The following is a 72,089-nucleotide window of genomic DNA, read 5'->3' as shown; positions in this document are numbered from 1 at the left end:
GAGTAGCAGTATTATTTTTCCTCCAAAGCAACGCTAAGCCACCATCATTCCCCTCGTTGTCCAGATAAAATAGTCCTTCGAAACCTATCTTGATATGGAGGAGTTCTGCATGCTCCCATCCAACCATAATCTCCATTAAATATACAAAATCCGGCTTCTTACTGGACACAATGTCCACAATTTCTCGAACTGTCCGTGGATTGCCTAAGCCACGGCAGTTCCAACTTAGGGTACTCATTGGGTCAGGCGGGCATGGGAACCAACGCCCGCCTGCTGCAAGTTTTTTGAAAAATCTGCCATTACAACATCACTTCCATCTATTCCTTGTCTCGCACTTCCACCTCCCGAGACCTCCCGCCAGCGCTTGGACACGGCAACCACACCAGATTCCTCCTCGGAATCCCTACCCGCCGCAACCCCTTGCTGCCCCGCCCCGGTTCTCCCCTCCCCCGGAGCACTACCCGGCGCGACTGTCGGCGGCGGTAGAAGCCAACTGCCGCCAACTGGCCTCGGTCCCCAGCTCCCTCCTGCCTGTAACTCCGGTCCATATGGGTAGTCTTCTACCAGCACCACCGAATCCCTCGCACCACGACAAAACTTGTAGGCATGGCTAAGCATTCCACAGAAAAAAACAATATGTATGTAATCGCTCCTACTTGAAATATACCCAACAACTTGTTTTATCCCGCTTTATAAACTTCATTCGGCGTTTCAGTGGTCTATCAACCGATAACGAAACCCTAATTCGGTAGAATGTTCTCCATGGCATATTCTGAAAACGGTCATCTCTTTTCACAAACACTCCCAGATAATTTCCAATCTGTTCTTGGATCAACTCAGTCGTATACCCCGTGGGCAACTCATGGATCTGTACCCACATATCAACCGTGTCCAGCTTAACATTCACAGGCAGAACACCATCAGGAACTTCCTTACAGACAAACGTGCTATTATCATAAGACCATGGCCCCTCATCAAGAACTCGTTGCACATCCATTATGTGATGAAAAACGAAAAGAAACATGCCTGGTTGTATCTCAGAAGCCTGAACACCACTTACCGGTTGCCAAGAGAATGCCATTACTTGACTCATAAATTCAAGTTTAACAAGCTTCCTTGTCAAGAAATGGCTTACCACCCCCCATGATTCCTCCTCCACGTCGGCGTCTTGCCCGTCACCCTCCTCCTCCACGCGTGACACGAAACCCTCCTTCTCATCCTCCAAAACCAGGTTGGCCCATCTAGCCGTGAGCCCTACTGTAACACCCTAGATTTTCAGGATATTTAAAACTTATAAAATAAAGGTGAAATCTCATTAGATCCCAAAACATAATACAAGAGTATGGGGTGCTATGCCACACCTGAGCTAGAGAACTCAGGTGCACAGGCTAACTAACTAATATCCTCAAATAGTATCAATACTAAATCATGGCACGCAGGCCGAAAGGGAAAAACTATCTAAGCTACGTCCAAGCTTCTAGCGCGCTCCAGTGAACTACTCGTCTGCGCCTGAAAGCCAAATATATCTGTTCAGCGAGAGATGCTGGTAACACACTCCAACGCGTTGAAATACAATACATATAGAGATATATATATAGATATACGAAAACCATTTTAAAGCATGAAGATATATCCTACGAGACTCTAGCTTTTAAAACCGGGAATGACTCGACAGATAAGGCTAGACACAAGCAACAGTTATAACAAGCGTATACAATCCACAACAGGCAAGACAGATAAAGCTGAGCACAATTAATAATCATAACCCAACATAAGCAATCCCCAGCATAGATCCCATAGTCACGTCCCCCAATATAATCATAAACACAACTCATCCATATCTCATTACATAGCACACTTTGTTGGCGCCACAGGACCAATCGCATGCCCATACATGAGGGTCAGCGCATATAGCTCTGACACGGCCCCGCAGCACCCTGCCCCATCTCACATTACGGAGGAGTCGATCGCAACCGACTAATGAACCGCAGTTCTATATAATATTTATATACCTGACCGGTCTCTACCAGCCTGGTTAACAGTTGGGATGGTTCTCAACCCATTCAACTGCCCGTATAGTGGAACTTTGTCCTATATAATATTTATATACCTGACCGGTCTTTACCAGCCTGGTTAACAGCCGGTATGGTTCTCAGCCCATCCGACTGCTCGTATAGTGGAACTTAGTCCTATATAATATTTATATACCTGACCGGTCTATACCAGCCTGGTTAACAGCCGGTATGGTTCTCAGCCCACCCGACTGCCCGTATAGCCCGATTGATCTCAACCAAATCGGGGTGACATGCACACATAACACGTAGCAAGCACATGCAACCCACATTAACATATTGGGAAGGGGAGGAAACGTATAACAAAACCTATGCGTGATCCTTCACATGCTAAGAATAGTCCTAAAGGGTTCATACTCCTTTCACCTAGGTCAGCGGGATACCAATTCAACTAGCATGCAATATATAAGACTCATACAACCTACGAACGGTACCCGAAATACCAAGCTAGACATAGGCACGATAGACGGAGTCCGTTGGGACACCTCGGGGGTCGGGGGAACATCAAACGGGGAAGCCAAAATCCCCAATTGGGGTGCAAACCAGCGGGTAGCCGGTGGGTGAGGGATCACCCGCCGGCTGCCCGCAGGCGGTAACAAAACCGCCGGGCACCCGCTGCCCGCCCGCCGGCTGCCCGCTGCCGGCGTTGCCCAAGGAGGCCGCGGGTAGGTGGCAGGTCCCCTACCCCCCCACTGACTCTTTTCATCAAGAAACGCACCGGGAACCTTTGTGGAACCCGAAACCATGCTTGGACACTTTCAAACGCAATTGATAACACACGTAGACAATTAACGGATCAAAATCAGGAAACAATCGGCACATAACCTATCATGCTTTTCTAAACATAATAAACACCCAATCATGCGAATTCCCACCCAATATACCAAGAATAATTCCATACGATACAACCTAGGGTTCTAATCACTTTTATGCCAACAAGAATACGATTCGTCTTCTAATTACAAGATTCGGTACAAATAACACATAAGTATCAAGAACGCCATACAATTATCAAGAACAACATATAATTATCAAGAACTCTATGTAATCGTTAAGAACACCATAATTATCAAGAATCTCCCGATATCAAGATCACCCATGGAATTATCCCATCCATCATCAATAATAACATCACAGATCATCAATACACAATAATATGGGGAAATCCTATGGGGGAAATCATAGCTATGAAAATAGGTTTTGTTGAGACATGGGTTACTTCTTAGCATTAATTAATTCCTTGGCTATGAAGGGTCTTTCTTTAAGCTTTCTTGCTTTCTTGATTTCTTCTAAGGGGATTCTTGGAGCATTTTGGGGTGGTGGAACGTTTATTGTGGTGGGGGTTCTAGGTGCCTCTTAAGTCCCCTATTTATATATTTAGGAGTCCTGGTTAGGAACTAATATTATAGGCTTGCTAATTCTATTCCTTTTGGAACTAAGGATTGGGTTTAGGGATAAGGGTCCATGGTCCATAGTGGACCATATTAATTAATTAAAGGGAATCCTAATCGTAGTCTGAATAGTAAAAGGCCTACTTCCTTTATTCCTAATAGATAACTAGGTCTAGGATTCCTAATTAGAATCTGAATAGTAAAGGGTTTACTTTCTTTATTCCTAATAGGCTTAGGACTCTAATTTAGGCAAGGGTCCACGGTTCATGGTGGACCTTTATTAATTAATTAAAGGAAACCTAACCGAATTAAATCATATTTAATTATTATTAACGGGATTAATTTAATAATTAATCCAGGATTGAAGGCCGTAACACGGGGTGTTACACTCTCCCCCCCTTACGAGAAGCTTCGTCCCCGAAGCTTGGAAATCATTGCGGGGGTAACGAGTCCAAAGTAGTACGGTGGTCCTATAGAGAAAGCGTTCTACGGGGAAACTGTATAATTGTATGTTTATGTGTGCTGGTTTTTTTTTTTTGGGAACGATTAGGTTTAAAGGGCTAAGAGAGTGGGTTTCAAACCTGAGGACAAAGTGAATTTAGGAATTAGGATCAAAGTTTTCAAGGTTGCAACTTAGGGTGTGAGGTTGCGACTGTAACACCCCAGATTTTCAAGACTTTTTAAAACTTATAATAAAGGTAGAATCTTATTAAATCCCAAGATATAATACAAGCGTTCGGGGTGCTATGCCACACCTGGGCTAGAGAACCCAAGTGCACAGGCTAACTAACTAATATCCTCGAAGTGTGATTACATAAACATGGCATGCAGGCCGAAAGGGAGACTATCTACTTCTACACTCCAAGTTCTAGCGCGCTCCAGTGACTTAATCTTCTGCCTGAAAGCCAAATATATCTGTTCAGCGAGAGATGCTGGTAACCCACTCCAACGCGTTGTAATACAATACATATAGAGATTTATATAGATATACGAAAACCATTTTGAGCATGAAGATATATCCTACGAACTCTAGTTTTAAATCCGGGAATGACTCGACAGATAAGGCCAGACACAAGCAACAGTTATAACAAGCATATGCAGTTCACAACAGATAAGGCAGATAAGGCAAAGCATAAACAATAATCACAACCCAACATAAACAATCCCCAACATAAATCCCATAGTCACATCTCCCCCAAGACACTTGTAATCACAACTCATCCATATCACAACACATAGCACACTTTGTTGGCACCACAGGACCAATCGCACGCCCATACATGAGGGTCAGCGCATATAGCTCTGACACGGCCCCGCAGCACCCTGCCCCGTATCACAACACGGAGGGGTCGATCGCAACCGACCGATGAACCGCAGCTCATCATAGGGTTTGATCGCAACCAAACAGTAGACCGCAGCCCAAGAGAATGTCATCTGACCGCAGCCAGGAAAAGGATGAACCGCAGCTCATATAGAAACGTTTGATCGCAACCAAACGGTGGACCGCAGCCCAAGAGAATCAATCTGACCGCAGCCAGCTTCTGAACCGCAGCTCAGGATAACCAATCCGATCGCAACCGAATTGGGGTAACACACACACAGAACACATAGCAAGCACATGCAACCCACATTACACATTGGGAAGGGGGATAAGGCGTATAACAAAACCTATGTGTGATCCTTCACATACTAAGAATAGTCCTAAGGGGTTCATACTTCTTCTACCTAGGTCAACGGGATACCAATTCAACTAGCATGCAATATAATAGACTCATAAACCTACGAACGGTACCCGAAATATCAAACTAGACATAGGCACGATAAACGGGGTCCGTTGGGACACCACGGGGAACGGGGGAACATCAAACGGGGAAGCCGGGAACCCAAGGTGGGGGAATTTCCAGCGGGTAGCCGGTGGGTGGGGGGCCACCCGCCGGCTGCCCGCCCGAAAGTACTGTTCCGGGCAGCGGGTCGCCGGCGGGCAGCTGCCCGCCCGCCGGCTACCCGCTGCCGGGCGGTGTTTCACGGCCGTGGGTAGGTGGCGGGTCCCCTACACCCCCACCTACCCCCCACTGACTCTTTTCATCACTTTTGCGCCCCGGGAACCATTGTGGAACCCGAAACCATGCTTAGACATCTTACAACGCAATTAACGACAACACGTAGACAATTAACGGATCAAATACGAGAAACGAACGGCACATAACCTATCATGCTTTTCTAGACATAATCAACACCCAAACATGCGATTTCCCCACCCCACCATCCAAGAATCATAACATACGATACAACCTAGGGCTCTAATCACTTTTATGTCAACAAGAATCGATTCGCCTTCTAATTGCAAGATTCGGTAAGGATAACACATAAGCATCAAGAACATCACACAATTATCAAGAACAACACATAATCATCAAGAATTCCATATAATCATCAAGAACACCATAATTATCAAGAATCTCCCAATATCAAGATTATCAAGATCCCTCATGGGATCATCACGTCAAGCATCAATAATAATCAACAGATCTCGCCATTCACAATAATATGGGGGAAATCCTAAGGGGGAATCATAACTATGAAAATAGGTTTTGTTTAGACATGGGTTACCTCTTAGCCTTAATTAATTCCTTGGCTATGAAGGATCTTTCTTTAAGCTTTCTTGATTTCTTGATTTCTCCTAAGGGGATTCTTGGAACTCTTTGGGTGGTGAGAGATTATTGTGGTGGGGATTCTAGGTGCCTCCTAAGTTCCCTATTTATATATTTAAGACTCCTAGTTAGGGCCTGAATGGTATGGGTTTACTAATTCTATTCCTTATAGGGCTAGGGCTTGTTTTAGGGATAAGGGTCCATGGTCCATAGTGGACCATATTAATTAAAGAGGATCCTAATCATAATCTGAATAGTAAAAGGCATACTTCCTTTATTCCTAACAGGCTTAAGATTCTTATTCGGGCAAGGGTCCACGGTTCATGGTGGACCTTACTAATTAATTAAAGGTAAACCTAACATAATTAAATCATATTTAATTATTATTAACGGGATTAATTAAATAATTAATCTGGGATTGAAGGCCGTAACACGGGGTGTTACACTCTCCCCCCCTTACGAGAAGCTTCGTCCCCGAAGCTTGGAAATCATTGCAGGGTTAACGAGTCAAGAGAAGAACCGTGGTCCTATAGAGAAGGTATTCCACGGGGAAATTGTATACTTGCACGCCTATGTGTGTTGGGTTTTTGGGAACGATTAGGTTTACAGGGCTAAGAGAGTGGGTTTCAAACTTGAGGACACGGTGAATTCAGGAATTAGGATCGAGTTTTCGAGGTTGCAACTTAGGTTGTGAGGTTGCCACTTGTATGGAATCGTTAAAACATGGGATTGAGAATGGGGTCTGAAAGGTAGAAAGGGTTTTGAAATAAGGAAGGGGCCGATTTTCCGAGGGAGGGAAAGGAATTCGGCTAGGATGGGTTAAGGTTTCTCGATCCCAAGTGAATAATCTGGTTAGATGCTTTGATCACGATGCGCCGACGAGCTGATGATCCTCCTTCCTTGGTGTTGGTGCTTGCTTGACTTTAAGATCCTTGTTAGACCTTGCTTCCCAGGCTAAGGTTTCATCCTTCTCTTCTTTCTTGAGGGAATTTCCCGTGGTGATTCAACACTTACTTCTTTAATGTGCCCAAGGTCTTGACCGAGTTGGGTCAACCAAGCCAATCTCTTAGGGCGCACTTCCCAAATTCTTCCCAAAGTCTCTTGGGAGTCGATGGACTTTGGGTTGAATTTCTCTTCTTATTGAATTTCATCTCCTCTTTAGTGGATGAAATTCTTAGTAAGACTTCATGTCTTACCCGAGGTTCGGCATTGTTGTGCCCTGTTTGTGTTATTTTTAATGATGAAGGTCTCCTTGCGTGCCCTTTTTCTTTTAAAGCGCAGTCGGTTACCAAATCTCGTTGTGGGATGACTCAGCGACTTTACGAGTCACCTCATTTCCTTGTGGGTCCTTAATGACCCTTGAAGTCTTGGCGCGAATGTGTTCTTCACCCTTTTGCTTAGCACCATGGGCTACGTAGTTCTTGATTCCATACAACTTGTAAGGAGTCCTCTGATTTGCTCGAACGATGTCCATGGTTTGGAGGAGTCCCGGTCCCTCCTTAGCATTTTGACTTTTAAGGTTTTCGTGGGTTCTTAGTACGAGTTCCCAACTCGCCTCCTTGGTTTGCGCAATCCTTTACGCCAAACATCCCTAGTCGGTTGTATCGTAGGATTCGATTTCAATTACTCGTGCAATGTAATTGATTGTGATTTCCCGATGGTGTCTCGTGCGTCAAGGTCTTTTACGTAGGACACTATGTTTGGGTGGTCCATGGTTCCTTACCCAAGACTCACATTCCTCAATCGAGGCACACAAGTGCGCCACAAATCAATAAAATGAGGGGTTAAGAAATCAGCACATTGTACCAGTGGGCGCGAGGTGGGCGGTCGTCCGCCTGCCAAGCTCCTGCCAAGGACCCGCCAAGGTCCCGTCAAGGACCCGTTGGGGACCCGCGGGAAAGTGACTAGGAATAGTCAATTCCATCGGGAAAGACCCCAAAAAATGCACAGATTCATGTCCTGACAAGTCCCATGCCCTTGTGCACAATAAAAGGGACTTGGATACATAGGATGACCCATCGTACAATGTTCATTGATCCTTAAGCACGAGTTCTACAGGTAGATATACATACATATATATATCTATGTTTTCTTGGTCTGGGTTTAAAGGGGTGTAAGAAGTGCAAGGGCTAGGTTTCAAAGTCGAGGGGCGGATAGGGTCGATGTCTCAAGGTCGTAATACAGGAAGGAAGGTTGCCACCTTGTACGGGTTTGTCTGTAATGAGGGATCAAGAGCGAGGTTTGGAGTGATAGGACGGATTCTTTAACGAAATGGTACTTGATTGGCAAGGGGAGGGAAAGGGGCTAAGGACTCTTGGCTTCGAGTGATTATGCCTGTTTGGGGCTTGGTTGTGGCGTGCAGTCGAACTGGTGATCCCTTTTCCTTGGCTTTGTTTGATTCTAAGATTTTTGTTTGATCTTCTCTTCCCGTGTCGAAGTCCCCTTCGTCTCTATGGCTTCCAGGGGAATTCTCGTGATGGTTTCCGTGCACGTTCCCCTCGGATGTCCAGAAGTCTGGACCCAGTCGGTTTAGTGGGTCAAACCCCTAGGTCTTGACTCCTAATCCTTGCCGAGGGTTCTTAAGGGTAAGGGGGGTTTCGGGTTAGTCTTTCTTGTTCTATTGGGTTTCATCCCTTCCTTGGTGGATGAAATTCTTAGCAAGGCTTTATGTCCCCCTTGAGGTTCGGCCTGTTGCACCTATTTGACGATGTTTTCTGTAGCGAGGGCCCCTGACACATTGAACGTATTTGTTTGCCCGCTCTTGTCAACGCATGGCGTTCTTCGGTGGCGTACGTACAGGCTATGGTTTCTCGTGAAGCCTTCACGGTTTTCGTGCAAGGGTGGGGTGATACGTATTCGTAACCTCCACCTACTTCGCCGATTCCTATCTAACAACTTATTTTAATATTGAATCAATGAATGTCGGTTCTTCACACCCCTGGGCAGGGTAAGGGCCTTATGCTGCTCTACGGTTTTTAACAGGGTTTCCAAACGGAGTGGGGATATGAACTTAGAGTAAGGGCAATAACAATTTAGGGTTTCCGAGGGTTTGGGTTAAGCGCAACAAAAGGTGAGCAAGGTCATGACGGTTGCGAATTTGCTCTTAAGGTAATTAAGGATTCGGGGTGGGAGTTTTCAACAAATAGGGGTATCAAGATGCTGGGGTTTCAGGGCGGATGATATTTTAAATTGGGGTGGTGGGGTCGCAAGGTGTCGCGATATACTTACCTTGCACCCAAGGATTCGACTAATGGTGTCGTTCCTTCGCTACTTTAATAGGTGTCCTAGTTCTCCTTCCTGTTTGTTGTAGCCGCAACCCGGGTTTGCCGAGATAAGGCAACTTGTCGGAAGGTGCATGTCATTTGTCTGACTCGGGGGTTATCGTGGTTACCCTGGGTTGGTGCGTATTGCAGTCCGTCCCTTTTAGCAGTCCTGACTGTAACGCCTCTTCTTAATAGTCATCCAAATCTTCCTTTTCTTTGGTCAGGGTCCTTGTCAAGTCTTTTGACGGGAGTTAGGACGAGGCGATTTATCGGGTAAGTGTACGTTACCTAGTTGTGGAAGTAAACTTATCTATTCGCACCCTTACCTGGTGTGGTAAGCGTAGGGGGAGGTTCCTTTAAGTTAGAGAGGGATGAAGTGAGGGGAGGTTATGTGTAGGTTTCACAATCTCACTGCGCGTCCTAAGATTCCTGGATCCTATGTTCCTAAGTACCTAGAGTTCAAGCCTAGTGTCCTAAAGTCCGGTCTTAAGAGTCTTATCCTAGGGTCAAACTTAAGCTCTGATACCAACTGTAACACCACAGATTTTCAAGACTTTTTAAAACTTATAATAAAGGTAGAATCTTATTAAATCCCAAGATATAATACAAGCGTTCGGGGTGCTATGCCACACCTGGGCTAGAGAACCCAAGTGCACAGGCTAACTAACTAATATCCTCGAAGTGTGATTACATAAACGTGGCACGCAGGCCGAAAGGGAAACTATCTACTTCTACACTCCAAGTTCTAGCGCGCTCCAGTGACTTAATCTTCTTCCTGAAAGCCAAATATATCTATTCAGCGAGAGATGCTGGTAACCCACTCCAACGCGTTGAAATACAATACATATAGAGATTTATATAGATATACGAAAACCATTTTGAGCATGAAGATATATCCTACGAACTCTAGTTTTAAAACCGGGAATGACTCGACAGATAAGGCCAGACACAAGCAACAGTTATAACAAGCATATGCAGTTCACAACAGATAAGGCAGATAAGGCAAAGCATAAACAATAATCACAACCCAACATAAACAATCCCCAACATAAATCCAATAGTCACATCCCCCCCAAGACACTTGTAATCACAACTCATCCATATCACAACACATAGCACACTTTGTTGGCGCCACAGGACCAATCGCACGCCCATACATGAGGGTCAGCGCATATAGCTCTGACACGGCCCCGCAGCACCCTGCCCCGTATCGCAACACGGAGGGGTCGATCGCAACCGACCGATGAACTGCAGCTCATCATAGTGTTTGATCGCAACCAAACAGTGGACCGCAGCCCAAGAGAATGTCATCTGACCGCAGCCAGGAAAAGGATGAACCGCAGGTCATATAGAAACGTTTGATCGCAACCAAACGGAAGACCGCAGCCCAAGAGAATCAATCTGACCGCAGCCAGCTTCTGAACCGCAGCTCAGGATAACCAATCCGATCGCAACCGAATTGGGGTAACACACACACATAACACATAGCAAGCACATGCAACCCACATTACACATTGGGAAGGGGGATAAGGCGTATAACAAAACCTATGCGTGATCCTTCACATACTAAGAATAGTCCTAAGGGGTTCATACTTCTTCCACCTAGGTCAACGGGATACCAATTCAACTAGCATGCAATATAATAGACTCATAAACCTACGAACGGTACCCGAAATATCAAACTAGACATAGGCACGATAAACGGGGTCCGTTGGGACACCACGGGGAACGGGGGAACATCAAACGGGGAAGCCGGGAACCCAAGGTGGGGGAATTTCCAGCGGGTAGCCGGTGGGTGGGGGGCCACCCGCCGGAAAGTACTGTTCCGGGCAGCGGGTCGCCGGCGGGCAGCTGCCCGCCCGCCGGCTACCCGCTGCCGGGCGGTGTTTCACGGCCGTGGGTAGGTGGCGGGTCCCCTACCCCCCACTGACTCTTTTCATCACTTTTGCGCCCCGGGAACCATTGTGGAACCCGAAACCATGCTTAGACACCTTACAACGCAATTAACGACAACACGTAGACAATTAACGGATCAAATACAAGAAACGAACGGCACATAACCTATCATGCTTTTCTAGACATAATCAACACCCAAACATGCAATTTCCCCACCCCACCATCCAAGAATCATAACATACGATACAACCTAGGGTTCTAATCACTTGTATGTCAACAAGAATACGATTCGCCTTCTAATTGCAAGATTCGGTAAGGATAACACATAAGCATCAAGAACATCACACAATTATCAAGAACAACACATAATCATCAAGAATTCCATATAATCATCAAGAACACCACAATTATCAAGAATCTCCCAATATCAAGATTATCAAGATCCCTCATGGGATCATCACGTCAAGCATCAATAATAATCAACAGATCTCGCCATTCACAATAATATGGGGGAAACCCTAAGGGGGAATCATAACTATGAAAATAGGTTTTGTTGAGACATGGGTTACCTCTTAGCCTTAATTAATTCCTTGGCTATGAAGGATCTTTCTTTAAGCTTTCTTGATTTCTTGATTTCTCCTAAGGGGATTCTTGGAACTCTTTGGGTGGTGAGAGATTATTGTGGTGGGGATTCTAGGTGCCTCCTAAGTTCCCTATTTATATATTTAAGACTCCTAGTTAGGGCCTGAATGGTATGGGTTTACTAATTCTATTCCTTATAGGGCTAGGGCTTGTTTTAGGGATAAGGGTCCATGGTCCATAGTGGACCATATTAATTAAAGAGGATCCTAATCATAATCCGAATAGTAAAAGGCATACTTCCTTTATTCCTAACAGGCTTAAGATTCTTATTCGGGCAAGGGTCCACGGTTCATGGTGGACCTTACTTATTAATTAAAGGTAAACCTAACATAATTAAATAATATTTAATTATTATTAACGGGATTAATTAAATAATTAATCCGGGATTGAAGGCCGTAACACGGGGTGTTACAGCCACCTTGTATGGAATCGTAAAAATAGGGGGTCAAGAGTGTGGTTGAAGGGTAGAAAGGGTTTTGAAATAAGGAGGGAGCCGATTTTCCGATGGAGGGAAGGGAATTCGGCTAGGATGGGTTAAGGGTTCTCGATCTTCAAGTGACTATTCTGGTTTGATGCTATGATCACGAAGTATTGACGAACTGATGATCCTTCTTCCTTGGTGTTGACACTTGCTTGACTTTAAGATCCTTGTTAGACCTTGCTTCCCAGCCTAAGGTTTCATCCTTCTCCCCTATCTTGAGGGAATCTCCCGTGATGATTTAGCACTTACTTCTTTGATGCGTCCAAGGTCTTGACCAAGTTTGGTCAACCAAGCCAATCTCTTAGGGCTCACTTCCCAAATTCTTCCCAAAGTTTCTTGGGAGTCGGTAAACTTTGGGTTGATTTTCCCTTCTTATTGAATTTGATCTCCTCTTTAGTGAATGAAATTCTTAGTAAGACTTCATGTCTTCCCCGAGGTTCGACTAGTTGTGCCTTTTTGTGTTACTTTTAATGGTGAGGGTGTCCTTGCATGCTCTTTTTCTTTTTGAAGCGCAGTTGGTTACCTAACCTCGTTGTGGAATGCCTCGGTGACTTTACGAGTCATCTCATTTCCTTGTGGGTCCTTAATGACCCTTGAGATCTTGGCACAAATGTGCTTTTTACTTTTTTGCCTAGCACCACGGACTACGTAGTTCTTGATTCCATACAACTTGTAAGGAGTCCTCTGATTTGCTTGAACGATATCCATGGTTTGGAGGAGTCCCGGTCTATCCTTAGCATTTTGACCTTTAAGGTCTTTGTGAGTCCTTAGCACGAGTTCCCAACTCGCCTCCTTGGTTCGCACAATCCTTTATGCCAATCATCCCTAGTCGGTTGCATCGTAGAGTCCAACTTCAACCCCACGTGTAACGCAATTGGTTGTGCTTTTCCGATGGTGTCTTGCGTGTCAAGGTCCTTTACCGATGACACCATGTTTGGGCGACCCATGGTTCTTTACCCAAGACTCGCGTTCATCAATCGAGGCGCACAAGTGCGCCATGAATCAATAAAGTGATGAGTTAAGAAATCAGCACATTGTACTAGTGGGCGCGAGGTGGGCGGTCGTCCGCCTGCCAAGCTCCTGTTGGGGACCCGTCAAGGTCCTGTTGGGGACCCGCGGGAAGGTGACTAGGAAGAGTGAATTCCTTCGGGGAAAATCCCAAGAATGCACAGATTCAAGTCCCGACAAGCCCCATGTCCATGTGCACAATAGAAGGGACTTGAATACATAGGGTGGCCCATCGTATAGTTTTATTGATCCTTAGGTACGAGTTTATAGATGGGTCAAGACTCTCGCATGTTCTTTTTGCTCAGTAAGTCGGGTCCGGTTTCCAATTAACAACCTCGTCACCTTCACCGGGTGGTTGGTTATAAGCCACCTTTGTCTTTGCCTTGCTTGATTAATGATAAGCCTTCTTGGTTTTTCTTGGAGTTCGGCTTGTCGCTCGTTCTTTGTTCAGTCCTTTGGTGACCAAGTGCTTGATGATGCATTTCTCTTCTTTGGAATGCATTGATTGACTGCCTTTGACGTCGCATGGTGTTTTGGCGATTTTGTGTGTTACATGTACTTCTTACGGTGTCATAAAACCATCAAGGTCCTTGTTCCCAGGTAAGACCCTTATCGCCGGGAGGCTCTAATTGTATGATACTTTCCATGCGTCTGTTGCCTCTTCTTGTCATATCGAGTCCTTTTCGACAATTCGTGCTAACGATTGAGAAAAGACGTTGTTTATGTACTACTTTTCTTTCTTGCATTTAATTGGCGTTCCCGGTCTCCGGGCTGGGATAGTTGCGCCCATTCTTAACCAGTTCCGGAAGGGTTCGCTCATGCTGGAGGGAGCGGTCTCCCACTTCTGTTACTCCTTCTTTCGGGTTTGTCCCTAAATTCCCCGTTTGGTAGAAGTTGGCATTACTGGTGTAGGCTTTGTTGGGTGTGCGGGGTTTGCTTACAATTAGGGCCTTCTGGGTTTCGTAGTTGTGGTCTGTCACAGACTTCTTTATCTTGGTTGTCTCTGTAGGATCTTATTCAGGCGCGAAACGAGCCAGCTGGAGGGATCGTTTGTGGTATTCCCTGATGGTGGTCATCCCTTGTTTTAGGTGGAGGATTTTCCTCGTACATGGTTGCCCTTACAGGTGCGGGGTGGAATCGTCTCCGTAACCGTGCCCCTAGGGACTCCTAGTTGAACCCCTGGTTGTTGCCAATAAGTGGGTTCTTCGTGAATTTATCAAAGATCAGCCTCGTGTATTGAAGTGGAATGAGGCTACCCCTACGCGGCGTTCCTCTGGGTATTCCACTAACCCGAGGACTATGTTGAAGGTTCGGGTTCATTCTTCGAGGAGTGTGGGATCCTTGACTATCTTCTTGTTGGCGCCATGCTGCTGGTTTTCAGGGTCAATATTTATTGTATCGATGAGTCAGTGTGCTGCACCCTTACCTTGGTGTGGTAAGCGTAGGGGGAAGTTTATTTTAAGTTAGAGAGGGATAAGGTGAGGGGAGGTTACGTGTAGGTTTCACAATCTCACCGCGCGTCCTAAGATTCCTGAATCCTATGTTCCTAAGTACCTAGAGTTCAAGCCTAATGTCCGAAAGTCCGGTCTTAAGAGTCTTATCCTAGGATCAAACATAGGCTCTGATACCAACTGTAACACCCCAGATTTTCAGGATATATAAAACTTATAAAATAAAGGTGAAATCTCATTAGATCCCAAAACATAATACAAGAGTATGGGGTGCTATGCCACACCTGAGCTAGAGAACTCAGGTGCACAGGCTAACTAACTAATATCCTCAAATAGTATCAATACTAAATCATGGCACGTAGGCCGAAAGGGAAAAACTATCAAAGCTACGTCCAAGCTTCTAGCGCGCTCCAGTGAACTACTCGTCTGCGCCTGAAAGCCAAATATATCTGTTCAGCGAGAGATGCTGGTGACCCACTCCAACGCGTTGAAATACAATACATATAGAGATATATATATAGATATACGAAAACCATTTTAAAGCATGAAGATATATCCTACGAGACTCTAGCTTTTAAAACCGGGAATGACTCGACAGATAAGGCTAGACACAAGCAACAGTTATAACAAGCGTATACAATCCACAACAGGCAAGACAGATAAAGCTGAACACAATTAATAATCATAACCCAACATAAGCAATCCCCAGCATAGATCCCATAGTCACGTCCCCCAATATAATCATAAACACAACTCATCCATATCTCATCACATAGCACACTTTGTTGGCGCCACAGGACCAATCGCATGCCCATACATTAGGGTCAGCGCATATAGCTCTGACACGGCCCCGCAGCACCCTGCCCCGTCTCACATTACGGAGGAGTCGATCGCAACCGACTAATGAACCGCAGTTCTATATAATATTTATATACCTGACCGGTCTCTACCAGCCTGGTTAACAGTTGGGATGGTTCTCAACCCATTCAACTGCCCGTATAGTGGAACTTTGTCCTATATAATATTTATATACCTGACCGGTCTTTACCAGCCTGGTTAACAGCCGGTATGATTCTCAGCCCATCCGACTGCCCGTATAGTGGAACTTAGTCCTATATAATATTTATATACCTGACCGGTCTCTACCAGCCTGGTTAACAGCCGGTATGGTTCTCAGCCCACCCGACTGCCCGTATAGCCCGATTGATCTCAACCAAATCGGGGTGACATGCACACATAACACGTAGCAAGCACATGCAACCCACATTAACATATTGGGAAGGGGAGGAAACGTATAACAAAACCTATGCGTGATCCTTCACATGCTAAGAATAGTCCTAAAGGGTTCATACTCCTTTCACCTAGGTCAGCGGGATACCAATTCAACTAGCATGCAATATATAAGACTCATACAACCTACGAACGGTACCCGAAATACCAAGCTAGACATAGGCACGATAGACGGAGTCCGTTGGGACACCTCGGGGGTCGGGGGAACATCAAACGGGGAAGCCAAAATCCCCAATTGGGGTGCAAACCAGCGGGTAGCCGGTGGGTGAGGGATCACCCGCCGGCTGCCCGCCGGCGGTAACAAAACCGCCGGGCACCCGCTGCCCGCCCGCCGGCTGCCCGCTGCCGGCGTTGCCCAAGGAGGCCGCGGGTAGGTGGCAGGTCCCCTACCCCCCGCGGTCCCCTACCCGCGGCGTTGCCCAAGCTGTGTAAAACTCTACTGCCAAAATTAAAAGCTATTAAATCCTTCACCCCTATATAAAGAGGAGTTGGGGCAGTAGAGTTTTACACAGCACGAAAGTATAGTTTTTCAGCTTCAAAAATCTCTGCTTCTACTCCTCTTAGCCATACTGTGTTCATAGCTTGTCTTGCTCGCCGGATTCCTTGTTTGAGTGCTCAAACATTGAATCACTGGCAAGTTTTATCCTGGGAAGCTTAGGCCACAACGCTCCTAGCATCTTTGGGAGGTGGCAAATAAGGTTTTAAGGAAAGAGTGCTCACTTGAATCTTACAAAAACCCAACACCAAACACTAGCCAATTTCTTCATCTTTTCTTCCCTTATTTCCAGAAAAATAATAATCTTATTTTGATTATTATTTGTGTTTTCTACCAACGGTACCTACAGTCTTAAAACCTTACTTATTTGTTTTCCCGTTGGTGGTCTTCTCCGAATTTCCTTGAAGAAAAATGGAGCATCCCGTACTGCCAATTGATGGGGAGGATAATGTTGTTGCAGACAACAATGGAAGAAACGGCAACAATAACGTTGTTGCGGATAACAGTGGAGGGAATGGCAACAATGTTGCTAATTCCCAAGCTACACCAGTGAACGTTGGTTCACAAGATGGTGGGAGCACTGAGGGATATATTCCCATGTCTCGGGTACCTTCGGTACCGAGTGGTTCGGCTGAAAAGCCGGAGAAGTTCACCGGTGTTGGTTCGAACTTCAAGAGGTGGCAACAGAAGATGTTGTTCTACCTAGCAACTCTCGGCCTGGCAAGGTTCTTGTCCGAGAGTGTTCCCGAGTTGAAGGAACAAGATGCACAATCCGTGATGGCGATTGGCTATTGGAAGGATTCGGACTTCCTTTGCCGAAACTACATCCTGAATGGATTGTGTGACACACTATATGATGTATATTGAAAGATAAGCACATCAAAAGCGTTGTGGGAAGCCTTGGATCATAAATACCGAAGTGAGGATGCCGGCTCAAAGAAATTTGTGGTTGGCCGATTCCTCGACTTCAAAATGGTTGATTCAAAAACCGTGCTAAGTCAGGTAGAAGATTTGCAACTAATCTTCGATGAGATCCGTGACGAGGGCATGGTGCTAAGTGAAGCCTTCCAAGTGGGATCTGTGATCCATTTGTTGCCTCCAAGGTGGAAGGACTTCAAGAACTACCTTAAGCATAAGCGAAAGGAAATGAATCTGGAGGACCTGATCCAGCGACTCAGGATTGAGGAAGGGAACAGGACGAATGATAGGAAGGCTCCTATCGTTGTTGGCGCTAAGGCCAACGTTGTGGAGCACGGTAAGAGCTCCAAGAGGAACAAGAAGGACAAGCGAAAGCTAGGTCCGAAAGGTGGCGTTACCAAGAACAAGTTTCCTGGTGAATGCTACAATTGTGGCAAGCATGGCCACAGAGCATCTGAATGCAAGGCTCCAAGGAAGAAGAACAAGAGTTCTGAGGCCAATGTTGTTGGAGATAGCAGTCAGAAGGAGGTCGAGATTAGCCTTTTGGCTATGGTGACCGAAGTGAACCTCGTGGGCTCAAACCCTCGTGAATGGTTCATTGATACCGGTGCAACCAGGCACTTGTGTTGCAACCGAGAGATGTTCAACACCTTTGAGACCGTTGAGTGTGAAAAGGTGTGGATGGGAAACTCTGCCCAGTCTGCTGTGGAAGGCATGGGCAAGGTGGTTCTGAAGATGACTTCCGGGAAGGAACTAACATTGAACAACGTGCTGTATGTTCCTGAGCTAAGGAAGAATCTTGTGTCTGGCTCTCTGTTGAACAAGCATGGCTTTCGCATGGTGTTCGAGTCAGACAAAGTAGTTTTGTCCAAGTTAGGGATGTTTGTTGGTAAAGGATATGTAACTGATGGGCTCTTTAAGCTCAATGTAATTCCTGTTATCAATAAAAGCAAAGTTAATTCTGTTTACTTGCTTGAGTCTTCCAGTTTGTGGCATGGTAGACTAGGTCATGTTAATTTTAATTCTATGCGTAGATTAATTAGCATGGACCATATTCCTAACTTTCAAATTGACACAAATAACAAGTGTGAAATTTGTGTTGAGGCAAAACTAACGAAAGTACCTTTCAAATCGGTTGAAAGGGAAACTGAACCACTAGAATTAATCCATAGTGATTTGTGCGATTTTAGATCGATACAAACGAGAGGTGGTAATAAGTATTTTATCACATTTATCGACGATAGCACACGATACTGCTATGTGTATTTGCTTAAGAGCAAAGATGAAGCCGTTGATAAATTCGTTCTTTATAAGAATGAAGTGGAAAACCAACTTAATCGGAGAATTAAGAAGGTTAGAAGCGATAGAGGTGGTGAGTACGAAGCACCTATTGGTGACTTCTGTGCAAGTGTAGGTATAATACACGAACGTACGGCACCTTACTCACCTCAATCGAACGGTGTTGCCGAACGAAAGAATCGTACATTGAAAGATATGATGAATGCGATGCTTATAAATTCGGGCCTACCTCAAGATGCGTGGGGTGAGGCGATTTTGACAAGTAATTACCTTTTGAATAAGGTACGCCGAAAGAAGCTCGATAAGACTCCTTATGAGCTGTGGAACGGTAGGAAACCTTCCTACCAGTACCTGAAAGTGTGGGGGTGTCTTGCCAAAGTGTTGGTGCCAACACCTAAGAAAGTAAAGATAGGTCCTAAGACGGTGGACTGTATCTTTATTGGCTATGCACATAATAGTAGTGCTTATCGGTTCTTAGTACACGAGTCCAATAATCTGGATGTACACGAGAACACGATAATAGAATCAAGGAACGCATATTTCTTCGAAAATATATTTCCTTGTAGGTCCAATGAGGGACCAAGTACGTCAAAACGAACGTTTGACGAAACTATGGATAATGATAGTGGGGAATCCGAGAGAGAACCCGAGCTCGAGCCGAGACGCAGTAAGCGGGTGAGAGTTGGAAAATCATTCGGTCCTGATTTTCTTACTTACTTGTTAGAGTATGATTCGGGTACTCTAACTTGTTTATTAGAAAATGAACCCGATTTTCTATCTTGTTTGATAGAGAACGAGCCTTGAACGTATGTAGAAGCCGTGACTTCTACAGAAGGACCAATGTGGAAAGAGGCTATAAAAAGTGAAGTGGATTCTATTCTACAGAATCACACTTGGGAACTTGTTGATCTTCCTCCGGGTAGTAAACCCTTAGGATCCAAGTGGGTCTTTAAAAGGAAGATGAAACCGGACGGTTCCATCGAGAAGTATAAGGCTAGGCTTGTAATCAAGGGTTACAGGCAACGCGAGGGCCTCTATTACTTCGACACGTATTCTCCCGTGACGAGAATAAACTCCATAAGGATGATACTTGCCATAGCCGCGCTGCAGAACTTGGAAGTTCATCAAATGGATGTGAAAACCGCTTTCCTAAACGGCGAATTAGATGAGGAAATCTATATGGAACAACCCCAAGGGTTCGTGGTTCCGGGCCAAGAAAGGAAAGTGTGTAAGTTGGTTAAATTGCTATATGGTTTAAAACAAGCGCCCAAGCAGTGGCACGAGAAGTTTGACCATGCAATGTTAACTAACGGGTTTAAAATAAACGAAAGTGACAAATGCGTCTACGTTAAGGAAACAATAGACGGCTACGTCATTCTTTGTTTATATGTCGATGATATTCTCATCGTTGGTAGTAATGATCGAATGATCAAGTCTACCAAATACATGTTAAATGCGAGATTTGACATGAAGGATATGGGTTTGGCTGATTTAATCCTCGGGATTAGAATCGTGAGAAGACCTGATGGTCTCTTGTTGAGCCAATCACATTATATTGACAAAATCCTTAAGAAATTTAACAAGGATGATAGTCAAGTGGCCAGGACACCATTTGATACAAACATTCATCTAACCAAGAACCACGGAGAAGGTATTTCACAAGTGGAATATGCTCAGGTTATTGGTAGTTTGATGTATCTTATGAGCTGTACTAGGCCGGATATTGCCTATGCGGTTAGTAAACTCAGTAGATATACGAGTAACCCTGGTGCTATGCATTGGAAGGCAATAGTAAAGGTTATGAGATACTTGAGGTATACTCGTGATCTTGGACTGCACTACGGGAGATATCTCGCTGTACTTGAAGGGTATAGCGACGCGAATTGGATATCTGATATTAAGGACTCTAAGTCCACGAGTGGCTACGTGTTTACACTAGCCGGTGCAGCCGTTGCATGGAAATCCTCTAAGCAAACTGTGATAGCTAGATCCACGATGGAATCTGAGCTAATAGCCTTGGACAAAGGTTGTGAAGAGGCTGAATGGCTACGCCATTTTATAGAGGATATTCCTAATTGGGAAAGACCGGTACCTCCAATATGTGTGCATTGCAATAGTCAAGCCACAATTGGGAGAGTACAGAGTCATATGTATAATGGTAAGTCTAGACACGTGCGTCGTAGACATAATACCATTAGACAACTACTCACAACTGGAGTTGTCTCGATTGACTACGTAAACTCAAAAGACAATATAGCGGATCCGCTGACCAAAGGGTTAGGAAGAGAAGTTGTGGAGAAGTTGACACGAGGAATGGGTCTACTACCCTTGGACTAAAAAGTTCTATAGTGGATACCCAACCTAGCTGGCACCTAGGTTCAATGAGACAACTAAATTATGGAACGGAGCGCGTCACTGTAGGGGTCTCGGACTCCCTACCACTCCTCGTTAAAACAATGACTCCCGCAAGAGGCTAGCATGTTAATGCTTTAATGATTCTTGAGTATGTCGGATACTCGAGAAAGAATCACCTATGTTAGAGAGAAGTGAGGGTCGCTTCAAAGGAGAATTGTTGGGCACAATTCTTTAGAAACTCTCGCAGAACCAGGAACGGTGACCCACGACCAAAACGGGCACACTCGTGAGAGCAAGAGCATGGTTGGGAGATTTCTGTGTGAGATATGTCATCGTCTACACAAACGGCAGTCGGTTCAAAGACATCGCGTTCTACCGTACAGCCAGTAGAGTAAACATGTCTTTACGAGGGAAGGTTCAAAGGGTATAGTGACTCCCTACCTATCCTATGCAGGGATCGACCGTTTGAACACAGTTGTTTCCGATTTCAAAATACCCCGAAAATCAATTTTTCATTCATGTGGGGGATTGTTGGAAAAAATAGCTTAAAATGGCATAAAATGGCATGTTAAGTGGCTATTTTGTGGTACAATTATCAGTGGGGTCCACTTCCGATTTGGGTCGGGTCAAAGTGGATTCGGATTCTTCGTAGTGAGACGAAGAAATCGATATATTGTACGCTCAAAATGGATAATGGGTGAATGAGATATTGATTCTCAAAGTAGACCCATTTGAGTTGGAAAATGAAGGGAAAAAGTGAGCTTTTGTCCCACATTGCTTTGGAATGAAGATTTTCCCCCCTTATATACAAGAGCTCTTTTGAAGCTTGTAGAATTGTATAGCATAGAGGCTCTCTCGCACGAGGGGAGGGAGGGTGCAAATCAAATTCCAACCAGACGAGATTTGAAACCTGAGCTCGTGTGCACTTGTTGGTATTTCACTGTGCACGAAACTTGTTTGGTGAATTGGTTTCACCTTGACCGAGAAACTTTTTGCATGGCCGAAAGTTGGTTTCGGCCTGATGGCCGAAACTACTTAGGCCGAAAGTTCGGCCTTGCAATGGCCGAACTGAAGCTCCTAGTGTGACCGTTGGGGTTTTTAATTCAGCTGTTACGGAGTTAATTTTTTGAATTAATTCCAATTTTCAATTTTGAATTAAAAACTCAGGTTAATGGTTGCTGTTACTAGGAGTTGTAGGGGTGCCTTTATGTAATACTCCATCTTTGTGGTGTATCATCTTTTCTTTGATGTGTCATTAAATTCGAGGTCGAGTTTCTTTGTGAGGTTGAGTTCCTTATAACCTTGTGGTCATGATTCGGGGACGAATCATCTTTTAAGGAGGGTAGAGTGTGATACCCCATATTTTCTGGGCACTGTACGAAGATCGTACGTGCTTACGTGACTAAATTATTTAGAGTCTCCTAATCCATATTATTGTACAAATATTACTCTTTGAGCCTAATATCTTCCTAATCCTGATATAATATGTAAAGACATATACTTTTCCTAATAATGAAGATAGTTTAAATATTTTCCTAAACTCATATTACTAATTACTAATATAATATAATAACTAATCTTGAAATTCTAAAACTAATATGTTTTTATTATATATATTAAATAAACCTAAAGTAATTAGTTATTATTAGCTATGTTACTTCCTAACTTAGTGGCGGGAAACAGATATATATATTCCTGTAGAGTCCTATTATATACTAATTACTATAATCCTTACCCTAACAATTTCTCTAAACCTAAACCATATCACTTTTATCGTTTGCCGTTCCCCTAATATCACCGAACACAAAAGGGAAAAATATACGTAGCTTTCTTCTTCAATTATCATTGGTCTTCTCCCGCACTCATCATCAGGTTCCACGTAGAGATTAAAGAGCTTTGTTGATTTTAGAATTCAGGTAAGATTTCATGTTCATCAAAACTATCATTTTTCCCCGAGTATTGTATATATTGAAATTTTGTGTGATATATGCTATTAACGTGAACACAAGTAAATTTATCGATAAATTTAATTGTTTTGTATGGTGATTCTCGAAATATCGAGAATGGGTTTTGACGTGTCGAACCCGCATGTTGTGTAAATCTGCGGCTTTGAAATTTTAGAGTTACATGTGGCGAAATTTGTATTACATCCTTATTGTGGATTAAAAATTATGTTTTTGAGAAATTATTATATGTGGAGGAAATTGCAATTTGAGAAATTGTATTTTTGAGAAAATGTTTTTGGAGAAAATTATATATTTTGGAGAAAATGAATTTTTGGAGAAGAGTATTTATATGTGGAGAAATAATGGAATTTTGAGCAAATAATGTATTGTGTGGTGTACAGTGAATGTGAATACTGTTCACTTGGACTAATGACTACTCATTGGGCTTGGAATCCCATGAGGGTGTAACACATAGGTTATGGTCCAGTTTCCAAACTGTTTGGGTGGTAGTAGGTAGGATAACCTGACTACTTGGATCATATACTACCCAGTGGCTTGGAATCCTCTAGGGGTGTGCACATAGGTTTTAGGCCAGATTCTAAGTGGATTTTGATGAGGTTTGTTAATTCTCCACTTATAAATATTAATTCTCTATATATACAAGGAAAAGTATAACTCCACATGTATTTTGGAAAAGAATAAAATTATGTGAGCTTTTGAAAATATAAAATCCAAGCATATATTTTACGGGGTGAAGTGAAACTTACTTAGCTTATGCTAATTTTTGTCTACACCCTATTTTGTTGCAAATTATTTTTACAGGTGAACATGGATAAAGGGATTCAAGATGAATTCAAGTTGAGAAGGAATTAAGAATAGACCTATTGGAGATTTATTATTTGAGAAGTTTTATGGTTGTACAGTATTATCCTTTCTTGTATTATAGAAGTTGGATTTGGGTTGAGTTTATTTGATGTTGTAAATCTTAGCCTTAGCGTTTGGGTATAGGGAAATACCTGAGCGTGGCAGTAACACCCATTTTTCTTTTGGTTAGTTAGTGCTTCCGCTATGATTTTTGTAAAATTGTAAATTAAGATAAAAGAATTAAGGAAAATTTCGATTATGAAAAATGGGGGTGTTACACTTTAAATGCCAAAATTAAAAGCTATTAAATCCTTCACCCCTATATAAAGAGGAGTTGGGGCAGTAGAGTTTTACACAGCTTTACACAGCACGAAAGTATAGTTTTTCAGCTTCAAAAATCTCTGCTTCTACTCCTCTTAGCCATACTGTGTTCATAGCTTGTCTTGCTCGCCGGATTCCTTGTTTGAGTGCTCAAACATTGAATCACTGGCAAGTTTTATCCTGGGAAGCCTAGGCCACAACGCTCCTAGCATCTTTGGGAGGTGGCAAATAAGGTTTTAAGGAAAGAGTGCTCACTTGACTCTTGGAAAAACCCAACACCAAACACTAGCCAATTTCTTCATCTTTTCTTCCCTTATTTCCAGAAAAATAATAATCTTATTTTGATTATTATTTGTGTTTTCTACCAACGGTACCTACAAAAAGTACTGGTATAAAATGTATTAATAAAAATGTAAAATGAAATTTGCATTTCAACGTTTAACCGAGATGGAAAGAAATATTAGTCTCGACTATATATTTTATAAAATATAAAGTTATTGGAAATATAAAAAAAACGGTTATTAATAATTAACTAATTAATTAATATGTATTAAATAGAATAATTGACTGATAATAAAAATGACACGAAATTTAGGCCAATTGAAATAGGAAATGACTATTAATAATCGATTAAAAATGAAAAATACTTTCAAACTGACTCAGTATATAGAAAGAATAATAATATCGGTTATATATATTATAACATATAATTAAAGTTACTGAAAATAAATAAAAAAAAAAAAACCTGTATATATATGTTACTGAAATATAATTATGTAAAGATATATATTTAAAAATTGAAAATGGAATAGAATCATTTAGTATCCATAATTTATAATGAAAATTTTGTAATTAAAGATGGAAAATGTTTTGCAATTCAAGATGGAAATATAAGGTTTAGCTGAGATGGAAAGAATATTATTCGATATGAGAATTAATAATTTTTACACCAAATGTTATTTTATACTAAGAAATAAGGATTGTGTAATTATAAGATTTAGCTGAGTATGTCAAAAAAAAAAAAAAAAAAAAAAAAAAAAAAAAAAGTTTAGCTGAGATGGAAAAAATATTAATCTCGGTTAAATATTTTATAAAATGTAAAGTTACTAGAAATATTAAAAAAATGTATATATATGTTATTGAAAATATAGTTGTGTAAAGATATATATTTGCAAATGAAAAATTGAATAGAATCGTTTAGTTTCCACAATTTATAAGGAAAATTGTGTAATTAAAGATGGAAATGTTCTTGCAATACATATGAATGATTCAAAAGAAATTAATTATAACTGATTTTGTAGCACATCTTTATTCAAAATTATGGGACCTCATTACAATACGCATATATAAAGATGTAAAATTATGTATAGAATGTATAAGGAAGATTTTGCTTAAAGATGGAAAACAAATTAGACTAATTGGAAAAGGTAATGAATATTAATAATTCACTCAAAATTAAATATGATCCCTAGATATAATTCACTGAACACTGATGATATTTAAAATATCTAAAGTTTCAGCATGCGTACATCTAAACATTGACTATTAATTTTGGGCAATTATTTGATCAAATTCAAGCAATGATAACATTAGAAAATACAATCGATCCAACTCAATTCGTCACTTGCATTATATAATATTCGATATAATAATCTATATAATTATATATCAATCCAAATATTCTTAAAATATTTTAACAAATCCATTTCGTGCATCTTACGTGAGCAAATACTAGTTAGTTGTACTAAAATAATCATGTGGGTTACGAGAATTATGTTTCATCCACCCGATCACTACTTTCAGGATACTTATGATGGATCTCACGCTACATTGTGCTTACTTTCGAGTCACACATCATGTGACTATTGTAAGGTAAGCACACTTAACCACACAGTTCTTTGTCTATCTGGTTGTCATATCTTACTTAAAATCAATTGGTGATAAGTAGGTCGACATTAACCATTTAACCACAATCCTCAATGGTAAGTCATAGTGCGACGTCTCGAATAATTGAGCAGGGATTGAACTCAGCCAACGCCATACAACTTACACTATTATTTTAATAAATATGGATGTATGAATCGTTCGGGGTGTGGGAGGCCTTAAGGTTGGGGTTCAACCTTTTAGAAGAATGGAGGTATGAATCGTATTTAACGATATAGTTTATCCAAACTGGAACCATTGATTCAAGAATTGCAATCAAAAGTTGATTTTAGTTAATTCTCTCTCTACACTTTTCAAAGAAAGATTCTAAATACTGGTTGTGATTGTGAAGGTAAAAGAAAATTTGTGGGTTTACAAGTGGGACAATCTAAAAGTAGTAGACCAGGTCCACCATTTTGCCCCTAACAAAACGGCGTTTACTCTCTACACGCCCTACACAGCTCCATTCTATTAGCCTTGAACTTAGTTTCCTCCCCATCAGATCCTTAACTATTGCCAATTTTTCCAACTTTATTTATTACGCATTAATTATATTGTTTTTATTAATTAATTACATTATTATATATGCTCCTTTCTCTAAACAAATTAAAGGAAAGGTTTTAATTGGTCCATTTTATTTTGCATTAGCACCACTTTATCTTCATTTTCCATTTACCCACTTTACCCATTTCTATGAATAAACAAAAAAAAAAAGTAAAAAAAAAAACAGAAGCTAGATTGCTCCACATATAACACCATAAAGCATTGTTTGATGGAGGCCAGACCAATTCTAACACTCTGTGACTGGAGAATTGTTGGGCAGAGATCGGTAATGACTTAATAAACTAAGTTTAGCACCCAAATTATCAAAAATGTGTGTCAGTATAAAGAAATAAAGTTATGCATTCGCTACTAACTATAGCTTTTGACATAATGGTAAGCGTTTGATCCTAATAAGTGGTATAAAATTGAATAATATTTTTAAAAAAAAAATTGAAGGGTTTTTTAGGTAATGCAAGAAAGATGGAAATAAATGTTTAGATCGCATGTTACATGTCCCTCTCCGCATTCTCTCTCTCTGCTTTCATGCAGAAGCTTTTATTAAGTCATATTTTTTTTTCTCAACTTATTAATTAATTGCCTTTTGCCGTTTTGAACACTGAATGAAATATCAAATAAATCTAATTTAGTAATTATATTTCATTTTTAGTTTTTGAAATTAAATCATATTTTTGTTGAATGGAGAATCATCATAAGTGCAAGGTGTGTTTGAGGAGTTTCGTTAATGGTAAAGCTCTGGGCGGGCACATGAGATCTCACGTGATTGCACGGTGGTCGTCGTCGTCGTCGGAAGAAGAAGAATATGAAGCAAGCCAGAACGAGATAGAGACCGCCGCCGGCTCCGTGGTGGTTCAAGACGGGGAGAGTGAAACGGAGTTGTGTAGAGAGCAGGTAAGGCCAACAACGCCGCGTTGCAGACGATCCAAGAGGATTAGGAAATCATCTTCTCAAATCCATGGCGAGAGAGAAGAATCGGAAATGAAGATACAGAAAACTGGAATAACGGCGACGGAGTCCTCGCCGCCGGCGAGTTCAATCTCGGAACATACTTCCCCGGAAGAAGACGTTGCATATTGCTTGATTTTGCTGTCTAAAGACAAGTGGACAAAAGGAGAAGAAGATGAAGAAGAAGAAGAAAATGTGAAAAACAAAAAGGCAAGAGGGAAATACAGATGCGAGAGTTGCAGCAAAGTGTTCAGATCTTACCAAGCACTAGGAGGGCACAGAGCAAGTCACAAGAAGATCAAACCCAACAAGAGAAGCCATGAAAATGCATGGGAGATTGATAATAATAAGGAGAAGGAGAAGGAGAAGGAGAAAATCCATGAATGCCCTATCTGTTACAGAGTTTTTTCATCAGGGCAAGCCTTGGGTGGACACAAGAGATCACATTTTACTGCTTCAGCAAGAACAAGTACTGTTAGTTCTCTACATTGTTCTGCTTCTACCTCTACTAATGAGGGAAATTTCATAGATCTTAATCTTCCTGCCTCTCTTGATGATGATGACACCATCACCCAGATTGAGCTCTCTGCACTTTCTGATGCCTGTTTTCTCAGGCCCCATTAAAGCATTCAACCATTCAGATCACACCACAGGTAGTAATTATCACAGTTTTCTCTTAATTCCAAATATAATATTCATAGTTTGACTGTAATTCATCACCATTAATAGAGCAAACAGAAAGTTATTACTGACTGTAATTCATCTTAATCTCCTTTCTTTACATCCATCTTTGTATCTCTTATCTGTGACTGATAACAAATTAAAGAAGAAACTTGCAGATCTGAAATTGTGAGTTGCCCACAAGTGTAATTAATTTTTCCATTGACTAAATCACACATTGAATTGCTTTCATTTTCATACTTGGAAGTTGGAATATCTGCAGATATAAATATGACACACAGAAACAAAATAATACGAACTATTGCATCTGAGAAAGCTTTTATGCTATACAATTTAAAATATTTTAAAAATGATTTGTATTTATACTAGTGTGATGTGGTAAATACGGTGGTTTCCACAAATTCGTATTAAAAAATTTTAAAGTGCTGAGGTCGGATTGAGGATGGATCCTTCTCTTCTCTGCTTGTTGGTATAAGTTTTTATGCTCGGGGTTATGACGTGAGGTCAGAGGGTCCCGAGCTAAATAAGGTTCAATAGAATTGTCTCAAAGTCCCCCTCCTCGCATTTAATGCGGTATTTATAGGAGGCGTGAGGGGACACATGCATGTCCCTCGACATGTGTGGCACGTGAAACGCATGCACAGGGTAAGGTCAGAGGCCTTTGCTGGTCCCTCCACGTGCCTTGATATTCCTCACTCTCTCGGACCCACCGCTATTAGATTTGGCTGAAGGAGAAAAGCTTAAGGCTCTAAGTATCACAGATCGAGTGGTCGGCCCCAACCTAATATGGTCGGGGTAAAATAATGAGAACTAGGCTTCACTGGAGAGCAACTATATTCTGTCTGGGATCAATAGATCGGGTCAACATGCAAAGAGATTGGTCATGCTCGAATACGGCTTTACTCAGTAGCCCCGGTACCGATCATGTATACGATACAGTGTGGGAATAATCCCTATCAAGTAGCCCCCAAACCCGTGCCCTAACGACGATTCAGGTACGAAGTGTTCGAGCTTAAAAGATCCGAGCAGAAACCCTTGAAACTCCCCCTTTCGGGTTGGGAAAGTGTGCGATGCCGGCGCATGGTGTGAAACGCGGATCACCGTTCATGTAGCCGTTGGGCACGTGTCGGTCGCCTAACGCTCACCTCGTGATCTGCTTTGAATTTTGAAATTTGAAAAGTTTTTCTTGCCGCTCACCCTCTATAAGTAGGGTGCGAAAGGGGTCCCATTTCACGCTTACTTGCCTTGAGAATTCAAGAGCCTCCCAAGCAAAGCGCCTGATGGATCTTTACGCATTTAAGTGAATCTAGGTTCCGAGCAGCTTTTCTTCGTACTTACCGGTAACAATCTATGTTTAATCTCACTTATAACTTCAACTTTAGTTCCACACTTAGGGTCCTTGTCCGGTCTATCGTTCCCGTGCTAACATGTCTTCCCTTCTTAAAGGAGGAAACATGTCCGATAGTGACAACTAGAATTCTCAGTACAGGACTACAATCAGGAGGTCGAGGTTTGATCGTTCTCCGTATCTTCAGACGACTCGATTCTCCACGAGCAAGAGGAGTTTCCAGACATTCAGTCGTTGTCATCGAGCGTAGCTGAGGTCCGCCCAAGGAGAATGTTGTTACCCAACCATGATGAGGCCAAGCCATATGGCCGAGAGCCCCCGAGTTCGAACCTTACCCCGACCTCTTACTGACCCCGAGCCACAATCACCATCCTGACCCCTTCGCCTTCTAGGGGCCCATCCCTTCATATCTCTGCTCCCACCTTAGCGAGTGTGAAGCACAAATATTTAAGTAGTGAGGTCGTTCAACAACACCGGCATGTACTCACCCATGGTGAAGTCGAGGAAATATCATCTTTACTCTCTGGTCGGGTAGCCTTCGATACTCGACGTAACTTAGAAAACATTATTGAGCGTCATCGGGGGAATTGGTTAGGGATCTATCCTTAAAATCCCCCCTGAACTTCCCGTTCCCGCCCCTTCTCCTCTATTTCCTAGAATACTACGGGGTTCTCCCCGGCCAGGTTTGTCCAAATGCCCACCGTATTCTGGCATGCTTCTCCAAGATATGTATCAAAGGCTGATTGTGGCTGATTGATGACTGTGATTGTGGCTCAGATTTGGCTAATTGATGACTGTGATTATGGCTGAGATTTGGCAGAATTATGGCTGATCATATTTGTCATAATTTGTATAATTAGGTGTATATATTCTTACCTAATGTAGAATAACAATAATTAGCGTAATAAGTGTAGATATATTCTTGTCTAAAATAGATGTACAACAATCACTATGAATGGCTACACTATGGATGCCTACCAAAGAAATAATGATATCATCAACATATACTAGGAGCAAAACAATGCCGTTAGGAGTCTTGCAGAGAAACAAAGAAGAATCATATTGACTTTGGACAAAGGCAAAGCTAATAACTGTGGATCGAAACTTATCAAACCACGCACGCGGAGCCTGTTTTAAACCATAGAGTGACTTTTTGAGCTTACAAACATCAGAAGAGGGTGTAGAAAATAACCTTGGCGGGGGAGTCATATAAATTTCTTCCTTAAGATCCCCATGTAAAAAGGCATTCTTAACATTCATTTGCCGTAATGACCAGCCCTTGGAAGAAGCAATGGCTAGAATGAGTCGCACTGTCGTCATTTTTGCCACCGGTGCGAATGTCTCCTCATAATCGATTTCATATTTTTGTCGATTTCCAAGTGCCACCAACCTTGCCTTGTATCTGTCAAGTGACCCATTAGGTCTCAGCTTAACGGAATATATCCATTTACAACCAATAGGTTTAACACCAGTAGGACATGGAACAATATCCCAAGTATGAGTCTCCTGAAGAGCTTGAAGTTCTTCGTGCATAGCTTTCTCCCAACATACATGTTTAGTGGCCTGAGAATAAGATGTAGGTACTGTAATATCAGCTACAATAGCAGAAAAACCATACCTATCAGGAGGATGACAATTACGAGTAGATTTGCGAAGAGCCACTGGGGGAGGTACTGGATCATGGGTGGGAAGTATTTGCAAGGAAGGGGTTTGTCGTCGCTGATACACAAAACCAGGTTTAAAACGCTCAATGGAAGGAGATATATCATCAAAGCTAGGAAGAAGAACACCATGTGAAGAGAGATCCTGCTGATGATGAAAATAGTACTCATGTTCAAAGAAAACCACATTTCTAGAAACACGCAGTCTATTAGTGGTAACATCATAACACAAAAAAACCTTTGTGTGTAGTGCTATATCCCATAAAAGCACACCTTACTGATTGAGCTGAAAGCTTGTGACGTTCATGTGAAGGCAAGTGGACAAAGCAAACACATCCAAAAGTGTGTAACATATGATAATCAGGCTGCATACCAAAGATACGAAAGTAAGGAGAATCAAAATTCAATTGTTGAGAAGGTAGCCGATTAATCAGATAAACTGCCGTTGACAAAGCTTCCACCCAAAATCTAGGTGGAACTGAGGCCTCTAAGAGTAAAGTGCGAACCATATCCAGCAGGTGACGGTTTTTTCGTTCAGCCATCCCATTATGTTGAGGGGTATTAGGGCAAGATCGTTGGGATATAATACCTTTTTGCTGTAAGAAAGCTTGAAAATCATGTGAAATATACTCACCTCCATTATCAGACCGTAGAACCTTGATGAGGATAGAAAATTGAGTCTCAATATAAGCTAGGAAACTTTTGAAAACAGTGAAAACTTCAGCTTTGGTACGCAGAAAATATATCCATGTAAAACGACTATAGTCATCAATGAATGTCACAAAATATTTATATTGTGCATGGGAAGTGATAGGAGTAATACCCCAAACATCACTATGTATAATTTCAAAACAAGTATTAGCACGAGTCCCATATGTAGGAAAAGGTAATACTTTACTTTTTCCTAGTTTACAAACAGAGCAATCAAGACAACTAGAAGAACACTGATTTTTGTTGCCAAGAAAACCATGTTTCATCAAAAGAGATAATATCACATTATTTGGACGGCCCAATCGTTTGTGCTAAATATCAGCCTTATTTTCAATAACAATAGACAACAAAGACAAAGTTCTAGGTATAAATTGCAATGGAAATAATCTGCCCACTTTAGGCCCCCTCGCGATCACCTTCCCCGACCCCTGATCCTGCACAAGACAACCATGACGAGAGAAATTTACATTACAGTTATTACCCACCAACTGCCCAACAGAGATTAAACCAGTAGACAATCCCGGAGAGACAAATACATGACGAAAGGAAGGTCCAATATCACCAATGGCGGTAATTGGAAGATTACTCCCATTTGCAATCTGAATTTGTTGTTTACTAGTATACTTTCGAAGATTATGCAGCCAATCAGGTGATCCAGTCATATGATTTGATGCCCCAGAATCAACAAACCAAGGAGAAGAAACAATCTTACCTTGAACATGAAGTCCAAGAGTAGAGAATGCGGTGATGATCATCTGTTGGACCATTTCTAGAGTAGCAAAAGACGGATTTGTGCCAGCAATCGTGGCTGGAGAACTGATATTGGTAGGGTCTGAGATAGCAGCCTGAAAAGCTTGGACCCTCGTCGGTTTTCTGGGCGTGTAGGACATTGCTTGATAATGTGTCCATTCTGTTTACAATAATTGCAGAATTTCTTACCACAATTACGGGCAATATGCCCAAACTCCTTGCAACTATAGCACTGCATTTGTCCCTTCCCTCGGTCCTTCCCTTGAGCCGCATACGCAACATTAACAACCTCAGAAGTCTCCTTGGACGAACCTAGAACAGCTTGTGTAGCCATTCTTTGGTATGAATTGGTAGCAATCACTATTGATGCTTTCTGATCATTCAGCATCAATTTGAGGGGTCATATCAAAGGCTGATTGATGACTGTGATTGTGGCTGAGATTTGGCAGAATTATGGCTGATCATATTTGTCATAATTTTTATAATTAGGTGTATATATTCTTACCTAATGTAGAATAACAATAATTAGCGTAATAAGTGTAGATATATTCTTGTCTAGAATAGATGTACAACAATCACTATTTATTGAAGAGATTATCAAGAAAGGGACATTCAGTCTTTTTCTCAAAGTTTGTCAATCTGTACCCGGTACGAGATACCGTGCTCCTTGGAACTATTCTGCTATCTTTTTTCTGTTCGGGCCATCCCTTCCAAGCATGAGGGAAGCTTTGTAATAGTTCAGTCCTAGGGCCACCATTGTAGCGTCAGCCACCGACCGGACAACAACAAAGGGTGGAAAAACTGGATATTATCCGTGGAATATCCTTGGTGTCTTCCGATCACCAATATCTGGCCTTCTCAATTCCGTAAAGACACCTTCCCAACCAGAACCCAAGCCCTAACATCATCCGCTGTGAAGATCTCTTCGAAGTTCTATGACTACAAAATCTCCCAGTCCCCTGAGGATTACGCCGCGGCCAACCTCCACTTTGGAGTCTTGGTCGATGACCGTTGCAGTGCCTTCTCCTCAACGCGAGCAGAGCACCGGAGGTTTTCTACCTAAGATTTTATAAAAATCTTCTTAAGTTTACAAGGTCAATTTTAGATATTCATTCTTACCTACTTATTTTATTATGTTTGCAGATATAGGCTTAGATAAAGGATACAAGATCTCCACTCCCCAAGGCCCTCGCTATATGATTGCTCTGGGCGGAAAGAATGTTGGTCTTTCCACCGAACCGGCTGCCCCCGTACCTACTACTTTGCTGCTTACCACGATCATTCTGACTAGCTCTAGGTCGGATCTCCAGGTTACTCGGGTAATAACCGTTAAGCGGGACAAAGACAAAGTCCCGAAGGTCGAGGACGTTCAGCAACCGAAGAGGCAAAAACAGGATGGGTCCCCCTAGCATACCTGTGACAACCCAAAAATAATTTTCTTAAATTCTATTTTATAAATTCCAAATTAGCTATTTTCACTCTGTCAAAAAAATTATTTCGAAAACGGTGTTTGAATTAAATATTTTAAATTGAGTTTTTAAATAAATTCGGCACCAAGATTTATTCTAATTCGAAAATCTTAAGTTTTGGGTACATTTATGTACCAAGTTTTAACCAAAAAATTCAATCTGAGTGGAACCGGAAACGAACCTGTGAAACCTGAACCAAGTGTTTTAACTAGAAACTATTTTTAGAAATTCTATTTTTGACCCCAAGTTATCCCAAAATCATTTTTTTGGACCTGGTCCATGATACAAGGTGAACTATGAGATTTTATAAGCTTTGCCTAAGATATTTTAGAACAAGCAAAAAAAATTACACTTTTGCCCTCCACCCAATCATTTGTAACCTAGGGTTTTGCACTCATATAAATAGAACAATATCACCTTGTTTTCTCCTGATTCCTTCATTTGCCTCTCCACTCCAAGCCTTAGGGATTCTGCCAAAAGGAAGAAGAATCACAGTAACTCATTTTGGCTTTCATCTTCTCCACCCATTCATTTTCATCTGACAGACTATCCATCTCCACCTTCCATCTCTGAGTTTGTGTTAAGAGCTTAGTGTGTGTCTTTGTTGTATGAGGAAAATAGGTGGTGAAGGTGTTAACATCTGAGAAAGAAAGGAAAGGGATCCACACAAGAAGAAGAAGAAGCAAAAAGGTATAAACCATGGACTCCCAAGCTATATTTTTGAATCTGTGAAATGCTAGAATGAGAAATAGATGATTAGAAATGTTAGATAAATGTTGTTGTTGAGATATTTGTGAGATATTGTTGATCTATGATTGATTTATTGAGGTTTAGAAGTGTTTGATTACACTAGTTTTGTGTTACAGATGAAGAAGAAGGTGTCTGGTGCACATAGATGGTGCACCAGATCACCCAACGGAGCTAGCCAACGGACCATGGCAAGGTCCGTTGGCGAGCCCCGTTGAGAGGCGGACCATGGCAACGGACCATAGCATGGTCCGTTGCCAAGCTCCGTGGCTTGGCGGAGCCAAGTGCTGGGGCTTCCCAAGCCCCGTCACCAAGCCAATTTCAGTTCTGGTCGAGCCCTCTATGGCTCAGTTAGGCGTTGTTCAGACCGGGACTCGTGGGCCCTTGAGGCTCGGACACTCGGGCTCGTTACGAAGCACTAGTAGAAGTTAGTTTCGTTGATTTTGGAGTTAGAATGCATGATTTATAGTTGAAATTGTGAGAAATGAATGTTGTTTGTGTTCTGTAAATGTTTTACAGTGAAGGAAAAAGGAAGCATCTGACTTTTGTTAATTTGAGTAGAAAAGCATGATCAATATTTGTTAGGAATGATTGAGAAGCATGTTTAAATACTTTTTATATTTACCGAGAAGATTTGCTAAGCTATTAATAATTTGGCATGATTATTGTATGAAATCCCTATTTCACAGTAAAAGGTTTTGCTAGCATTTGAGTATGATTTGAGAAGCATGATCAATACTTGTTAGGTATTTATTGAGAAGATTTGCTAAGTGTTGAGATTCTAGTATAAAACAGTGTATATTTCTATTTCCCAGTAAAGAGCATGATAGTAGACAAAGCATGAAATTGGTCCTTGAGTATTTGTGTAGTTTTTGAGTTCAAGTTATGAAATATCAGTTTAGCTTTTGCTTACAAGAATTATTTGACTAAATGTGCTAATTGCGTTTCTTAGCTCATGGTTAGTAGAATTGTTGAGATTATTGAGATTTCTTGCATAAGACACAGTTTTACAAACTTGCATTCAAAAAGGGCATTTTGCCACTTTTAAAGATTAAGCACAGTAAAGGCTCAAAGTGAAGCCTTAAGCTATTTTCAAAACCTATATCTATTTTCGAAAATCATTATCTAGTTTGCATTGAGAAGATTGCATGATATTTGATTTCCAAAACATGAGAAAGAGAAGTTGTTTGAGATTTATGTGCATGAGCTTGCATAAGTAAAGTTTATTGCATAAGAAAAGAAATTGCATGAGAAAGAAGTTCCATGACATATATATGTTATCTATCTATTGTGAGGAAAATAGTATTTTGGATGACCGTTAGACTATGGCATTTCGGAAGAAAAGAGAAAGCAAGAAAGTTTGAGAAAAGAAACGGATATTGCGAGCCGACAGATAATTAGAAGTAACGAGGTCGATATTCCCGAGTTACTAGGTTGGATACTACCCGCTGGGCTTGGAATCCCGATTAGGGGGTGCGCACACTGAAAGTACGATACTTGATTCCACAGACAGAGAAAGAAAGAAAGAAAGAAAGATTAAGAACCAATAGAGCGGTTCTGTAGGCGAGTTAAGTATTAAGCCGGCTAGATTGCTGAGCCTGTATAGGTCCATTCACGAGTCTTGAAGGTCCTACCTCCCCCACAAGTTAGAGGTTCCGTTGATACGGATGTGGCGGATGCACGAGATTGCACCGTACGCTAGGGCTTCGCTACGGCAGAGTACCTGCCTCGCACAAGGAGAGATACGAGAAATATGAGAAAGATTGAGAAAGAAGAGAAAAGCGAGTCAAGTGACTCAACAGAAAGTCATGAAGAAAGAAAGGAAGTGAGTCAAGAGACTCAAGAGAAAGAAATGAAAAGCGAGATTGTTCTGGTTGCATGATTTGCACTTTTTGCATTTAAAGTATGATAAGAAGTATAAAGCATCATGACTTTTCTGGTTGCATGATTTGCACTTTTTGCATTTAAAGTATGATAAGAAGTATAGTGCTTTGTTAATGTTTATGAGTTGGCATGACAGCATGAGATTGTTTGTTAAGTTTAAGTACCTCTTTATCTATCAGTTTGACCATGAGTATTATATGAGATGTGATTTGAAATATCTGTTGAAAGCATGAGAATTGTGTTAAGTTGAGTACTTGAAAAATCATGTTTTATATGTTGAATAGGTTGCAAGCATCTAGAGTTGTTTATGAGCATGTTATGAGATTATTGTATGAGTGATTGCAAAGTACTTGAGATTAAGTGTGAATGCCAAATGTTTTCCAAAAGTATATCTATAGTACTTTACAGGGTTGAGTGGCTTTATACTTAGCATTCGTGCTAACGGGTTTATTTTTCTACTGTTTCTATAACCCCTTTCAGGTGGGCCCAGCGTTTGAGAGCGCACGAGATAGTTTAGTGCGTAGATGTGAGTTGGTAGTTTCTAGATTTAGATTCTACCTAGATGTTTGATGTTTAGACTTTGTTTTAAACTAATCTTTTGGGGTGCGTGGCACCGGGGTTTGTTCCCCTAGTTATTGATGTTGTAGAGCTTGACTCTAGTTTTAGTTAGCTATTTGTAGCCTGTGCTGTAACACCCCGTGTTACAGCCTTCGAATTCGGACTAATTATGGAATTAATTCCATTAATGTATAATTAAAAAGGATTTGATTGGACTAGCATTCCCATTGATTAATTAGTATGGTCCATAATGGATCATGGTCCCTTATCCTTAACCGAGTCTTGAATCCGTTAGGAATAGGGAAAGTGGGCCTTTACTATTCAGACTCTAGTTAGGACTCCTGAATCTATATATATGGGATTAGAAAGCATTTAAAAACCCTACCACAGTTAATTCTATCACGCGAGACATTCCCCCGAGGAAACCTAGCAAAGGAATTCCCCACCACCGAACCTAGAAAGATCAATTGGAGAAGGATCTTAGAGAAGAACCTTAGTAGCCAAGGATATTGATTAGGGCTAAGAGGTAACCCATGTCTTTCAAAACCTATTTTCCTTGCTATATCTTGATTATTAGCTCCTTTGATGTGTGATTTTGTGATTGAGTCTTGATAGAGCTTTGCCTAGGGTTTATGTTGTGCTTATTTGATAATCTTGATGATCTTGATGTTGTGATTGATTATATGTGTGATCTTGTATTTAATAATGTCTAGAGTTTGTCCCTAGGGTTTATATCGTGAATCTCGTATTGTAATGTTCTTGGTATTCTTGGGTGGGTTTATGCATGCTCGGGTGTTGTGTCTAGCCTAGGACTTGTCTGTAGGGCTTTGCATACAGATTTCTTGATGTTCTTGAGGTTCCGGATACTCCTGAACCGTTATGTGATTGATGTCGAGTCTTGTCATGTTTAGGAATCGTGTTAGAATGTAATTGGAATGATTCTTGGTTTAATCTTCGTTAGTTGGATCGGTGATGTTGTTGTTACGTGCCAGAATGTGTTTGGACATGGTTTTGGGTTCCACGAACGAACCCCGAGCCGGAAATCTACCTTCGTACCAGTGGGGGGTAAGTGGGGGGATGAGTCCCCACCACATATCCGCTGCCCGGCGTGCCCAGTTCCAACGGGCAGTGGTCTGCCCGCCGAGCACCCGCTGGAACCACGGCTGCCCACTGGCGGGTAGTCCACTACCCACCGCCCACCCGCTGGAAATTTGTGGTGCGACGGGATGTATTTCCCCGTTTGACGTTTCCGCGTGTCCCGTTGTACCCCGTTTGATGTTTATGAGTCTCGTATGATGTTTTTTAGTATCGTTCTAGGAATTTATGTGTAGTGTGTATCGTCTGTTATTGTACCTTGATTGTTACTGTTGATTATATGTTGATTGAGTGAATGACGAGGAGTGTTGTGATCATTGCACAATGATTGATTTGACTGATGAGAATGAGATTGTGATTGGTGGAAATGAATTGTTGGCAGAAAGCACAACGAGTGCTCGGTTGTCGTGTTAAAGGCACGGACCGCCCCTTATACTTGTTGGCTAAATGCTTGGAGGTACAGGTTGGAACTGATATAAGGATGGAGAGGAGTAAAGGTTGGAACTTGGTATATGGTTGGAGGATGGATTGTGTGGTCTGATGTTTACTTGCTAATTGGTTGTTATTGGATCTCGTTAGTTACCTTTAATTACCATTTATCTGCTTGCCTGTTCATTATGCCTTGCATACGTAGCATGCATGTTAGTATCTTTATGTTGATTCGTAATGTTAAACCTGCTGATTGTGTATGGAGTCTTGATCTGGTTTTAAAGCTAGAGTTTGCTTAGGACTATATATGTATTCCGGTTTCAAAATGGTTTTCTTATATCTACCAACATTATTCGCTAACGGTTGTTACACCGTATGTTTTTCAGGCGATGAGCATTAGCTACGGAGCGCGCTAGTCAGAACCTTGGACTTAGCTTAGTTAGCTCTAGCATTAGTAGATGGCATGTGTGCCTTGGATTGTATTTGAATATTGATTTATGGATTATATATGCTTGGTTAGTTTAGCATGTGCATATAGGTTCTCAAACCTAGGTGTGGCATAGCACCCCGACTCTTATGGACAGTTTATGCTCTGTTTGGATGATTATCGTTAGATTGCATTTATTATAAAAGCTTTAAACGTTTTAAAAATTAGGGGTGTTACAGTTTGTATCAGAGGCTAAGTTCGACCCTAGGATAAAGCCTCTAAGATAACACTGTAGGACATTAAGTTCGAACACGAAGCATTTAAGTAAATAGAATAAAAGAAATTTAGGGCACGCGGTGAGGCTGTGAGTTTATTTATCATTTTATGTTTACCTTCTCCTTAATCTACTATGTGTTTAGCTTAAAAGTTCCCCATAATTTATAGCATCAAGGTAAGGATTCGAATCCCTAATTTACCGTTACGATTGGTGCTGATCCTGTAGACACCAGAATGGCTCCAACAAGGAACCAGTCGAGAACCCCTGGGCCTTCTACCCAAGATTCGTTGACCCAGAACCTATAACAGTTAACTCAGGTTGCCCAGACGCTGAGCAACGCCATCCTTAATAACAACAACCGACCACCCCCGAACGGGAACCCAGACGTGGCTCGCCAAGTCTCGAACCATCGCCCACCCGTCTTCGCAGGGGAAGAAGACCCTACGACCCTCGAGGAATGGATCCGAACGTTCGTCAAAATCTTTGAAGTAGTGGAATGCCCAGAAGGACGCCACGTGGAACTAGCCTCGTTCTATTTCGGACATGAGGCTGATCTTTGGTGGGTTCACGAGGGACCTGCCTGTAGGCAAGAACCGAGATTCAACTGGGAAACCCTGAAGGCTCGGTTACGGGGACATTTCTACCCCGCGCATGTGAGGCCATCCATGTACGAAGAATTCCTCCACCTGAAATAGGGAATGACTACAGTGGTGGAATACCACAAACGATTCCTCGAACTAGCTCGTTTCGCGCCTGAATTGGTGCTCACAGAGGCGACTAAAATAGAGAAGTTTGTGGCGGGCCTCAACTTCGAAACTCGAAAGGCTTTAACCGTAACTAAACTCAGGACCCTCAACGAAGCTTATGCTAGCGCCGCTGACCTTTACCGAATCCAACTTCTACAACGGGGAGTTCAGCAACAGATCCGGAAAAGGAATAATGGAAGTGGGGACCACCTGTAAAGAGAACAAGGAACGACGCTAATACGAGAATGGTTAACCCACCAACCCAAGGACCGCCTATAAGGTACAACGAGGCTAATGGAAGGCAATCCCTGGTTTACGCGAAGCCGTTCTTCCAGTCACTTCTCAAAACTAATACTAGAGAAGAAATGGTATGAGCCTACAACAAATAGGCTTTCATGTGCGACAAACGCAAGATGTATATCGAGGTTAAGGAGGCTCTTGCAGAGTCGTTGGACGATGACGACTTGGATTTTAATACCCAAATCCCTTAATTTATTGATAAGGTCCATGGTGGACCGTGAACCCTTGTATAAAATAAAGCCCGTTAGCCTTTTAGATAAAATAAGGAGGGCCCTCTTACATTTTCAGATTCGTATATGAATCCTAAACCTCTTACCTTTCCAGATTCGTATTAGGAATCCTAAACCTCTTACCTTTTCAGATTCGTATTAGGAACCCTAAACCATCTACCTCTCAGATTTTAATTGGGAATCCTAAATCTATTTAAAGGGAATTAGAAAGCATTTAGAACGCGTTTCTTTCACCCATCCCTATTCCTTCACTCGAAAATCCCCCCCCCCCCAAATATAGTCAAAGAATTCCCCATCACCAAGCCTAGGGAAGATCGATTAGGGAAAGGACCTTGAGGAAGGATCTTAGGAGTCCAGAGAAGTTTAATTAAGCTAAAAGGTAACCCATGTCTTACAAAACCTATTTTCCTTGCTATCTTTTGATTTATTGGCTCCTTTGAATGATTGTATGTGTGATCTTGTGTTTATGCCTTGATAGAGCTTGTCTTTAGGGTTTATGTGATGGCTTCTTGATAATCTTGAGGTTCTTGATATTCTTGAACAATTATATGTTTATTCTTGTGTCTTGGCATGTTTAGAGCTTGTGGTTAGGGTTCAATTGTGTTATTCCTTGGTCTATTCTTGGTGGTCAAGTCCCTGTATTGTTGATGTGTGTTTGGACTTGATTTTGGGCAAATTGATAAATTCCAAAAGTGGGAAACTTACCAAGGAATACTTGTTCCAGCGGGTAGTTGGTGGGGGGACGAACCCCCACTCGACCACCCGCCGGAACGGTGTCACAGTTCCAGTGGGCCGCCGGCGGGGGGACGACCTCCCGCCGGACTGCCCGCTGGAACAGGGCAGCCCGCTGGCGGGCAATCCGGCGAGAGGTTGTCCTCCCGCCCACTGGTACGGGTGGTGGGCCGTGTTGTTGGTCCCCATTGGTCGTTTCCCCGTACCCCGTTGTACCTCGTTTGATGTTTGTGGGTCTAGTATGATGTCTTAAGTACCGTAATGCAAATTGTGAGTCGCGTCTATGCATGTGGTCTGAATTTGTATCGTGTTGTGTCAAAGTATGTCCTATAGTTTTCTTTATGAGTCATGTGGTCACCTTGATGTCACTTGTTGTTGAGAGTCAGTATGCATGATGTGCCCTTCCCTTTATTTCCCATTGATGGAGTTGTGGTTGAGTCTTGATTGTTGCGTTGATGTCCATGGGTGATGAAAAGATATGCAATTGGTGGTAATAATGCACTGTGTGTGCTTAGATTATCGTGCTGCGGTACGATCAGGTTTGCACTGCGTGTGCTGATGATACTGCACTGCACGTGCATATGTTACGATGTTGCGGTACCTATGTAATGGCACTGCGTGTGCTGAGAGATTGGTGGTAACAAATTGATTGGTGGTAACACTTGATTGGTGGGTGAGCTTTGCTCCGGAGGGATAAGGTTGGTGGAGTACAGAGTAGCCTGGAGGTACAGGTTGGAACTGATATAAGGATGGAGAGGAGTAAAGGTTAGAACTTGGTATAAGGTTGGAACATGGACGTGTGTGTTGTTATTGCTTGTTGTTGTTACCGTGTCTTGTGGTCTTGATTTGTTGTCGTGGTCGTGTCGTGTAGTCTCGGTTTGCATGCTTGTGTCTTATGATGGTCTTATAGTGTCATTAGTACTGTTATGCCTTGAGTCTGATTATACCGTTGTACGTGTGCCCTTGTTGAGTCATGATCTTGATTTTAAAGCTAGAGTCGTTAGGACTATAATTATGTATTCCCAAGTCTCAAAATGGTTTTCCTATATTTATACTTATTGTACTCAACGGGTGGGAGTGGGTTACTTCGCATTATTCGCTAACGGTTGTTACACTGCATATTTTTCATATACTGATTAGTCGGCTCGTGAGAGCGTTAGATGGAGCTGCAGTTCCTAGTTTAGATAGTAGTTAGCTTTAGTTAATGGCCTGTGAGCCGCTTTTGTATTCAGATATTGTTTATGGATTATGATTAGTTAGTTGGTAGCTTGTGCATCTAGGTTCTCTAGCTTAGATGTGGTATAACACCCCTAAACTATTATGTTTAGCTTCCGCTTAATTGGGTATTAATTATAGACTTATTCATATTTCATAAGCTTTAATTGTTTTAAATTGTGCTGAAAATCGGTGGTGTTATATTATCTCAGAAATCGTGTTTAAGATTGTGGAAGAAGCACTTTGTGATCCAGATTGGGTCACAGCCATGTAGGAAGAGCTCCATTAGTTCGAAAGGAACGATGTGTGGGAGCTAGTTCTGAGACCTACTCATCAAAACGTCATTGGGACGAAATGGGTCTTTAGGAACAAATTGTAAGAACGAGGAGTCATTGTTAGGAATAAAGCTTGACTTGTTGCTAAAGGCTACTGCCAAGAAGAAAGAATCGATTTTGATGAAACCTTCGCACCCGTAGTCAGACTGGAGGTGATTCGTATCTTTATAGCTTTCGTCGCGTTCAAAGACTTCAAGGTCTTCCAAATGGACGTCAAAAGTGTTTTCTTTAACGGTTTATTGGAAGAAGTGTACGTGGAGCAACCTCTAGGTTTCCAGTCGAAGATAGGTATGGATAAGGTCTACAAGTTGAAAAAGGTCTTTATGGATTGAAACAAGCGCCGAGAAACTTGGTATGACACCCTCTTGTGTTTCCTAGTTAACTGTTGATTCACGAAAGGACAAGTTGACAAAACCTTATTCCGTATCAAGGATAGAGATCACATTCTCTTGGTGCAAATCTATGTCGACGACATCATTTTTTGGATTACCAATCCATCCTTAAGCGAGAAGTTCTCTAAGCTCAAGCAATGCAATTTTGAGATGAGCATGATAGATTGATGGGAGAACTTAACTACTTCCTAGGTCTACAAGTCAAACAAGATCGGGAAAGAGTCTTCATCAATCAGGCCAAATATACTACGGAGCTAATCAAGAAATTTGGTATTGATGGCAAGTCATCCGTCACGATCCCTATGAACACCTCCTTGCGGATGGATATCAACAACGAAGGAAGGAAGTAGATCAATCAAAGTATCAAGGCATTATTGGTTCTTTACTCTACCTAACAGTGAGCCGTTCAGACATCTCATTCTCTGTTGGTGTTTGTGCTCGATTTCAATCTAACCCTAAGGAGAGTCACCTCGTCAGCAACTACTAGACCATTAAAAAATATTAGATGGATGCACACGATTTGTTCTCACGTTTCCACCTAATCAAGTGTTCTCATATGATCCTAAATCCATATATATATATATATATATATATATATATATATATATATATATATATATATATATATATATATAACCAAAAATGTATAGTATTATATATAAATATAAGTATGTATATGCATACAACATATATAATAAAATATATTAACATATAATATACTCATATGTTATAATTTATAGAGTTAATACCCAAAATGGTCCATCGACTATAGCAAAATTTACAAATTAGTCCTCGACTATTGATTGAATCCAATTAAATTCTTAACTTTTCACTTTTTACCCAATTAAATCCTCCGTCTATTTGACAGTTTGCTGACCGTGATCTCTGAGGATATATATGTAATTTCATGCCCAAAACTCAAAAGTCAATTTTTACGAAAAAAAAAAATATATATATATTTCTTCAATTAGAGAGAGAGAGAGAGAGAGGGGTAGAGATGACGACGAAGAGTTAGAGCTTGACGGTGAAACTGTTCGACTCCTGCAAGGCGATGTCGGCCACTGTGTTCTGCAGCGCCGACACGGCATTCCGCTGCCTGACGTGTGACGCCAAGATCCACGCGGCCAACAAACTCGCGTCACGCCGCGCATGCGTCTAGGTCTGCGAGTACGAGGTTTGCGAGCAGGCCCTAGTTAGCTTCACCTACAAAGCGGATACCGCTACCCACTGCGTCACGTGCGATCACGACATCCATTCCGCGAACCCACTAGCGCGCCGCCATGAGCAAGTTCCGATCCCATGGTGCCGTTCTACAACTTCGCCGCCGTCACGGCTAAATCCCAAAACTCTGGTTGCGCTTCCCCGGACTACGACAAGTACTCCAGTAACGAGTTAGATAACCAGAACCTAGAAGAAGCGGAGGAGGAGGCGATGGCGGCGTCGTGGATGCTCTCTACTTTGACACTATATCAAAAATAGACAACTGTAAATCTTTTTCTTTATCCACAGAAACCATATTGTAAATCATCATAGTTAGGATAGTCATAAATGTTATTGAATGGGTTTCCAAATCTGACATATGTTATATGTAATTATTAGTTCTCTATTCACCTCGCCGCAAGATCTAAGCCATCGTTTATGTACAACTTCGCCTCTCAATCCATCAACCAAAGCGTAGGTTCTTCAATTCTTCATTTACATATATATCATCAAATATCACGATCAGCAAACAATCAAATAGACGGAAGACTTAATTGGGTAAAGATTGAAAAGTTAAGGATTTAATTGAGTTCAATTAATAGTCGATGACCAATTTGTGAATTTCGTTATAGTCGATGGACCATTTTGAATATTAACTCAATTATATATATAATTACCTAATTACATACATATACTCATTTCATAATACATAAAATATATATTTTTATATTTTGAAAAATCATAATGATAATATTTGTAATATTTTCTCAAATAACTTAGGTATAGATAACATAATAAATAAAAAGTAATTATTAAGATATTCATACCATAAAATAGTTTATGAATATACTAATTTACAATTGAACAATGATAAAACCATGAAAGTTGCAATGGCTTAATGGTAAAGATCTTAGGATTCGGAAAAGAAGTTTGAGGGTTCAATTCTCAATACAACCAACTTAATAATAATTAGGGATAGCAATGGGTTGTGGAGGGTTACAACCACCACCAACTCGCATTAGGTGGACTTTTTCAAAGCCCACCCCAACCCCACCGGGTACGGGTTCCCACCACTTATTATCTTATATTTTTTTAAAAAAAATAATATTTAAATTACTTATAATAAAATTCATTATACTAAAACATAAAATAATATAAATATTTAAATATAATAACTAAATTGTTAATTTTTAAAAATAAACTTAGAAGTTTAGATATAAAAATAGTAAATAGATACACAAAGTTATATAAACTTTTATAAATAACTACATGCTAGTACTTATTTTACTATTATATATATACATACACACACATGGTGGGTCGGGTGGGGTTCTAGACGAATTTTGCACATATAACCCGAATCTAACCTGACCCACCGCGGGTTTACTGTTTTAAGACCCATCCCGACCCACCAACCACCATCACCCAAAAAAAACCGATCCATGCGGGGTGGATTCGAGTGGATATCCGCAGGGCGGATTGAAATTGCCATCCCTAAAGATAAACTGCATTTACTCTCATATTTCATACCATACACATTTAAAACCTAACTTTATTTACTAAACATTCTTAATTCACCCCTCCTCTAGATTCGTTTCCCAAGACCAACATTTTTTATTGGTAGTGTGTCATGTGCAATTGGGTTACTAGTGGTAGCATAGAGGGAAACTTTATTTACTAAACATTCTTAATTCACCCCCTCCTCTAGATTTGTTTCCCAACCCTCGAGATCAACATTTTTTTATTGGTAGTGTCATGTGCAATTGGATTACTGGTGGTAGCATAGAGGGCAGCGGCATGCAATGAGATTATGGTGTAGGAAGCTGTGAATTTGTCTTATTGTGTATATGTTTGGGATCTTAGTTGTACTATGAAATCTTGATCTTGTCAGCGCCTGTTGATATTTGGCAGTGATAGTTTTTCCCTACATGTTTCATGTGTTATGAGATGTGTGTCGTAGATTCTAATGTGAAAGTATTGAACAAAATATTAATATTTATTATATTTGTAGAAGATTCATGAGTTCTACTTCTTGTTCTAGTTTCATAACTCGTTTACTTGGTAGTAACAACAATGACTCTGTAGGTAGTCTGAATACTAATGCCGCAATGTGTCTAGTTTTATCAACAATTTCCACATCCATTTTGCACATGTTCATTTTGAAGTTTATATTTTTTGTATTAGTATGAGTGAGTGTAGTAATTGATTTTGAGTGCGTGCGTGTGTGTGTTTGTAAAAAAATTTGTTGAATTGGTACTAACCATGGAGTACCCAACGATGTCTTTTCACCCAATGCATGCAGTTAAATAGTTTGCTACTTTGTGCATAAATCTTTTTAAAACAATGGCTACATACTATATACCAAGTGTTTTTGTTGTCAAGGTTGATGTTGATTTTGACTTTAACCTAAACAGGTTGAGTCTAAAAAATGAAATGAATTGTAAATTTATATTAGTTCTAATATATTTAAAGGATGCACAATAAGTATTTTACATACAAGAATAATGAATGCTACAACGGTGGCTATTTTTGAAATTTCTTCATTTTCTAGATTTGCAAGATTGATTGCAGCATTATTGTAGTCTCGGCATCTTTTCAATGAGTCAAGTGTGTCACGATGTTTTATTGCCTTACATTGACATTTTTAATAATGAGTTTTAAATATAGTTACATACTTACGTAAGAAAATGATCTAATTACCATTTACATAGTATTATCAGCATAAAAACATACTAGTCCTTTAGATATTCTGCTCGAGATACTTTTGGTTCAACCATTATTGTTGAATGAGTTCTTGTGGATAGAGAAATTCTTTTTTATTTAAGGAATAATATTATATAAGGTATTAAAAATCTATACATTTTTTTTATTTTTTTTGGAAAGGAAAATCTATACATTTTAAACCATCTTAATAAAAAAAATACGATTTATCTTTAAAGTGAACAACTATGATGTAGTCCAGAGATATTACGGTGTTGTTTCCCCACTCCAATTTCTTGGGTTATTTGAATACCCTCTTTGTCAATAAATCCTTCCCAAGAAGTTAATATGATTGACTTCAAACTATTTTTTATTTTTTTCCATGGTATTAATAAAATACTTGTTAAATAAATATATAACATTATTTTGTATTATTACTTTGATTTTTAATTACAAGGTAATGCAGAAAGAATACAATGGACAATGTAGTGAATATAATTAATTAATGAATTTGAAGGTAAGTAATCTTTGCATTGTAGAAAATAAAGACAATATAACTAATGAAATTATATCTCTTTTTTAATTTTTTGATAATGAATATTTTTTTTTGAATAAAGGAATTGTAATTATCTAATTCTAAATTAAACAAATGCATATGTATTTTTTTTTTTTTTGTAGCTACTAATTTATTTAATGTAGGCCATGTTTGGTAAATGACCGCTAGCTGATAGCTGATCGGGTTAGAGGGTATAACTAGTTGATAATATTAGCTGATTGTAGAAATTTATTTGGTAAATTAGCTGTTAGCTGATAGTTGTTTAGTATAACTTTTTTCTCAAAAAAGCTAATTAAAAAAGTTACTTTGAGCAGCTTTTTGAATTTTAGTATTTTGGAGTTACAAAAAACTGATTAACCAAACACTTACATTGATTTTTGAACCAAGTCAACTAGCTACAGTGGTCAAATAAGCCAAAATTGACTGATATGCTAACTATTTTACCAAACATGGCCTTAATAAGAGTAATAGGGTGAGGTACTTACTTTTCATTCAGAACAATGAAATCATTGATTTTTCTATTTCATTTGTTGTTGAGACAAATTGTTTTGGGAGTTTGTCAATGATATTTGCTACAACTGTCGTTAATAGAAGATGTTGATAAATAATTCGAAATAGGCGGTTATAATAGATACTCCCTCCGTCCCGAATTGGTTGTCTCATTTGCTTTTTGCACGCTTTTTAAGGAATTAAAGTAAATGTTATGTATTTTCCAATTATGCCCTTCACTTTTTCACTTTTGGAAATAAAAGCAAAAGTCATAAGGGTAATTTGGGAAAAAGTAGAATGATGGTGATGTTCAATTTTGGAAAGAGGACAACATTTTGGGACAAACTAAAAAGGAAAGTAAGACATGCAAAATGGGACAGAGGGAGTATTTGTTATAATGATATAGTAAAAATTAGGGTCCGTTTGGAAAGCAGGAAAATTACTTCTGAAAAATGTGTCATTTTCCAGAAAACATTTTTCTTTCTAGTGTTTGGCTGCACAACGGAAAAGTGTCTTTATGTGTTTGGTTCATTTTCTGAAAAATGAGGTAGAATTGTATAATTAAACATTTTATATAATTAATTATTTTATTTAAAATAAAAATATTTATAATAATATTTATTTATTTTTGAAATCAAATAATATTAATTATTAAAAATTAAAAAAAAAACAAAACAAAACAAAACAAAACAAAAAAACGGTGGAAATCAGAGAGTTCTCTCTGGTTTCCATCACCGGAAACAGAGAGAACTTTTCTCCGGTTTCCTTTGTCTCTGGTTTCCACAGCGGGAAACCAGAAAGGTTTCCGGCTGCGGAAACCAGAGTAGATCTCTTCCTTTTTTTTTCTTTTTTTTTTTTAAGGTTTTCGGCGGAACCATAGGCCTGGTTTCCGCCGGAAACCACGCTGGAAACCAGACCACTGGTTTCCATATCCGGAAACCATCGTAGATCTCTTTCTCTCGTTTTTTTTTTAAGGTTTCCGGCAGAAACCAGTGGCCTGATTTTCATCGGAAACAACAGGTCTGGTTTCCGCTGGAGACATTGTTTTATGGGCGGAAATCATTGTTGGAGGAGAAGTGTTGGTAGTTCTCTGTTGAATGTTGAAGGAGGAGGTGAAGTGGGAGAAGAAGCAGTGAAGGTTTGAGTGTGTGTTGATGTTTAGATTGGAAAATGGAAAATGACTTCTCTCCCCCCCCCCCCCCCCCCCCCCCCCCAAAAAAAAAAAAGGGAAGTCATTTTCCGGATTTTAGCCTTCATTTTCCATTGACTAGCTAGCATTTTCCTTTGACCATTTCATTTTCAGCCTTCCCAAACACCAAAAACCCGGAAAAGGTTTCCAAACAGACCTTTAGAGGAAATTGCATTTTTTATTCCTAATTTATAGGATAATTATAGAGTTCGTCCCAAATTGTTTGCCTGGTTCACTTTTCGCCCTAAGCTATCATTGGCTTTGCACTTTTCGTCCCTAAGCTAACTTCTCGTGCTCACTTTTCGTCCCTAATATTTTGTTAGTAAATGGACGAAAAGTGCAACACCAATAATAGCTTAGGGACGAAAAGTGAGCAAGACCAGCACTTAGGGACGGATTCTACAATTATTCTATAACTTAGGGATAAAAATTACAATTTTGCCTAAAAATTAACTTACAAATTTCTTTAGAAGTTTTCATGCATTGATAGAAATTTGAGAATGATGTGTAAACTTGTTCAAGTAGAGCCAGTGGGGTATCGACACTTGTCCTATCGTTTAGAGTCCATGTGTAGTTGTATTTTTAATCAACAACTTTGTAGTTAGGTCGTGCAGGTTCTAATGATGTAAGAACAATTTTGTCCCAAAAAAATAATAGTACAATATTTGTAAAGTAATGTACAATTGTACCATCATAGAAATACATATAAAAATATTAATACCATAATCACTTAAATCATTCCCAATAATGTAAAAGCATAATTGAAATATTGAGTCTTGTTCTAAATAATCAAAAGAAAATTAATTAAACGAAAAAAAAAAACTTAAACATAATTTGTCTTTTAAAAAAATTCAAGAAAATGATTTTCAAGGTTCCTTATTTGTAATCTTTGATGCTCAACTTTGAAGGTATGTGGTTGGATTAATCATTTGACCAAAATTAATGTTAAATTTTATATTATACTTTTTTAATCAATGTTGCAAAATACGTTAGGCGTCCCCTAGGCGCCACCAATTTTTTATTTTTTTATTTTTTTTTAAAAATTAAACTAAAAATTGTAAAAATTCACTAATAAAACATAAGATTCCCATAGTTTTTTCTTACAAACTACTACGTATTTATTTAAGTGGCTATAAAATTTTTTCAAAATATTGTTAAAACTATCTAAATACATAAAAAAATAACTAAAATTAAGAGCAAAAGAATCATTTTTTTAAAAATTGGTGGGGAAAACTGCCTACGGCGTCACTTAGATCTCGAAAAAATATGTGATTTCAAAAAAAAATTGTCCAAAACGGATAACCGAGTTAAAAGTTATGTCTTGCTAAAGTTTCTACACTTTTTAACAATCCTAAAAAAAAAATACAAACAATTCAGTAGACGAAATGAACCGCCTAACCGTCCGACCACGAATGAAACCAATTTCGATCTTCCTCGTCGCGGTCGGGCGATGCCTAACCGTGATTTTTACAATACTGTTTTTAATATATAATTATGTCAATTATGTGAGTACATTTACATATAGTACTTTACGGGAGTATGTTTGAACGCTACTGACAGCACCGAGATAAAACGACAGCGTCACATTTTTGCTACCTGGCGTCACTGCCTCACCGCCTAACCCCCTCGGCCCTCTCTCCCTTTCTCTCTCTAGATCGGACACTCCAAAAGATTCCAAGTCTAGATCTATCTGATTATTACTGTTAAACCTCTTCTTCAGTTTGATTCCGTCACCGGAAAACTGCTGTTCTCTGCCTGAAACTGCCCTGAACAGAATCTCCGGCGAATATATACACCGCTCATAGATAAGCGATCGCGACGAAATGAGTAACGGAGAGCTGCTGCTCATCGAACCAACTGAACTTGAGTTTTCACGTAACCTTTCTCTCTCTCTCAAGCTAACTCTTTAGAAGCTTCTATGGCCTTTGCTTTGTACAGAGTTTTAGATCCATATTTCCTGTTTTTTTTTTTTTCTGATATTTTTTTTTTTGAAAAGTCGAATTGAAGAAGCAGATCTCATGTTCTATGCATTTGACAAACAAATCTGATAACTATGTCGCCTTCAAGGTATTATTTTTCTGAGTGTTGTGTGTGCATTTATGGGCTCCTTCCAATTTTTGAAATTTAACTTTGCCCTTGGAATGTAAAATCACAAACTATTGAATTATTGGCTATTTGTTTCCATAATTAGGTGAAAACAACAAATCCGAAGAAATACTGTGTACGGCCTAACACTGGAGTTGTGACCCCTCACACTACTTGTGATGTTATAGGTCTCTCTCTCTCTCTCTCTCTCTCTTTCTTCTCCAATTTTCTATGTTGAGAACATTATTAAATTTGTCAAATCGGACATGGTTCAGTTACAATGCAAGCACAAAAGGAGGCTCCAACAGACATGCAGTGTAAGGACAAGTTCTTGCTTCAAAGTGCGGTTGTGAACCCTGGAACCACAGCAAAGGATATAACTCCAGAAATGGTAATTTCTTGCATTAGTTATTGGTTTGTGATAAATCATTGGGTGGGTTTAAGTGCTAGTGCTTGCATGTTTTGTTTGATTTTAGTTCAACAAGGAGTCAGGGAACCAGGTTGATGAATGCAAGTTGAAGGTGGTTTATGTCCAACCACCTCAACCTCCATCACCGGTGCGAGAGGGTTCGGAGGAAGGTTCCTCACCAAGGGCCTCACTGTCGGAAAATGGAGCAATGAATTCATCAGAGCACAGCAATGTGAGTTTTCAATAATGTCATATCTTAGGAAGGGACCTCTCAGCAGATGTTAAGGGTATCCGAAAATAAAAGTGGATTTGACTGATGAGTATATTATGACTGCAGGTTTCAAGAACACAAATTGAGTCACACGACAAGTCATTGGAGGTAACTTTCAGTTCTGACACCCTTCTTTAGAGTGCTCAGTGGCATAGTTTCATCTCTCTTTTGTTACAGGGTATAATATTTGATGAGTATGCATGCATGCTTTCTCCTATATGCGAACACTTTCTTCTATTTTTCCATCTCCATTTGGAGAAATCTCCAAAGGGGGAAAGGAAACCTGAAAAAAAAAAAAACAGAAAAAATAAAAGAATAAGAAATCAGCTCCATGTTTTGAGTTTTCTGAGTTTTCCAAATGAAGAACTCTTCTCTTCTTCCAAATGGAAAACTCTTCTCTTCCAATTTTCTCTTTTTCCACTTTTTTAACATGAAAACATTTTCCATTTTTTCATTTTCCTTCTCCGATTTTCTGGAAATTTGGAAAACCTTACACTGAGTGAACATGCCCTCATTTTTTAATTTTATTCAGTGGTACCTTTCATTTTGCTTGTCTGAACATACCAACACTGACTGTTTAAATATGATGAATCTCTAATATGGTATGTCTAGTTTTTCTATCATGCAATTGGAGAATGTTGAATTCTTCACTTCAGGGATTTATCCTATCTAGTTAGTTGTTCTTCCACACAAGCATTGGATCTTTGCTATTAATTCCTTTTCAATAAATGCATTTTTGATGAATTTTCTGGTCAATTGAATTTTTTATGGCTGTTTTCCTATCTTAAGAATAAAGTCTGAGCATTTTTTATGTTTGCATTTTTAGGCAAAAGCGTTAATTTCTAAGCTCACAGAGGAGAAGAATTCTGCCATACAAATAAATAACAAGCTTCAGCAAGAATTGGTAAGGATATTTTAATTTTTTTAATGATTGTCCTCTGCTATCTCGCTTACTTTGAATACTCTGTATAGTATTAGAAGAAATAATGAAATTAGGCCCTTAGGGTTGGGGTTCAGCCTTTTGGAAGAATGAAATTAAAAGTAACTGTGCCAGCTGATCTGCTGGAAAAGCTCAACTTTCAAAGTTTTAGATTATGAGTAAGGCTTTAGGAGGCAGTTAAATATATCACAATACTTGAATAATTCTACCATTCAAATGCTGAATGCTGATTTAGTTCTTCAAGTTTTTCTTTACCTCATAGTGCATAAGCAAAAGTGGACAGGAAAATAATTAATGTAGTCTATTGATACAAGATCTCAACATGACGCCATTGCATGCTATATTACCTTGTGGCTAATTCGGCGTTTCTTTTGCATGTATTTAGAATATACCTTGATCACTTATCTTTTCCCTCCATTACCTCTTGTATTGGTATCAAAGATGATAATGTGAGTTGGGTATAACCCCAGCTAAGATGGCAAGAGATCCATGCCCTGTAACCACAAGGTCAAGAGTTTGAATCTTTGCCCCCTTGGTTTGAGCCGGTCAGCTATGAGTAATCTAGGCTGGTTTACTTGTGGTCCTTTGTCGGTTAGGGTCATAAGGTGAGATTTACTCACACTCGAAAGGGTTGTGGGGTTTCCCTCGTCATCCAAAAAAGATGATAATGTGAGTTAAGTCGGGGGAAGATACTAGTGTAAATTTATATGCCTTTTAAATAGGTTCGGTCTAATCTTATTCATTCAAAACCATACTCATACGATGTAGTGAACAATTTAAAATTGTGTTCTCATTCTTCATGATGTTGTCATGCGTAGATCCAAAAAAGATGATAATGTGAGTTAAGTCGGGGGAAGATACTAGTGTAAATTTATATGCCTTTTAAATAGGTTCGGTCTAATCTTATTCATTCAAAACCATACTCATACGATGTAGTGAACAATTTAAAATTGTGTTCTCATTCTTCATGATGTTGTCATGCGTAGGAGCTCTTGAGACGTGAATCAAACAGAAATCGAGGTGGCATCCCATTTATGTATGTAGTTATTATTGGGTTGGTCAGCATTGTTGTGGGCTATCTTTTCAAGAGGACATGATGAAGGGTCAATCCTCCTCCAGCAGCTCCTTTGAAAATTTTACTATTTTAAGGAAAGTGTGACTAATTCAGGAAAGCTTTGTATTGATTATTAGTTGTGTTGTTGACTTTGAAGGGCAAGCTTTGTCTTTAAAGTAACGTAACGTGGTTGTTTTGGATGGTTAGGTTTAATTTGTGACAATTTTACACTCCGCTTTTGTATTTTAGGTACACTAATTTGAATCTAAACTACCAGCCAACTTCTCGTATCCGCAATATCCATTGATGATGATGAGGCAGACAGGCAGAGGCGTGAGTTTTAGAAATTATAATTTCGTGAGAAATAAGGTGAGAATAGAGTAAAAATTCAAATTACATTGTTTGGTAGTAAGAATAGAATTCTAAAACACCCTTGAATAATAATAATAATAATAATAATAATAATAATAATAATAATAATAATAATAATAATAATAAGAGTAATGTAATTTATTTCTTTTTTATTTTTTCCCTTTCACCACCAAATTAAAATTTATTGGGGGATTCATGAATTTCAATTCCTAGTGAATTGCAATTCCATTCAAAGCTCCAACCAAAAAACCAATTGTTATACCATGAACCAAAATTCATATTGATTGTGAATCTTGATACATAAATTTTGAGTTAATTCCAGCATTGGTTCTCCGACTATCATGATTTTCCACAATTGGTCCTCGACTTTCAATTTGGACGATTTAGACACTTGACTATCAAAATATTTCCAATGTTGGTCCTTCCGTCCCAAAATAGTTAAATGAACCTTAAAATAAGAGCTAAAATAGTCTTTTAACATGCTTGGTGTATAATACATCCTCCATATACGATTACAATCAAAATACCCATTTTCAAGCTTTTTGCGGTTCCTTCGGAGTCTTTGAGGTATCCCAGATTCTCAGCATGACGCTGCTGCCTCGGAGCACCACTTCGCCCAGAGTTGAACCGTCGTACTTCACGAGCAGGAGACTGCGATCCCGGCGGATTTTGTTAACCCCTAGACCGTAGTCGTGGCTGACTACGAACCCTAGCGACTCTGTTCGTAACAGAATTGCCCGCGGCAGCGTCACGTTGTGGTTGAGAATCACGGAATAGATGTTGGCGGCGGCGACCTTCCGGTAGCAAATATTGGCGATCTGAAGAAGATAATGAAGATACACCGGATATGGTCCACAGATACACCGGTTAGGGAATCCAAGAAGATAATGAAGATTATGCAAGGTTAGGGAACATGGTTAGGGAATCCAAGGAAATAATGACGATTCCTCTGTAGCAATGAACCACCCCCTTGGGAGCAGAGGTGGCAGAGGTGTAGTTCAGTACGATCGGGTCGTATTCGGTTATCGTTGAATCCGTTTGAAAATCCGGTCGCCCTTTTTTACCATGCCTTCATGATGATCCACTACATCACCTTGAGAAAACTTGTACTTTTCGAGGCATAATTTCTCCAATAAAACACGGTCACGAGTCAAGAATCCATCTCCGTGAGGGTTAAATGTTGGAGACATGGAGGTGCCTTTAACAGAAACTACACTGGCATAACGATCATATATAGTGACACCAATGAGGCTCCCAGTAAAAACGTACTTAGTCATATTCCATAAAAAAATTTAGAGTTCCCATATTTGTACTGCCTATTGGTTAACTTAATATTCACCAAAGCCATCTGCAACAACATATAATGAAGAAGAAACACCTGCGGCGGTAGAAGAGTTCTAAGGTTTGCTCCAGAATGTTAGTGATATTATTATTTATTCCATTATTTGTAATATTAGTTTTGACTAGTCTTATATTAGATTAGTTATTTCCGGCTTACCGGGCGTGGGTCAAGCAGGACCAAGCCTTTCACTAGATAGGGTCAATCACTGTAGTGAAAATGTGTTAGATTTGCTATTTACAGACATTTGGGGTCCGTCCCCTGTAATCTCTACTAGTGGCTTTAGATATTTCGTGTTATTTGTAGATGATTACTCACGTTTCTGCTGGTTTTATCCCTTACGGGTAAAATCAGACATATATAAAATATTCGAGTCGTTTCGTGTCATGGTAGAGCGCCAATTCGGGCGTTCTATCAAGTCTATTCAATCGGACCTAGAAGGGGAATATCGTAAATTACATAACGTTTTCACCCAACTAGGAATAATTCACCGTCAGTCATGTGCGTATACACGAGCAAAACGGAAAAGTTGAGCGCAAAAACCGGCACGTTGTTGAAACCGGCTTAGCGCTATTAGCTGAAGGCTCAGTTCCCTTGCAATATTGGGACTTTGCTTTTGAAACAGCTACTTGCCTAATCAATTATCTACCAACACCCGTGTTACAGTTTGATAGCCCATATTCACGCCTACACAAAACTCCGCCCCCATACACTTTCCTTCGAGTCTTTGGGTGCAAGTGTTATCCCTATCTTCGGCCTTACAATCGGCACAAGATAGAGTATCGCTCTGCAGTGAAGCGGTGAGTGTTAGTGCAAACAGCCCTACACCACTAGCTCAAGAGCCACCGCCCTTGGCAATAGAGGGACCAGCTCACGCTCAGACTGAGCCACCGCGTGCACGCACTTGAAAAACCCGCAAACAAGGACAAGAACGAGCGCATGTTATGCGCCTACGGCATCAAACGAAGGGTACTGAAGAACAGTTTCAGGCCTTGACTGCAACTATAGATCCAACCTGTTACTCACAGGCAGTAGGACATCTGCAGTGGCGGGATGCTATGGATCAAGAGTTTAACGCTCTTATACATAATGATACCTGGAAACTTGTACCGGCTGAGCCACACATGAATGTGGTAGGGTGCAAGTGGGTGTTCCGCACCAAACGGAATGCTAATGGCTCGGTCGAGCGGTATAAAGCACGGCTTGTGGCTAAAGGGTTTAACCAGGTGGCTGGTGAAGACTTCTTTGACACATTCAGTCCTGTAGTCAAACCGACTACTGTTCGCTTATTATTTGCTCTTGCAGTTTCACGGGACTGGACTATGCGCCAGCTAGACGTCCATAATGCCTTTTTAAACGGCCATCTAGCTGAAACTGTCTATATGAAGCAGCCACCGGGGTACGAAGATCCGACACATCCAGATCATGTGTGTCATCTTCAACGGTCGCTATACGGGCTTAAACAAGCACCCCGAGCTTGGTTTAAGCGTTTACATGACTTTTTACTTTCTGCAGGCTTCTTATCCTCTAAAACAGATGTGTCCCTATTTCACTACTCTACTGGGACGTCACGAGTGTACTTACTTGTTTATGTCGACGACATAATAATGATGGGCAACGACCCTGAGCTCATCTCACGTTTACTACAACGGCTGTCAACAACGTTCAAAATTCGTGACCTTGGAGTTCCTAGTTTTTTCCTCGGGATCAAGACGTTAAAAGATGGCTCGGGGTTTTTACTGACGCAGCAACGTTATATGAGGGACATTCTCAACCGTGCTGGCATGACGGATTGCAAGCCACTCGCCACACCTGCTGCCGTTACTCAGCCAGTGACTTCATCTGATGAACTGTTCGACAACCCGATGCAGTACCGTCGCTTAGTGGGGGCACTTCAGTATCTGACCATCACCCGTCCTGACTTATCTTTCTCTGTCAATCGCCTATGTCAGTTTATGCACTCACCTACCAGTGATCATTGGGGTTTATTGAAGCGTGTGCTGCGATACATCAAAGGCACTATCTCATATGGTCTGCGTCTCTCCGCTTCCGCTTCGTCCACTATTCATGGGTTTTCTGACTCGGACTGGGCCGGTTGTCCTATCGACAGGAAGAGCACCAGTGGATATGCTGTGTTTCTCGGTGGTAATCTGATCTCATGGCTCTCCCGGAAACAGCGCACAGTAGCCCGCTCCTCGACTGAAGCTGAGTATAAGGCCCTCGCCGATGTATCTGTAGAAGTTACCTGGGTGGTCTCTCTGCTTCGTGAGCTTGGGTTACACTCAGGAGAACCCTCTACGCTTTGGTGCGATAATCTGGGTGCTACCTACCTTTGCGCCAACCCAGTGTTTCACGCCAGGACCAAGCATGTAGAGATTGACTTCCACTTCGTTCGGGACAAGGTGGTGTTGGGAGACTTGATTGTTAATTATGTTTCGACGAAGGATCAGCTTGCAGATATATTTACAAAACCTTTGCCAGGGCCCCGCTTTGCAGATCTACGTGACAAGCTCAACATTATGCCGCACCACTCTTGAGCTTGAGGGGGTGTGTTAGTGATGTTATTATTTATTCCATTATTTGTAATATTAGCTTTGACTAGTCTTATATTAGATTAGTTATTTCAGGCTTTCCTAGTTAATAGGAATAGTTAACGCTTTGTATTTAGATTGCAGTTCTGTAATCACTATTGGGCTGGGAATAGAAACGGTGATCCTTATCTCATCCAGAAGACCTCATCGGCGCCGCCGTCGCTGCGCTCCGCCGTGCGTCGATCCATTGTGTGAACTTAAAAGGGTTGACCATGCCTTCATACGTCTCAACGAACTCTCCGCCGCTGCGCTCCTTCGAAAATTCATGATCAGCAATGAGAATAAGAGTGGGGCGTGGCCAATTCGGCGAGAATAGAGACAAAGCCTCAATTGCGAAAGCTCTGTACTTGCTGTCAACGAACATAGGAGGACGGAGAACAGAGACGACGTCACCTCTCTGAATGTCCAAAGAGATGATGGAGAATAAGCGAGGCGGAGGCAGCGGATATGAGTTTCCGACCAGGTGAAGGTGACGTCGTTGTAGACGATGGAGGTGGCGTCACCATATATGTTGGCGGCCCTGTCCAAGAATGTGAGAGGAGTTAGTGGAGTTGAATTGGGCGGACTTGGCTTCAGGTACAAATTGAACTGTACAGATGAGAGGAGTTAGTGGAGGAGAACTGTACAGATTGAACATGGCTTCAAGTGAGAGGAGTTAGGGGACTCCGACAGCCGGTGTTTCTTGTGAGTCTGAACTCTGAACTACAGGTACAGATTTTCGTAGATGGAGGAGAACGGCGATGTATTCTACACAAAGCATGTTAAAAGACTCTTTTATCCCTCATTTTAACGTGCATTTAACCTGTTTTGGACGGAAGGACCAACAATGGAAACATTTTGATAGTCAGGTGTCTAAATTGTCCAAATTAAAAGTCGAGGACTAATTATGGAAAATCATGATACTCAGAGGACTAATGCTGGAATTAACTCCATAAATTTTGTATAATTAACAATTTTTGTACATGTAAATAAATAACAATTTTCGTACATATAAACAAATAACTTGATAATTGTTGACATACAATATGATAGTTACATGTACAGAAACTATCAACTGCAAGTACATAATGTGTCAATTATAAATACATAATCTAACTTGATAATTGTTGACACATGATATAATAGCTACAAGTACTAGAACTATCAACTGCAAATACAGAATGTGTCAACTATAGATACAAAATCTGAAAACTATTTTTGTATCAAGGTTTACAATGCAAGGTAGACCCAATTGCCCATGGTATAATTTGCCCAAAAAAATTTTAGGCAATAGCTGAATTACAATTACAACCTACCAAACATGACATCAATGTCCGCTAGTCTTCGGCTTCACTTTACACTAATATAACCAATATAAGGCAATAACTAATGTTTTCGTTCTCCAATACTCTCCCCAATCAAAATATCAAACTTCAAGCCATACAAGACAGCATTAGCTAGGGGTAGTTGAGTTGAGTTTGAAGACCAGAAGCCCTCCACTCGAATCCATGTCTATCAAATGATTCCCTAATCGAGTAGTTGTACTTCATGCTAGTAAAAAGCTTTTACTGCAAACAACGCTTTCCTTGATTAAATGCTTGACCACAACATGGATGAAATCATCCAACACTAACCATCATGTTGCATCGAATAACAATCTTGCGAAAATCTTCAAGGCTAAGCTGCAATACAACGATAAGAACATGAAATGCCAATCAATCTCCGGCATCTTAAATAATTCCCCTATTCATGTGCTGTCATCATGTTTGAACCACTCTAACTTTACCCTCCCCTCATCAAGGTGAGCAAATGTCACTGCCATTTTTTTTTATGTAATACCCAATTTAGTCCTTGATTACAGTTATTTTTTTCATGATTTAGTCCCTAAATGACTTTTTGTACTTAAGTCCTCCACTTCGATGGTTTTCTCCAATTGAGTCCTCGACTGTTAGAATCAAAGACTAAATCGATAAAACCACTATAGTCGAGTACTAAATTGGGTAAAACCCCTATAGTCAAGACTAACTTGGATAAAACTACTATAGTCAATGACTAAATTGGGTATTAATAAAGGTGAAATTACCAAGCTATCTTAACAGTTAACACAGGACTCAATTGGGTAAAACCATCAAAGTTGAGGACCTAATTAAGCACAAAAAGTCATTTAGCACTAAATTGAAAAAAACTACTATAGTCGAGGACCGTAGTTATCACGGCGTCGCCTAGGCGACGCCTTGGCGTACTGTCGGTGGAGACAGGACGCCTGGAGGGCTCGACTCGCCTGAAAGGGGCGAATCGAGATATGGCGTCGACAAGGCGTCGCCATGGCGTCCCAGGTGACGCCATGAACGCCAATCCGTCGTCCAACCCGCAAACCCGGCCCATTTTTGGTTTTTTTTTTTTTTTTTTTTTAATTTTTTTTTAAAGTTAAGTAACAACTAATAAGGAAAAAACCCTAAGATAAGAAATAGAAAGTGCGAGACTTTCAGACTTAGTCAAAAACGCAAGAAACTGCTGCGACTCTGCGCCCTTCAGTGCGACTCCGAGACGTAGACGCCCGCCCTCCCTCCCTCCACTGCCGTCACCCACGGACCACCGCCGTCGCCAGACCACCGTTTCCCTGTGAGTTGTTTCCTGATTTCTTCTTTCTTCTTCGCTGTTCGTCACTGACTCACTTCGTCGATTTTTTTTCTTCTTTTTTTTGTTTGTTTTCTCTTTGTTTTCATTTGTAGTGGCTTTATATACCAAAGAAATGAGTCAAATGACTTTGTTTGGTATTTAAGCCATTAATGGCCTTATGGCCACGTGGGGGCAGTGAGCAGGGGCAGTGCTCACTGCCTGCCACTTGGTCATTACTTTATTTTTTTTTTTTTTAATTTTTTTTTTTAAATTGTACATTGTTTCATGGTTGGACAGTAGGATTACACTCAGTTATGGCTACAAATTCGGAAAATGAAAGCTATGATCCATCTACCGACCCTAAGAGGAAAGCTAAATCAAATGATCCGGGATGGAAGTATGGTTTTTGGCCGGACTTGGCAAACAAAGATTTAGTCGAATGTTCACTTTGCCACAAACAAATGCATTCAGGAATCAAAAGACTAAAACAACACTTGGCGGCGGGTTACGGAGATGTTGCTAAATGCCCCAAAACAACTACGGAGATTATGAGGGAAATGCAACAAGCAAGGCACATCAAGAATGAAGAGATCAAGGGTGGTCTTGGATGATAATGTGGATGATGATGTGCAAGAATCGGCAAGGGAAAAAACACAACCATCATCTAACGATTCCGTTACTTATCCAAGTTCCGGGACGGCTAGTAAGAGAAAACAAACCATTTTGAGATTTGCCGAACCGCAACCGAGAGTAGGAAAACAAACTCAATCCGTTGCATCACTACTTAGAAAGACCCCTGAATAAGTAGTTGATGAGAGGCATTCCAAGGGTCCTACTCAAAGAACAATTGAGGCTTGTACGAAGAGTAAGGAAGAAACAAAGAGGACAATGCTACATATAGCAGATTTTTTTTATGAGAATGGCATACCATTTAGTGCGGCTAATTCAAGAAGCTTTGAAGTAATGGTTGAATCAATTGGACAATGGGGGTCGGGATTGAAGCCTCCTAGCTTTCATGAGTTACGAGTACCCCTCCTTTTGGACTCAAAGCAAGCGACTGATAAGTTGAAAGAAAGACATAGACTTGCTTGGAAGCAATACGGGTGCACACTCATGTCTGATGGGTGGACCGATAAGAGAGGTAGAATTTGATTAATTTTCTTGTGAATAGTCCCAAGGGGACTTTTTTCTTGGAGTCCGTTGATGCATCGAGTGAGTCACACGATGCAAGAATGTTAGCTGGATTGTTGGAGCAAAAAGTTGTAGAAGTTGGGAAAGAAAATGTCGTTCAAATAGTGACCGACAATGGAGCAAACTATAAAGCCGCGGGCAAACTTTTGGAAGAGAGGATTCGGACATTATTTTGGACTCCTTGTGCAGCACACTGTCTTGACCTCATGCTAGAGGACATTGGGAAGATGACGGAGTTCAAGTCCAAGATTGCAAGTGATAGAAATGTTACCACTTTTATTTATAGACATGGGCGAATCCATAGTGCCATGAGAGAGCATACGGGTGGGCAAGATCTTGTAAGAGCTGGAGCTACTCGATTCGCCACAGCATTCCTCACTTTACAGAGTTTGTACAAGCACAAAAATGCTTTGAGAGCTCTATTTGTTAGTGAGGATTGGGTTCGCTCAAAATTATCCAACACCGAAGCGGGTAAAAAGGTGTGTGAGATCGTGTTGTCGTATAGATTTTGGACTGCAGTTGAGGATTGCTTGAGGGCATCACATCCCATTTTGATTGTGTTGAGGATCGTTGATGCTGATAGTACTCTAGCTATGCCCGAGCTTACGATGGCTATGTTGGCTGCTAAGAAAAAGCTCAATGGATCATTTGCAAGCAAGCCAAGGTTGTTGGGAAAGTTGATGGCTATGTAGAACGAAGATGGGATGATCAGATGGGAGTGGATTTATATGGAGCCGCCTTATTTTTAAATCCTTCTAAATACTTTGACCTTAAGGCGACGGATAGTACATGTGCTCGTAAGCAACGAGCCATGTTCAATACAATACTTCATAAGATCATTGAAGATGATGACTTGCAAGTGAAGATCAGCAATCAAGCAGATAACTATGAGGAATGACTTTGGAATGCCATTAGCAGTCAAGCAACAAAAAGCAAAGACTCCTCGTAAGTAATACTATCATACTAAGTAAATAACTACTAAGACACTAAGTACAAAGTATATTAAATATGATTAATCTTAAACTTATTTTATAGTTGATTGGTGGAATGCTTTTGGTGGACTTAGCATTGAGCTTCAAACACTAGCAATGCGCATCACAAGCCTTTGTTGTTCATCTTCCGGTTGTGAGCGCAATTGGAGCACATTTGAATTTGTAAGTATAGTTTTCCTAATTAGTAAATAGTATTATAGAAATTATAATTTATCTAAAATTTTAATACAAGAATTTTAAACTTGTTTATGTTTGTACTTTTACTTTTTTAGATCCATACAAAGAAAAGAAACCGCTTAGAACATAAGAGATTGAATGACTTGGTCTATGTTCAATACAATCGCAAAATTGCAAGTAGGTTTCAAAAGATGCGTGAAGAAGGCTCCAACTTTAATCCATTGGTCTTAGAAGAGTTTCAATGGGACAATGAATGGATTAATGGTGGTGAATCTAGTGATGATGTTTATCCTAGGGGTGACCTTTCATGGAGGCATGTTGATGAAGCAATTGGTGCATCAAACAACCTTGAGGGCTCTCATCTTTCTACAAGAGCTCACGCGGGGGAAGGTTCACGTGCACAAATGTTGAGCTATTCACGACGCCGCAATGCTTCTACTAGTACTCCTAGTTCTAGGATAGATGAGGAAGAACAAAATGAAGAAGAGCATTTTCCTAATGATGATGAAGACATTGAAGATGAGGGTGATGTTCAAGATGATGATGAAGTGGGAAATGAAGATAGTAATGATGGCAATGAGAGAGAAACAAATATTGATGACTTCTTGATGGACCTTTGAGACTTTTAACTTGGATATTGTTGTCTTGTTGATTATTCTAGTATTCTACTTGTGTAGTTGTGTTACTTGTGTGCTATGTAGTTGGTAACTTGGTACCTTAATATGTTGAATGCTTGAATACTTGAATATGTTTAATTGTTTAGAGTTTAGACTTTAGCATGTTTAAACTTTAGATATATATATATATATATATATATATATATATATATATATATATATATATATATATATATTGTTCTTCCTAACTTGTCGCCTAGTCGCCTAGGCGACAAGTCGGGGGGCGCCGCGACTTAATAGGGCGCCGTGATAACTATGTCGAGGACTAAATTGGATATAAACTCCATTTTTTTTTCAATTAATATGATTATTAAAGCAAATACAAAGCCAAACACAAGTCAATGAGTTTCCATGTTCAACCACAAATGACCTAGCACTCCTGCTGATATTAATAGGTATTTGAACAAATTCCAATTAATTCAGCACCCAACTTTCATTAATGATCCATTTCTTTCTTGCCTAAAATTTTGATACATTTGTCTAGGCAATTTTTATACCATGGACCAGAGTCCATCTTGCATTGTTGACCCTGGTCCAAAAAATTATGTGTCTACAGTTGACATATTCTATACCTGCAGTTACCAGTTTATGTGCATGTATATAAATTGAAGGCACGTGACATGTTAACTACAAAAACATAACATGGTAACTACAAACACATAATATGTTAACTGCAAACACAAAAATATTGTGTCTGTAGTTAACATATTATGTGTCTATGGTTAACATGTTATGTGCCTTCAATTTATTTACAAGCACATAAATTGTTAACTATAGGTACCTGAAGGCTATTCTGGACTAAGGTCCACAATGCAAGGTAAACCCTGGTCCATGGTATAATTTGCCTTTGTGATTTGTCTATAACAATACCACCAACTGCTACCCCACTTTTACTCCATTCCATACCATATGTCAGGATTTTCACAATAAAAAGTAGAGAATCAAAAGGAATGAAAATGAAAGATTTTTTTAGTAATTACCTTTCCATCTCCATCAACATCAAAGCAGTGTATCATGTCTCCTAGTTCTTCATCTGACCATAAAAAATCATGTGCAGCTGCTACTCTTCGTAAATCTCTCACACTTATGCTCCCTTTTCCTGCCTCTGCAATGTGTTAACCTCAACTGATCAGTGGCAAGAAATCCAACTGAATTGTTGTAAGCAAAACCAAATGTCCTGTCTGAACAGTGTTTTAAGAAATATTTTTAATCAACCCCAATGCATGTAATGATAAATTACAAACTTATAATTTATCCACCTTCTGTTCTATTTATGCACACAACATTTCGGGCCCACTATGAATAAACCTATCATAAATACTATAGAGGTGTAGGAACTCTATAAACTGTTCATTACAATAAGTGCATCTGATATCCTAAACGAATACTAGATGCAAATGCAAATGCATGCAGTGCTAATGTAGAGCTACATTATATAATGAGGGTGTTTGGTAAATAGCTATTAGCTTATAACTGTTAACTGATTGGGTTAGTAGGTTTGACTAGCTGATAGCATTAGCTAATTGTAGAAAAGTGTTTAGTAAATTAACTGTTAGTTGATAGCTGATTACATGCAAAATGACTTTCTCGAAAAGCTACTTTCAACAGCTTTTTGAATTTTAGCATTTTGGAGCTATAAGTTGTTACAAAAAGCTAATTAATCAAACACTCATATTGATTGTTTAACCAAGTCAAATAACTAGTAGTGGTCAAATAAGCCAAAATTGGCTGATAAGCTAACTATGTTACCAAACAGGGCCATAATATCTCTTCATAGTTATCAAGGTACATGGATATGAGTTGTGGGTAACATGTTACACCAGGAAAAGATGAGTACACTCTTTAGCCATCTTTATGCGTTAAATGGTTGAAGAAATAAGCACAATCCATATGTTAATTTCATATTTTAAGTGTAAAAGAAGCAGGCATAGGATTAATTAAAGTATTCATTTCAGTAACTATTCGGAACCTAGATATATTCCAGCATTCTTAACATTCAAACACAGTCCACATGGCTACAGAAATTAAAATATACCAGACTTGAAAGTGCTTTCAAGTCTGGTATATTTTACTTGTGTACTTGCATCAACCATAGTTTTAGTAATAGTTTTACTGCAAATAGAAACCACATAAAGCATGCTAGTCATTACCATCAAACTGAAAGAAGTGTAAAATGAATTCATCTTCAGTCATTTGCACCCGGTTTCTGATCTGTTGATAACAAATGAAACTTGATAAGAAGACGGGGGAGATATAAACTCATGAAATCGAAACAAAAATCATTCTCTTCTAGCAAAACCACCCATCTACATCAAAACGAACCGATTGTTTTCTCTTCCGTTTTCCTGTGCCTTCTGGGGTGCTGGAGTCTACTTTCTTCTCTCTATGATTTTCACCTGTGATATGAGCACCAGCACTTTTATTAGGTGCTTTGCTCACATCTAAAAAACCAGCAGAATCTTGTAGTGACAGAGCAATTGCCTGCACAAGCTTATAGTTCAATATCAAAGACAATTTTGACAGCATAATAGCCACCATATAAAACTCTAGAAGAGTAAACAGCTTAATGGCAAAAGAAACAATTGGAACTTTCTACATGTACCTGCATCAAAGCATCATCGTCGTTCATAAAATCTGATTCACTAACAGGCTGATTATTTGAAGCTCCCTTCTTCGGAGTAGACTTTTTAATTTTGGACTGGATAAGACACCAAGGGGAATAGAAATTATAAAAAGTGTCTGAATGTCTGATGCATATCATTCCATGCAAATGAAAGAAGATCTATCTAAGAATGTGGGCAGGGATTCTGCATTTCTATTTCCCATATGGGATCATCCAAGTATGGTGGTTTTGCCACGTTTAGTCCTAAACTTTTAAATTGACCACACGTGGTCCTTCGACTTTTAAATTGTTACCATCCGTGACCCAAGTTAACCAGGTCCTTTAACTTTCAAAATTTAACCAGTAGTGGTCCTCCTGGAAGGACCTGGTTTGTTAAAATTTGATAGTTGAAAAACCAAATCCACGTATGGTAACAATTTAAAAGTCAAAGTAACACGGGTCAATTTGAAAGTTTAGGACTAAACGTGTCAAAACTCGTAGTATATAACAGGACACAGAAGGTATTAACTCTTCTTAGAAATAATTAGTATAAAAACTCAAATGCTCTTACACAGTAGGATAGGAAAGAGTAATATAAAAATTCATGCTGTAGGTTTTATCAAAAGGTTGGTAAAAGAAAACAAGTAAATCATTTTCCTCAAATTTGAAAAATTCATTTTCTATAGAATAGATTCTCAGATAAAATCAGTTTTTCTTTTTACAAATTTGGAAAAATATTTTCTTGTAAATCAAACAGTCTATAATAATTTTCAACTTTTCCTCTTTCCAAGCAATCGCAAACGGAGAGCATACATAATCATCATTTCAATTGCAGTAGGCACCCAAATTCAAGATTAATGACAATTCATATACCATATCACCCAAAAATTATTAAGTACCTTGTTTGACACAGACTTGGAGAATCCATCACCGCCATTATCATTTTCATCTTCTTCACCTGGAGAACTCAAACCCTCTTCACCTTCAGAGGGTTTGTACTCATCATCTTCCTCAGCACCCACCTTCTTCTTGCCCTTCTTGTCACCCACTTTCTTTTGAGCCTTTGAAATCGAACCCATTAAGGAAGCTGTCATTTTGCGAAGGCCCAATGCTTCCATTCTCGCTCGGTTCTCTTCGATTCTCTTCAGTCTTTGTTTCTCGTAGTGTGAAATTTTCCCCTTTCCCCGAGTTTCTATTGCAGGTTCCTCAGAGTCCGAGCTTGATTCCGAGTCCTTCGACTCGGCCTCTGAGTCCGAAGATACAAGACTCGCCATTTTCTCCGACTTATCCAAGGGCTTCCAATTTTAGGATCCTGAGACTGAAGTGAAAACTGAAAAGGGTTTTGAATGCGGAGCAGAGGGATTCTGACGTCTGAGTTTTATTTTATTTTTTAAATTTTTTTTGTAAAGTCCACATCTCCCCCAATATAGTTAGAGCATCCACAATGGTTGGGGAGAATTGAGAGATAATGTAAGAGTGATTAGGAGAGAGAATGTGGAAAGGGGAGGAAAAAAAAATAAAAAAATCAAAATCAAAAATTAAAAAACAAAAAAAAAAAAAAGTAAAGGGTCAGGCGCGCCTGACGCGCCCGTGTGGCTGCTGTGCGCGAAACGCGCACAGCAGCCTCCTTTTTCTTCTCTTTCCTTTTCTTCTTTTTCTGCATTCTCCCCAATTTTGCAGAACAAATATTTTGATAAATAACCCCACCCCACATTTGTTATTATCCCCACCCAAGATAATTCATCTGACATTATCTCCATAATATCCACTGATGTGGATGCTCTTAGAGTTAATACCATATGAGGTCCTCCGAGTATAATGGTTTTGCCACGTTTAGTCCTAAACTTTCAAATTGACCATCTGTAGTCCTTCGACTTTCAAATTTAACCATTTGTGGTCCAAGTTAACCAACCATGGTCCTTTAAGTTTCAAAATTTAACCAGTGGTAGTCCTGTTGAAAGGACCATGGTTGGTCAAATTTTAATAGTTGAAGGACCATAGATGGTTAACTTGGACCACAAGTGGTTAAATTTGAAACTCGAAGGACCACAGATGGTCAATTTGAAAGTTTGGGACTAAACGTGGCAAAATCACTATACTCGGAGGACCTCAAATGGTATTACCTCATATAGTTATTATATTTGGGAGCTGCCCGCATGAGTAGCTCAATTGATCATAGGGGTGAAGTTTGAAAAGAATGATGAGGGATCAAATCTCACTAATGGCAATCATTATTGCATAGATCATGGTTTACACAATTGTGTGAACCATAAATAAAAAGTACATTTTTAATATATTTTATATTAAAAATACATTATTTGAGGGTACATTATTTTAGTACTAAAAGTACATTATTTTATATATACTATCAAATAATGTACTTTCAGTACACAAATAATGTAACTTTAGTATATTAAAAATGTATCCTATATTCATGGTCCACACCATAGTTCATATAATAATTTGCCATAAGTAAAGGTCTAGCCTCTATGGTTCAGTTGAGTTACTATGATTGCTCTGTCGGCCAGGATGTAATATTTGGGAGTTACCAAAAAATGACACCTTTATCATGTGTTGATGTACAATCGTGAAACTTAAATTTTTTGATATAACATTTAAATTTATTTTTTTCAATTTCCCTCAACTTGTAAACAAATTACAAGTTTACCATATTACATTATATTCCCCAACTTTTATGGGTTGTTTAGTTCGATGTAGTTGTAATTCAATTACAGTATAATTCTTTGGTCATCCGAATTACAGTGTTTGGTTGTAGGGAATTGCAATTCTATTGAATTGCAATTTTCTCGTTTTGTTGAATTGCAATTCATACCCACATATGAATTACAATTCAATGGGGAAAGGAAAAGGAAAAATGAAGATTTTTTTATTTTTTTTGAATAAGGGTCAAATAGGCCATCAAACTGCACACAATAATTCAATTAGGCCATTGAACCTAAAAAATCAACAATTAGGTCCCTAAACTAACCAATTTCAAATAATTTTTTCAATTTGAAGGTTTCCAACAGGTCAACAGGTCATCCTTTCAAAAATAAAATTTTAAAATTAATTATGTAAAATTTAAAAAAAAAAAAACAGGACTGTCTCCGGCCGGAGTCTGTTTTTTTTTAATTTAAAAATATTTATTTTTTAAAATTTATTTTTAAAAAATAATTAATTTGAGAAGATAACTTGTTGGAAACCTTGAAATTGGAAGAATTGTTTGAAATTGGTTAGTTTAGGGACCTAATTGTTGGTTTTTTAGGTTCAGTGGCCTAATCGCATTATCCTGTGCAGTTCGATGGCCTATTTGACCCTTATTCTTTTTCTTTTTTTTTTTTTTTATATCCTTGATTATTATTAATATTATTATTATTACATAATGACATTTTAATCCTTATACCATTTCTTTCCTTCTCATTTCCAATAATTCTATTCCTCTCCATACGAAACAATGCAATTTGAATTCATACTTTATTCCCGCCTTGTTTTTTTTTTTCCACCAAATTACAATTCATTTCCACCCTAATTTCTTCCTTCCTTCCAACCAAACGTCTTGTTGAAGTTAGTGGCAAAGCACGTTTTCCCAAGCTAGCTTTTGGCTTCTTCATTCCTTAGTTAAACCTACCTACTATAGATGGAGATAAGCAAAAGGGAAGAGAAATTAGGACAAGTTTGCTATCAATGTTTAAGGAAATTACAAATTTGTCATTATTTTGTTTGGATATAGACTTTATTTCTAACTTCTTTTTACGCAAGTCATTCTGTTTCTCCCTGTGGTCAGCTCTTTCCTTCTCAATTAAACTATCCTTTGGATAATATCAGTTTTGCCAGATAATTAGATTGTTGTTTAATTTTTATTAGCTCATCGCATTGTCCAACAAATCAACCAATTGTCTATTGATTAGTTTGAGTTCCATGTATTTGCAGGCATTCTGATGATAGGCGCGGAGATTATTGAATTACACTATGGTCTGTTTAATTACCCTCCTCAAAAGTCTCGACTACACCAGTATATATAGAGGAGTGTTTTCGGTTGCACCAATTCTGATAGCTGTGAGTTCTATAGTGATAGTGATTTCTAAATTGTAACTTCTAATATTTTTTTTTATCTTCAAATTTCTTTGTATAAAATATGTGATTATATTACTTTTGATTCTCCTCTTCTTCCTTAGAAGTCTCAAATTTACGAAATTGGTGTGTTCACATGGAAGTGTTTTCGATTTCTCCAGTTCTGATAGTGGTAAGTTCTATAGACATTCTTTTCTTAATATTGCTCTTCTCCATTACATGCACTTTGTTTGGCTAAACTTTCTACAGTTGGGCTGCTGCAACATTCAATATGCCATTGTTGACCAATGACCACCCATGTTTTTGTTTTTTAAATTTCTATTCTCATCTTTGCTTATGTTTGACACCTCTTTGTGATAATTAATGTACATCTGAATCTACAAAGTAGTTAGTAACACCCCATTTTTCTATACTTTTGAGCCTAGATTCTAACATCCAAATAAGGGTAAAAGAAAGGGAAAAAGAGATAAAGTTAAGATAGATTAAATCCAAATAAACATCCACAAGAGGGTGCTACCGCCACAACTACCCACCCTCGAGTAGTTGCACAGGCTAAAACATCAAACAATAGTCTCCAAAATAAGAAGGAAGGGTTACTAAGGCTAACTACCAAAATCACAATCTAGAGCTACACACTACAACCTCGATAAGTGCGCTTTCATCATGCATCAAGTCAACCTGAAAAGGGATATAAGAAAACATAGGAAAATAACCCGTTAGCATAAAAATGCTAAGTATAAGACCACTCAACCCTGTAACATAAATATAGATATAGGTTTGGAAAATAGTTTGTTTGACTTCATCAATTAGCTATTAACACATAGGA

General features: G+C 39.9%; 3 protein-coding genes across 3 annotated transcripts; 2 read left to right on the top strand and 1 right to left on the bottom strand.

The window, feature by feature from the left end:
• The first annotated feature begins 27,417 nt into the window (after positions 1 to 27,417).
• On the top strand, positions 27,418 to 28,520 carry LOC109157634 (zinc finger protein ZAT1-like). Its single transcript, XM_019305484.1, has one exon. The coding sequence runs from the start codon at positions 27,507 to 27,509 to the stop codon at positions 28,395 to 28,397; it is 891 nt and encodes a 296-aa protein (XP_019161029.1). The 5' UTR covers positions 27,418 to 27,506; the 3' UTR covers positions 28,398 to 28,520.
• Positions 28,521 to 51,460: 22,940 nt separating this feature from the next.
• LOC109157663 (vesicle-associated protein 1-2-like) lies at positions 51,461 to 54,943 on the top strand. Its single transcript, XM_019305517.1, has 8 exons — positions 51,461 to 51,769; positions 51,891 to 51,961; positions 52,086 to 52,167; positions 52,255 to 52,370; positions 52,456 to 52,620; positions 52,726 to 52,767; positions 53,486 to 53,563; positions 54,586 to 54,943. Exons 1-8 carry the CDS (start codon positions 51,718 to 51,720, stop codon positions 54,694 to 54,696), a joined length of 717 nt encoding a protein of 238 aa, XP_019161062.1. The 5' UTR covers positions 51,461 to 51,717; the 3' UTR covers positions 54,697 to 54,943.
• A 5,225-nt stretch (positions 54,944 to 60,168) lies between these two features.
• LOC109157662 (centrin-2) lies at positions 60,169 to 68,580 on the bottom strand. The gene is made up of 6 exons (XM_019305516.1): positions 68,092 to 68,580; positions 67,193 to 67,288; positions 66,913 to 67,071; positions 66,741 to 66,801; positions 65,571 to 65,695; positions 60,169 to 60,616 (listed from the first exon to the last, which is right to left on the bottom strand). Exons 1-6 carry the CDS (start codon positions 68,464 to 68,466, stop codon positions 60,554 to 60,556), a joined length of 879 nt encoding a protein of 292 aa, XP_019161061.1. The 5' UTR covers positions 68,467 to 68,580; the 3' UTR covers positions 60,169 to 60,553.
• Positions 68,581 to 72,089: the final 3,509 nt, after the last annotated feature.

This window comes from Ipomoea nil, unplaced genomic scaffold (genome assembly GCF_001879475.1).
Source record: "Ipomoea nil cultivar Tokyo-kokei standard unplaced genomic scaffold, Asagao_1.1 scaffold2791, whole genome shotgun sequence".
Taxonomy (NCBI): Eukaryota; Viridiplantae; Streptophyta; class Magnoliopsida; order Solanales; family Convolvulaceae; genus Ipomoea; species Ipomoea nil.
This window is presented reverse-complemented; position numbering and strand designations above follow the sequence as displayed.

Coding starts and splice junctions, on each gene's coding strand:
- LOC109157662 (XM_019305516.1), bottom strand. CDS start 68,466: ATGGCGAGTCTTGTATCTTCGGACTCAGAGGCCGAGTCGAAGGACTCG. Junction 67,072..67,192: donor ACGATGATGCTTTGATGCAG/GTACATGTAGAA, acceptor AAGCTTGTGCAG/GCAATTGCTCTGTCACTACA. Junction 66,802..66,912: donor AACGGAAGAGAAAACAATCG/GTTCGTTTTGAT, acceptor TGTTATCAACAG/ATCAGAAACCGGGTGCAAAT.
- LOC109157663 (XM_019305517.1), top strand. CDS start 51,718: ATGAGTAACGGAGAGCTGCTGCTCATCGAACCAACTGAACTTGAGTTT. Junction 51,770..51,890: donor AACTGAACTTGAGTTTTCAC/GTAACCTTTCTC, acceptor TTTTTTGAAAAG/TCGAATTGAAGAAGCAGATC. Junction 52,371..52,455: donor AGGATATAACTCCAGAAATG/GTAATTTCTTGC, acceptor GTTTGATTTTAG/TTCAACAAGGAGTCAGGGAA.
- LOC109157634 (XM_019305484.1), top strand. CDS start 27,507: ATGGAGAATCATCATAAGTGCAAGGTGTGTTTGAGGAGTTTCGTTAAT.